This window comes from Castanea sativa, chromosome 2, assembly GCF_040712315.1.
Source record: "Castanea sativa cultivar Marrone di Chiusa Pesio chromosome 2, ASM4071231v1".
Taxonomy (NCBI): Eukaryota; Viridiplantae; Streptophyta; class Magnoliopsida; order Fagales; family Fagaceae; genus Castanea; species Castanea sativa.
Window position 1 is genome coordinate 20,464,687 of NC_134014.1, and position 72,089 is coordinate 20,536,775.

The window sequence follows — 72,089 nt, forward strand, 5'->3', positions numbered from 1 at the left end:
CGTTTTCAACCGTGGCCTCAAATCTGTAACTATAGGCCTAAGGGTCTATGGTCACATTTTTTCAAACGCGGCTATAGGACATACTCTAGCCACATTTTTTAAATGCGGCTATAAATCCTCAACCTACAACCGCATTTAAAAAACGCAGCTATAGACCCTTATATATATATATTTTTTTAATTTTAATTTTAAATTTTAAAATTAATGCTTTAAAACTTTAAATTTTAAATTTTAATTAAATTAAGAAATTCAAAACAACAATACAAACTCAGCAAATTCAAATTCAAACAAAAACCCAGAAAATTTCAAAATTAATCAAACACAACATGCCCACAATACAAACACAACATGCTCTAAAATACAAGAAAACAGTGCAAGAACACAAACAGAACATCTTCTTCAACAAAAGTACAAGCTCAAACATACAAAAATCCCTATAACAGAAACACAACCAAAAAGAGTCCATATGCTCAAACCCAAAATGAATCAAAACACAATCAAACAAAAGAAAATAATTTTTGGCCATGGGTTAGAGAAAAATAAAGCAAATAGAGATAATTTTTTGAGGCACTTTAGCTTCATTGATTTAAAATCTTCAAGTCTATAGCAAAGAGAGACTCAACCTTCAGATCTACTGCAAAGAGAGACAAAGTTAAAGGGAACAAAAATGAACAAAACTCAAAGAACAATGAATAAAACCCCATATTTTCACAAACCCATTCATACAGCATCAGTGGGAAAAAGGGATTAATAGTGTGGGTCAGCACTTTTTGGATCTTCGGCAACATAAATCGGTGACAACATGCACATATGAGAGAGATTGAGAGAGTTGTAAGATTAATATGAGAGCTTTTTTTTTTTTTTTTGAATGACTGAGAGAACTTTCATTTTTTTTTCTTTTGACGAGAGGGAGAGTCTGAGATTTCATAATTTGAAATCTTCAGTTTTTTTGTTTTTTTTTTTTTGGGAATATTTTGGAATATGCCATAGAGTATTCTAGGAATATTCTATGGCATATTCCATTTTTTGTTTACGCTGAAGTCAACCCATTCAGCTAGTTTTTTTATTTTATTTTTTTATTTTATGGAACATTTTGGAATATGCCACAGAATATTCTATGGCATATTCCATTTTTGTTTACGTTGAAGTGAACCCATTTGGGTTTTATTTTCCCTATAGCCACGTTTTAAAAACATTGCTAAAACTACTTACAAACGTGGCTATAGACTTAACTCATAGCCGCATTTTAAAAAAGCAGCTATAGGTTAAGTCTATAGCCGCATTTCTTAAAAACGTGGCTATAGGTTAGCTATAGCCGCGGTTTTGCAAACGCGGCTATAGACCTACGTGTTTTGTAGTGATAAGTGAGCATCAAAATATAAATTTAAAATGTCACATTTCTTTTGTAAGGTGATTGGAAGCTACTAAGGACTCAATTCATCCCATGGCACATTTGAGGAGCAACATTTGGGGAGTGTAGTGCCCTAGTAGGCATGATATTATATAAACAATAATTATTGTTGCACGATTTGAGTTATATAGTACACACTTCAGCTGAAATTATGTTTTGAAAACACGATTTTAGTTATAATTGTGAAATGGTAATTACAATTATAACTGATTTTTTTTTTCACAATTATAAGTAAAAACACAAAAACACGATTTCAAATGTGTTCCCTTACACACAGTGTGCAACACTATAATTATCAATTCTATTATGTAATTATCACTACTCTTATGTAAAGGTATTCTGGTGGTCTTTGGATGGTAGCTCACAATCTCTCTCTCTTTCTCTCATGTTTACTGACTTTCTCTTTGTTAATTTTAGAGTCTAAAAATTTGTGTCTTGCTCTTTTTACTAATTTTACAACTAGAACTTGTGACAACCCCACTCAAAGGGGAGTTTTGGGGTGTTTAGCAATGTGAAACAACCATTTACAAGGGTCTTGGTCTCATTGGCTTCTTCATAAGATAAGCCTAACGAAATCATGACTCTGCGTGTATGCATCTTAATAAAAAGTGATTTTTTAGAGATGATAGAGGGAAGATCCGGATACAGTTGTACTTTATAGAATCATAGCTCATAAGTCTTCATTATGTCATCGTGTCATTTTTACTTTTTTATTACACACCTTGGTGATATATGATGGTCCTAATGATGTGGATGTCAATTTGGTTAGGGTGGGAATCAACAACATGGACATAGAGAGAAAATAATATAACATATGGAATGAATGAGGAATTCCACTATTTTTAGACTCCTTCGTGTCACTTGGGAAGACATTTCTTTTCTCTAAAAGATATACCTTATCTAAAAAACATAACTTTTCAATGTATAACTAATTTTAACATTAAATTTATTCTCTTCTCCAGATTGATGAAGTAACATCATCCACCAAGTAGAGGGTTATTGTATAAGTGAGGGTGCACCATATTATGGTTGATCACCCGTCATTGTTATACACTAACAATATGTCCATCTATGGTTTGGTAGTACATCTTGCACTCAAGAGGATATTGTTAACTCCCTTTTATTGGAAGGGATAGGAGTCAGACTGGACAAGTTATCTTTTCATTACAATCTTCAATCTTATTTCTAATTTTGGCAATTCCTAGGCTAAGGCTAGAAATCTGAAGGAGAAAAGCTATGTCTACAACCTTTTCACAACAAATCATATGCGTCAAGTTGTTATGGATTGTTATTGGTGAGTAATTTGAGTGGAAGGTTCAATTTAGAACAGATAACAACTAATCACTTATAATTTGTTGTGAAAATGTTCCAGACGTAGCACCTCTCAATCTGAAAAGATCTTAGGGAAATTAACTTTTGGAACAGGAGTAAGAACTAAGACTTGCAACTTTAATTTCCAAAAATCTAAAGAAAAAGACCTTAATACCAAGTAGAACACAACCCTATTCCCAAACAACTTTTAACTTCTCAAAGGGATATAACAATCCACAAGGAAATGGTTGATATTAGGGTATTTAAGATACGGCACTTGAGAAAACTATACTTTAACTTTCAAACTTTCATACTGTAGGTGAATACAACTATCGACTATAAATGGTTCTTTAAGAAGAAGAAGGAAAGAAAAGAAAAAACCTATTTCAAATTCACATTCACTAGAGTTTTCTATTTTCCAGCAATATATATTGATGATAATTAAAGCATCTATCAAACATTGACAACATAAATAGATGTAACATTATCTACATTATTGATAAGGACCGAAAGATGTAAAATTCCTAACTCAATTGCAATTTCACCATTGACAAGTTGTGTAGAATACAAGGCAGGGCATACTAGGAAAATCCAGATTTCCTATTAAGTAGTTGAACTATGCATAAGAGACACACGGAGTGTTTTAAGATTCCAGGACAGTCTTTGCAGCCTACTTGACTACTTGTCCAATGACATAGTGCTACCGACACACAGGCATGTATACAGACAAATCAGTTCGGTCTGTGTCTCCTTTGTTTTCCTTAGTTGAACTATGCAAGAGACACACTGAACGTTTTGAGATTCCAGGACAGTCTTTGCAGCTTCCTTGACTACTTGTCCGATGACACAGTGCTGCCGACACATAGACATGTAGACATCAACCCCACCAATCATTTCAGTCTGTGTCTCCTCTGTTTTCCTTAAGGTGAAGAAAGCACGTTTATCGTAAAGTTCACAGCGAACAGTTAATTTGGTCACAGAATCAGCCAGGGAATTATATCCAGCACAAAACCAAAGCTCCTCCTGTCAAAATTATTTATATTCATCATTAAAAGGATCTTGTTAGAATTTCCAAACAATGTAATATGATATGATGCCATTTAATTGCATAAAAGCTTTTTAAGTTATAAGCTAATTGTTTCTCATAAAAAAGTTATTATGAGTCCAAAAAAAATAGGTAATGACCTAAAGGCCTTTATATGGATGGTGGTAGATTATAATTAGGTATAATCACGAGTATAAAAATAGCTAAATATAATTGGTGGCCTATATAAATACCTTAAATAATTACCATCTAGTGTACATAAAAAACTGATGAAAGTTAAATGCAATAATCTTACCCAAAAAAAAACAGAAAACTATGCTCAATTCAAATTGAGATATTTCTCAGACACACAAACCACTTACTCATTACTAAGATAGTGCACATTTACCAAAAAAACAATAACTTTACTTCAAACAATACACACACACACGCAGAGAGAGAGAGAGAGAGAGAGAGAGAGAGAGAGAGAGAGAGAGAACACACACAAAAGAAAATAGTTTTGTATTTTTACACAAGAAAGGATAAATGTTTGTAATACATGTATTACAAATTGTGTCATTGGAATATCTGATCATATGCATCAAGACCAAACTTTTGTCTGAATGATGACAAATCAAGTAAGGCCAAGCATGGCAATTTTGCCCCATCATGTGTCACGATTGAATCTATTTCATATCTTGTATCCTTATTTGATTTTATTATTGCCACAATTCTGCAGAACAGAGATGTAAAAAAGGAACAAAGTGTTGGGAAATTTAGACCTTAGTTGATAGAATTAACAAATTTTAAACTCAAGTTGTTAATTAGATTTATTATGTATAAAACTTGTTAAAACAAACAAACATCAATATTATGTCAATATCATGCACAGCGAAAAATTAAATAAGACAAGATATGATGACCTAGGAAAATCAATGAAACAAACTAGTTTCACGATAAAAAACCCGGGAGGAAACCTTCCCAAAAAGAAATTCACTATAGTAAAGAGAAGTTTCAGATCTAGTACAAAACCTTTGTCCCTAGACTTTACAATCCTCATAGATGAACTTACAGTAGAAACCTTCTACCACTTTAGAACCTTCAACTCTTCAATATATGAACGCCACCCTTTTGATGCACGAATCCCAGTACGTGACTAACCAATGATGCACGGCTCCCAGTACGTGACTAACTCACCAACTTGAAGAAGATTGTTGGCTGCAAAGTTCTTCATTTCATCAACAATGAAGATCAAGAAACACTTGGTTACAAAACCCTAAGGTACAAAGACGCAATAGCTTATTTCACTCATTTAATCAATAACAACAACAATAATATATGCTTTAGAGAAACCAACAAGTTCATAAATAAAAAAAAAGAATAAATAATAAAAAAGAGAAACCAACAACGTAAATATCTTTGAGTGTGTACCATTGTAGTTATATATATATATTCCTCTACGTGTGGGGTGGGTGAATACTGGATTGGCAAGTCAAAAATAAATCAAAGATTTTTGCTTTGGTCTAAAATGTACTTACCGGCCGGAATCCAGTATTTATCCCGGTACGGCCGAAACAGCTCCAGTATGGCCGGTATTAAATCCAGTACGAAATGAGAGTGTACCTGTACCGGTGAAGGTGCCGGAACGGAAAATTTTGGCCGTATCGGCCGGTACGGTGCGAAACTGACTTCCTTGATATAGGGTCCTAGGGCCTTCAAGAAAATAATTTGAGAGAAAGTAACTGTAGTTGCAAAAATATACATATAAAAGCAGCAAAATTCCAATCAACACTACTACACCTAAGACATCTCATATTTGCCACAATAACAACAGTCCACCATAAAAGCAACAATCTTAAAAACAACTCACGTCAATGCAAGCTTAAGATCAATTACAATACATAATTTTAAAAACCTACATTAAGGACACCAGTACTGTAAAGATGTCCACGGTACACCTGCATAAGCAAAACCAGAAGGCAGTGAAAAACTAAAAACAGAGTAGTCACCACAGAAGCAAAGAACATTGTTGCAGAGACAGTAATTGGACCATTCCCTCTGGTAGCCACCTCAAAAGAGAACAAATAGCACGTAAAATTAGTAGGGGAAAAAAAATGAAAAGCCAAAAAAAGAAAAATCATAATGAGAAATAAGAAATTACTTGTGTCAAAGTTATACTATATTACTAATTTATACAATATAAGTGACACAAAAAATCCTTTGAAAATATTTCGTTACAGAAACTTTCCCAGTTGGCCTATATGTCAACAAAGCAGCTATTTTCCTGTCAACCTTTCAAACATCTTGCCTCTGTGTCAGACATTTATAGTCATTGTTGAAGCTTCTCACCACAAAAGCAGATACTGATACCATTTTCATCTGTTATGTAGGCCAACAGGCTCCCCAAACAAAATGTCCAAACCTCATGGTTCTAACAACTAAATAAATTAACAAAGGCATGTAAGTTCCCAGCCAAGAGCTTTGTAACTCAGTGGCATAGTTTGCTCTCCTTCACTAGGAGAACCAGGGTACAAATCCCCCTCTCCTATTCTGGTAACCATCGAAAAAATAGTGTGTTCCCCTGAGTATTCAAATTTAATCTGAATATCTAATTGGCAGCAATCAACGTGCCCTAAAGGAGACTTGCTTATGGTAAAGGTTATCAAATTTGTCAATTTGCCTTTTGATATTAGAATTTGCAACTCTAAAAAGTGTTTTCCAACTACTTTCTTCTTTTTCCCACCTTTTCTAATTAACAACAATAGTAGGCTAATAAATAAAGGATGGTCTCCCCCTGCCCAATTTATCCCCTCTCATGGGTTCAACCTTCAAGATAGGGGGGGGATAAAGGCCGGTGCATATCTGCAACTACCAAGGGACAGAAATGATGGATTTCTTGATATGATATACCAACAATTTATGATGAAGGGTTCTATTGATTTGATTGCAGTGAACACAGAACTTCTAGACTTGGATAGTCATCACAGAGTTTGTTTATGATTGAAGAAGTTTAGATATACTTATAATTTATTTATTTATTTATGGAAAAATATCTACTTCTAAATTAATTTTTCTGTAAAAATATAATTTTTGAATCATGGATAGTGTTACTCTAGTTTGGTAGTACATCTTGCACTCAAGAGGATGGCAATTTTGCCCCATCATGTGTCACAATTGTATCTAATTCATATCTTGTATCCTTATTTGATTTTATTATTGCCACACTTGTGCATAACAGAGATGTAAAAAAGAAACAAAGCATCATAAAAATAATTCCAAAAACGTTTAAACATTGTTCAGTAAAACAAGTATTTGAATATTTTCTACCCTATATTTGCATAAATCACGGAAATTTTTTTCCTGTAGAAGTTTTGGTGATTTTGTAGTTCAAATACCCGTGCAGCAAGATGGTTCACGTAGTTGAAGTGTCTCTTGAATGAATAATATAAACTGTGGTGATTAGAAATTACAAGCTCCTATAGTTGCAAATTGCTTGAAATCAAAAGTTTTAGAGAACAAATGGAAGATATCCAAATAGAACACTGATCTCTTTCTAATACTCAAAAACTAGAATTCCAATATCTATATAGGGCCTTAGGGTCTTCAAGAAAATAATTGGAGAGGAAAGGGATCTTAGGTTTAGGGTTCGGGTCCTGACATAATATTTTCAGCTTAAATGTTGCAGCACATTAGAATAGACCTAGATTTAGAGGCACATAAGAAACTTAGTCAGACATAATATTTTTTACAGACTTTACTAGGCACAAGAGAAGGTTATTATGCCAATAAAATGAAGTTTGATATCAATTACTTCTAATAAATTGAAAGAAATGAAATTGAGAATTACAAGTTATATGACATCCAAAATAGCTTGAGAAAAATAATGGGTTTAGATTTATGAGGATCTTGCAAAAAATGACTTTAGATGTGTATGCGAACAAAGAGGATAAAGGGGGCCATGTAATTTTTAGAAGAATGAGAACTGAAGAGGAAAGGAGTGATAACATATCTTGCATAAATGACACATAATTTGATAAGCTTCTGTTACAATTTTGACTTTTGAGTTTCTTTTTATATGATTTATATCTAGTTTGGGAACTTAAGGAAAGCGGAGGAGCAAGAAATGCCAGGAATAAACAGCTGCATTTCTCATATATCACACTAAACAACAACAACCAAGCCTTAATCCCAAAATTTTTGGGGTTGGATTCTCATATATTATATAGTATCATGCAAATTTTTACACATTTATCATCGATTATGTATCCTATCATACAACAACAACATCCAGGCCTTCTCATATATCATATCATATCATATTATACAAGTAAATTTTCATATATCATATCATATCATACAAGTAAATTTTCATACACTTGTCATTGATCTAGATTGCCTGTGAATTCAACAAATTTTGACCTTTACACATCATCAAAAACCCTAAACAGACTGAACACATAGATACATATGCAAGCATCAATATGCATTACTCAAAATGCAATTTTCGGCATTAGCAGGAGTCAGGACACTGAACAGGTCGACCTACATGCTTCAACAGGTGGAATGGCTCTATCCCTGCTGTACTTGGAATTAATAAACTGAAACAAAACAATTTTCTTTGGTACAGATTAAAAAAATGTTCAAATTCTTGAATAATGAAATAACTAAAATGATCCGAATGCCTAATTAGATAATATTTTGATATGTAACTGATATCTATTAAGCCTCAACCATTAGTGGACCTTCCAGATTCTACAAAATTTAAGAAAGCATCAAGGTTTTAGGCATACAGATCATACTCTCTTAAATAGCCCTACTTTGCAACAGAGAGAGATTCACAGGAAATGAATCATTTTCCATGACATGAGTTAGTTGTCACTTAGATCAGGAACATAACCTGCATCCTTTAAAATACAAGTCATTTCTCTGATCAACTCATATAGCTCCTTAGATTGTTTATGAGATATATCACCCTTGAAGAAAAATTGGGACCCATTTTGAACCTCTATTTTGCTATAACCAGGCTCCATTATGATCCCCAATTCCCGCATCACAGCCCTGACCTCTGCAGCATTTTCCCAAAACTGAAAAGTGGCATAAGCATTAGACAAGACCACATATTTTCCAGGATTTTCAGGTTTCAATTCAAAAAATTTCTTTGCTGCAAGCTTTACCAAATTCATATCTCCACAAACCCTACAAGTCCCAAGCAAAGCACCCCATATCACTGAGTGCTACTTACAAGGTGAGTTCAGAACAAACTCATATGCTTCTTGTTACCAGCCAGCACGACCTAAAAGATCAACTATAGCTGCATAATGTTGCCCTCTTAGCTGAATTCCGTAATCTTTGGTCATAGATGAGAAATATGCCCAACCCTCATCAAGCAAACCTCCATGGCTACAAGCAGAAAGAGCTGAAAGAAAAGTAACACAATTTGGTTTGAAACCTTCAGTTTTCATCCTATGAAAAGATTCCAAAACCTCTACAACTTTTCCATGTTGACCATAGCCAAATAATAAAGCAGTCCGCATAACAACATTCCTGTTTAAAGACTCGTCAAATACCCAATGCCCATCAGATAAACTACTGAATTTAAAGTACATGTCCATAAGGGCACTATTGACTACCACATTTTCCCAAATTTTGACACTTGATCATGACACCATGGGCCTGTTTCCCATGCTCGAGTGTTGCTAAAGTGGCACAAGCTCTGAAGACTGATGCAAAGATATACTAGTTTGGTATAAAACCAATCTGTCTCATCTTGTAATAAAGATTTAACCCCATTTCTTCAAGCCCCTTTTGCTCATACCCTGCAATCATTGCGTTACATGAAACCAAGCTTTTCTCCCACAAATTATCAGATAAAACGTGAGCAGTTCCTACATCCCCTGATTTCACATACAATATCAACAATTTAGTCTTTAAATACTCATTGGGATCATATCCAACAACAACCATAAGTGCATGAATTCTTCTCCCCTTGTACTCCAGTAGTGCACAACAGCCCCTTAGCTTCCTCAATATTCCCAAAATACAAAGACCCTTTAATGTTTTATCCAATTGGAGGTAGCTCTTGTAAGGCTCAACTTGAAAGCTGGTGATAATCACATTCCATCAATTGAACCAGTACATTGCCAAAAGCTACTCTTTCCCAATTCTAAAAATAATATATGCAATTATGCATGTCAATTATATCAAACCTTGAGCTTTACAAAAATCACATTACATACATAAGTATGTACATAGTAATGGAAAATTCCATTCAAATTGCCCAATCCACTATTCAACCTAAGGATCTCACACTTGGCACAGAAAATAATACTACCCACCAAATAAATGCAGCATTTTATCAAAAACCCGCATGAATTCAATCTCAAATTCAATTATAAGACATACATACATACACAAAAATGTATGTAAAAATGGCAACATTCCATTCAGACAGTCAAATATTCATACTACCTATTTCACCACTATATCTAAAGATCTCATCTTTGACACAAAAACAATACTACCCACCCACCAAAAAAAATTATCAACAACCCGCAAAATTCAATCATAAAGCATACATAAATATGCATATAAAAGCAGCATAATTCCAATCAACACTACTGCATCTAAGATATCTCATATTTGGCACAATAACAACACCGTCCACCATAAAAGCAAACAATCTTAAAAACAACTCACGTAAATGCAAGCTCAAGATCAATTACAATACATAATTTTAAAAACCTACATTAAGGACACCAGAACTGTAAAGATGTCCATAGTACACTTGCATAAGCAAAACCAGAAGGCAGTGCAAAAACTAAAAACAGAGTAGTCACCATAGAAGCAAAGAACATTGTTGCAGAGACAGTAGTTACACCATTCCCTCTGTTAGCCACCTAAAAAGAGAACAAATAGCACATAAAATCAATAGAAGAAAAAAATTAAAAGCCAAAAAAAGAAAATTCATAATGACAAATAAGAAATTACTTATGTCGAAGTTATACTATATTACTAATTTATACAATATAAGTAACACAAAAATCCTTTGAAAATATTTCATTACAGAAACTTTCCCAGTTGGCCTATGTGTCAACAAAGCAGCTATTTTCCTGTCAGCCTTTCAAACATCTTGCCTCTGTGTCAGACATTTATAGTCATTGTTGAAGCTTCTCAAAACAAAAGCAGATACTGATACCATTTTCATCTGTTAAATAGGCCAACAGGCTCCCCAAAAAAAATGTCCAAACCTCATGGTTCTAACAACTAAATAAATTAACAAAGGCATGTAAGTTCCCAGCCAAGAGCTTTGTAACTCAGTGGCATAGTTTGCTCTCCTTCACTAGGAGAACCAGGGTTCAAATCCCCCTCTCCTATTCTGGTAACTATCGAAAAAATAGTGTGTTCCCCTAAGTATTCAAATTTAATCTGAATATCTAATTGGTAGCAGTCAACATGCCCTAAAGGAGACTTGCTTATGGTAAAGGTTATCAAATTTGTCAATTGGCCTTTTGAAATTAGAATTTGCAACTCTAAAAAGTGTTTTTCAACTACTTTCTTCTTTTTCCTACCTTTTCTAATTAACAGCAATAGTAGGCTAATAAATAAAGGATGGTCTCCCCCTGCCCAATTTATCCCCTCTCATGGGTTCAACCTTCAAGATAGGGGGGGGGGAGGGGGGGGGGGGATAAAGGCCGGTGCATATCTGCAACTACTAAGGGACAAAAATGATGGATTTCTTGATATGATATACCCACAATTTATGATGAAGGGTTCTGTTGATTTGATTTCAGCAAACACAAAACTTCTAGACTTGGATAGTCATCACAGAGTTTGTTTATGATTGAAGAAGTTTAGATATACTCATAATTTATTTATTTATTTATTTTTGGACAAATATCTACTTCTAAATTATTTTTTCTGTAAAAACATAATTTTTGAATCATGGATAGTGTTACTCTAGCATCATCATTGTATAAAGGATCTCATTCTTATAGGATTCTCAGATCTGCTTAAATTAAGATGTGAAAAGAGAAAATGGGTGGCAGACTGGTGGTGACAAACTCTGAATTTAAGTAGATCCTATATGAACTCAGTGCAATAATCAAAAGAAAGAGCTTTCTAAAGAATAACAATCATAAGCTTAAATGATCAAGAGCTACTCACAACAAGCGCAATGTCCCTCCGAGCTGTCTTCTGAACTCTTTTTCCCTAAATGGCGAGCCTCTCCAATTCTTCTATACTTAATCCTATGCAGAGATATATTTTACACTAAAGAATGAAATACAGTGTATTCTACACCCCAGACAAGATAACCAACCTTTCTAGAATTGCAGGTTACAGCCAAGGTGAGGCAAGGATTCTAATACACCCCCCCTCCCCCCCCACAACCCAAATAAATAAATAAGTGGACAGACACGGACTAACATGTCCTTGAAAACCTCAACAAGTGTTCTTCTAATATGTGGGCTAGCTCCTTCATAGCAAGGCCAATTCTGTACTAAACATTTCCATACAAATAAACTACCCAATTCTGTACTGAACCTGAAAGATCTCATGTTTGACAGTTGACACTAAAACAACACTGACCACATAAAACGAGCTAAAAAAAAAAACACCATCCACCAAAACGAGCTAAAAAGCCTAAAAATTTATCCACAACCCACATAAATTTCAAGCATGCATATAACACACACAAAGAAAGTAACTAAAACTAGTGAAGGTTCACAAACTTGCCGTTGTTGCTCTCAGATTCAACTCGGCAAAGAAGGGTGGTGGTTTTTCCGGTGAAGATGGGGCCAACAATCACTTGAATCTCTCCGGGAGACACATGAGGAGTCGGCTGCTCCACGTGCACGCCACGACTTTGGATTGAATGAATGGAACAATTGGGAGAAAAGGTTGTTGGTTTTAGGAAAAGGAAAATTGTGTGGTGGCATGGAAAGGATTTGGGGAAGGGGGGACATGGGGTTCGAACTATATACATTAGACATTATTACGGATGCCATTACTACTAGGTTATCACTTAAACCCATATTCTACTACATAATGGCACGTTTTCAAGCTTCAACAATAATATTGCTAATCAGCAAATGCAAAACCTTTTCTTTGATAAGTAATAAGTTTATTGATGTCAAAAAAAGAGAAACACCCTAGTACACAGGGAGTGTACAAGAGTTGAAACAATCAAGAACAAAAATTATAAGAATCTAAGAAATTAAGAAAATGTAAAAATGATTGGTTTAGCAATGCAGCCAACCAATCCATTAAAGTTCTAAAGAAAAATAGTTTCAAGTCTGATATGGATCTTTCCTTATCTTCAAAGCACCAACTATTTCTCTCCCTCCAAAGGCATCACAATAAGCAATGGGGAACCATCAACCACATATACCCATTTCGATGATGACCAAATCTGCCTTGCCAACATGCTAGAAGCCCTATTACAGATTGCGGCATAACCCAATTCACTCCAAACAAACCGAACACCATAGCCCACAGATCCATTGCAACCAGATAATGAAGAAAAAGATGATCAACCGATTCACCATTACACTTGCAGATGTAGCACCAATCCAATATCCAAACCTTCCTTTTCTTTAGATTGTCAATCGTTGAGCATTTCTCTAAAGCAGCAGTCCAAACAAAGAAAGCTACTCGAGAAGGAATCTTTTGTTTCCAAATGCTTTTCCAAGGAAAAGAATAGTCATTAGAGCCCATTAAAAGACTATAATAATCCTTAACCATGAAGCCCTTCTCTCTATCAGATTTCCAGTACATCTTATTCTCCCCAAACCCTCTCACCGAAGCATCATATATAGTATCCATGAAATCAGCCAACACCTCTAATTCCTGAGCATGCACACCCCTAAAGAAATTGACATCCAAGTTCACTCCAAACCAACCGAACACCATAGCCCACAGATCCATTGCAACCAGATAATGAAGAAAAAGCTAATCAACCAATTCACCATTACACTTGCAGATGTAGCACCAATCCAATATCCAAACCTTCCTTTTCTTTAGATTGTCAATCGTTAAGCATTTCCCTAAAGCAACAGTCCAAACAAAAAAAGCTACTCGAGAAGGAATCTTTTGTTTTCAAATGCTTTTCCAAGGAAAAGAATAGTCATTAGAGCCCATTAAAAGACTATAATAATCCTTAACCATGAAGCCCTTCTCTCTATCAGATTTCCAGTACATCTTATTCTCCCCAAACCCTCTCACCGAAGCACCATATATAGTATCCATGAAATCGCCAACACCTCTAATTCCTGAGCATGCACACCCCTAAAGAAATTGACATCCCAAAACAGGGTTCCATTATCAAACTTCATAATCTCAACCACACTAACCTCTTGATCTCGGCAAAATTTAAACAATTCAGAATAGCTAACTGCAAGAGATGCTTCGCCACACAAACGGTCTTGCCAAAATTTCACCCTAGACCCATCCCCAATATCATATAGAATGTGGCAAGAAAAAGAAGGCCAGCCTCAACTAATAGTTTTCCACAAGCTAACACCATATGGGCCATTAATAGGTCTAGTACACCAGCCACCCCATTCACAGCCATATTTCACCGCTATCACTTGCCTCCAAAGGGCAGCCCTTTCCATCCCAAATCTCCATAGCCACTTCCCAAGCAAAGCTTCATTAAAAAAGTCTTACCTTCCTTATCCCCAAACCACCCGAAGCAATGGGACTGCAGATAGTAGCCCAATTAACCAAATGGAATTTTGGTTCATCACTAATGCCACCCCATAAGAAATTCCTCTGAATTTTCTCAATTCAATTAGCCACAGTAGCCGGAATAGGAAATAAAGATAGAAAATACGTGGGTAAATTAGATGGAGTGCTTTTATTTAAAGTGACTCTACCTCCCTTGGATAGGTACAAACGTTTCCACCCTGCTAATCTTCTTTCTATCTTCTCCAAAATTGGATTCCATATTGTCTTATCCTTGAATTTAGCATCCAAGGGAAGACCCAAATATTTCATTGGAAGAGTACCTTGTTTACAGCCAAGGACAGTCAACAGTAATTCAAAATTATGCACCATACCAATAGGAACCAACTCTGACTTGCCCAAATTTATCTTTAGACCAGAAAACGCCTCAAACCAAATGAGGATCATACGAAGAAACAAAACCTGATCTAGATCAGCATCACAAAAAATTAAAGTGTCGTCCACAAAGAGGATATGAGACACTGCCAAAGATCTTCCCTCTAAACGACCCACACCAAAGCCTGACATGTGACCATCATGAACAGCTTTATCCAACACCTCCCAAGGGCTTCCATAACCAAAACAAACAACAAAGGGAACAATGGGTCGCCTTGTGTCAACTCCCTAGAACTCTCAAAAAACCCACAAGGAGAGCCATTTATCAGAATAGAGAAGCAAACTGTAGATATATAAAAGAAAATCTACCGCCTCCATTTAGCAAAGAACCCACCCTGTTCTAGTAACTGCATAAGAAATCCCCAGTTTACATGATCAAAAGCCTTCTCCACATCTAATTTGCAAAGTAGCCCTGGCAAACTAGATTCACTCTACTATCAAGGCAATCATTAGCAATAAGCACAGGGCCAAGAATCTACCTGCTCCTCACAAAAGCATTCTGCGAAGATGAAATTATATCTTCCATAACCGTGCGAAGTCTAGTGGCTAAGACTTTAGCAATGATCTTATAAACCCACTCCCCCCCCCCCCAATCCTTGACTTCAATTGCTGCATTTTTTTTAGGGATGAGAGTGATGAATGTTGCATTCAAACTTTTCTCAAATTGACCTTTAGCAAAAAAAATGATGAAATAAAGCCATAAGATTAGGTTTGAGAATTCCCCAACAAGCTTGGAAGAAGGCCATTGGAAACCCATCCGGTCCAGGCGATTTATCACCATAAAAATTTTGTATGACATCAAAGATTTCTGCCTCCTCAAAGGGTCTTTAGAGCCAATCTACATTATCACCAGATATCCTTGGAAATACCAAGACTTCTGGAAAAGGTCAAACAACTTGCTGCTCAGAGTATAAATTCATAAAGAATTGAGTAATACAATCAACATTCATACCTTGATCAGAAGACAAGATTCCATCAACCATAAGGCTCTCAATACCGTTATTTGTTCTATTGGAATTAGCCATTCTATGAAAAAATTTGGTATTTGCATTCTCCTCCCTCAAGTGAAGCACCCTAGACTTCTGCCTCCAACTAATCTATTCAAAAAGGGTGAGCTTTTCAATATTAGTACGGAGATTAACTTGTTCTAACTTTTCCTCGGCTGTTAAATGATGAGTCTCCTCTATAACATCTAAACCATTCAATTTGTTCCAAAGTTGCTGTTTCTTAAAAGTGACATTGCCAAATTCTGCTTCATTCCATTTTTTTAGATCCAACTTCAAAGCTGCCAATTTCTTAGCTAGTATAAAACTAGGATTTCCTTGGAACAAATAGGATTCCCACCAGGCTTTCACTTTATCAACAAAATTTTCCACCCTCAACCACATATTTTCAAAACGAAAAAGGTCTTCTACCTCTCCCATGACTCCCTCCCCCCCCCCCCCCTTCCAACAAAATTGGGTAGTGGTCTGAAAGTACTCTGGACAACCTTTTTTGTGAAAATAGAGTGAAGTAATCCGCCATGAGCGGAGAAAAAAGAAACCGATCTAATCTAGAAGCAGAGGAAGTATTGGACCAAGTATAAAGACCTCCTTCCATCAGTATATCCATCAGCACATGAAGAGAGATAAAATCAGAAAATCCATACGTAGCCCGAGTATGACTTGCAGCCCCTAATCTTTCCGAAGGAAAGCAAATTATATTAAAATCACCTCCTAGACACCATGGCACATCCCACCAACTAATTAGTCCTATAAGCTCCTCCCACATTTTCCTACGCCTCTTGTTTAAATTTGGCCCATATATACCAGTAAAAGCCCACTCAAATTGATCACCTACATTTTTAAATTTGCATGAAACAGAAAAGCGCCCTACTGCTTCCTCCACCTTTTCCATTGCCCTTGGTTCCCACATCAAGACAATACCTCCAAAAGCACCTTCTGAACCCAGGTACAACCAATCTACATATGGACAGCTTCATATACTCCTAACAATTCCTCTAGTAATCCATTCAAGTTTAGTCTCCTGCAAACTCACAATATCAATATCAGGCCTCCATGCATGCAACAAATTACGAATCTGAAGCCTCTTCTCAACCTCATTCAATCCTCTAATATTCCAGGAAAGTATCTTCAGGTTCATTTAGGGACAAACAGAGCCCGCTCCTTATTAGTACCACTGCGCCTAGTTGAAGTAGAACCATAATTGGTAGGAATCCACTGCATCAACTTTACCCATGCCTATGCATAACAAAGTCATTAGCAATCCATTAAAAAACCTTATCAGTGGCTAATAGATTTTGATAGATGTGATTTACTCTTTTTTTTTTTTTTTGTGGTAGATATACAATTTTATCCTTTTGATGCCAAGTTTCCTTTACATTTATAACTTCTCTAATTAGTAATTACTCTATGGCGACAGTAATCAAGATACAATGACTTGGGTTTATTCAAAGTTTCAATAATCTGGGTTTATGCCTCAAGCTAGGCAGTAAGAACAATTATCTTACAGTTTGGGATCCATTTAATCCCAGGGAAAAGTAATTGCACACCTCTATGTCTTTTTTGTTACTATTTCAACTTTGAAGCTTTAAGTTGGTTCTAGTTTAGCTCAATTAAAGTCTCTTATTAAAATTGAAGTGAAGGAAATTCTCATATTTGATCTGACAATGTACTAGGAAAAGTACAAATAATGTTAACTATTCTGATATGTGCTATCAAGCCTTTCTTAATTTGAAACTAGAATAGAGATACAAGACAACACACAAAATATAAAATTGAAAAAAGGAGTTTTTGTCATTTGACTTCATCAATGAATATGTTACACAAACTGTATGAAACTTCCACAACAACAACAACAACAACAAAAGAAAAAAAGAAAAAAAGTAACAAAAAGAAGAAACCTCATCATCCTCAGTTTGCAAAATGCCCAAAACATCTGAAAACTTGAGCCTTCGGAGAGGGCTCTGACCCTGTGCTATCTGTTTCTTTCTTTTTGTGTTTATACAATGTCATTATTTTTATTTAATATAAGGCAAGCCGTTTCTTTTGGTAGGTTTCCTCTATCCAGAGTTGGCCAAGATCTTGTGCTATTCTCATGGAATCTGAGGATGCACCAGAGAGCCCTCTCCTAGTGAACCCAACTGCATAGAGCCCACTATGTCCTTGCCACCCATTTGGGAACGGTGCCTTTGGAAAACTATTCTTGGAGAAGAATTCACCTTCCTGTATTTATAACAATACAGACAAAAATATCAATTACAAAACAATCATTGAAGGAAGCTTCTAAACATTTTGAGACTCTAAAAGAATTTATATTTTTGTGAGTTAATAGGACAAATTCAAAACTGGCATAAATGCAGGTAAATCAACTTAACAACTTCCTTATTCTTTCGTTTAAAAACCAACCATCAAAACTGCCCTTCAAACACCAAAAAAATAAGATAGACAGAAATTAGAAACCTTCTCGCTTGAAGCCAAGAAGGGACATTGTAGCGGTATCCAGTAGCAAGTAGCCATTTTCCCCCAACTGAATCAATATCAAGCTTTTCACCATTTACAAGCTCAACTTGTTCACTTAAGAACTTCTTGATTCCAGGAACCACCTTAATAGCACCAGATTTGATTTTGCCCAATGCACAAATTTCCAACAAAGGAGTCTGCCCATTAGTGTTCTTGAGCTGCATTGGCCCAACTGCCGGCCTGTTCAACCCATATTTCTCAATGTTTCCAAGCACTAATGATGATAGAAACAAGAGGAGCTTGTCAAATGTCAACTAGCCAATGGGGTAGCGCCATTTCATCATTGGAACCGCCAATTCAAATGTAGCTTTTCCACAAAATTCTCTTGGCAAGACATGCAGTAGCTAAACAGAATACCATTAAAATATTGGTTAAATGATTAAGTTTACTATTTTCTAATAACTTAAGCTTTTCGGACTATTAGAACAAGCGTTCCTAAGTCTGAACCCGATCTTAATCTAGCACTACATGGAATCAATTAATAGTACTCACCGAGCTACAAACCGCCAAGGATGAAGAGGCACTGTAGTTGCGAAGATTAAGGGAAACTTCCATGCCTAAATTACCACACCACACAACTAGTACTTGCATTCACAAGGGTGCAAGTGCGTATATGAATCTAATAAAAAAGCTAACAAAATAGCCTAATACAACAAAAATCCAAAATCAATTTTTTTAGAATATGTTGGAAAAAATATGCCAACTTTTGAGCACTCAAATAATTTTGTACTAAGCCAAGAGCCTTATAACTCAATTGGTTGGCACTTCCTGGAGTTTCCAATGAAAACACCCAGGACTCAAATACCCCCACTCCCAACTATCGAATTATCAAAAATAATTTTGGACTATTGCTTGGTCGTTGCTGTTACTGTATCAAGTTAGTTGCACACTTGTTAGCTTCCTTGAAAATATGCAAATTTTGAGCACTCAAATAATAAATTTCAACTAACCTAATACAACAACAACCAAGTCTTGGACCCAAATTCTTTTGAGTCGAAATCATGGATCCATTCATAATAGAGTGACTAAATTTTATGCGGCTACCTACCGCAACCCTCTTCCTTTTTCCGGGCTTGGGACCGGCTGTGAACAAAACATATGGTACTAAGCACCAACACAGGCGGAGTTAAATTTTTCTAACCTAATATGCATTGAAATTTTAAAATCCTTCAAAATTTATGCTACCAAATACTATTAAGATAGCATTAGAAATGATATTGATACTGCAGGCTTTATGGGCATTGTCATTTTAAATCAATAGGTTAAACCAATAGGGTTCTGCAATACAATATCTTACCTCAAATAAACAGTATATAGAATGAAATCAGTCATATTACAAAAATATTAAGTTCTAACTTTCAACTACATGGTCCATTGAAAAATGAAAGAAATTCAGAGGCAGATAGAAGCAGAGCCACCAGTAACAAGCTGTGCCATAGGTGATTATTTAAAGAATAGTCCAAACTCGAATAATAACAGAAAAATAACAGATATTGACAGCATCACCAACCACAGGAGTTAAAATTCAGCATAAGACACTACCTATACCATATAGAAATTATAGAAACACATTAACAGGCAATTATAGAAACACATAGCAAAATATCAATTGAGAAGGAAAAAGATAGAGAGAAAGGGGGGAGAACAAAAAAATGGGAAGATTTTGAATTAAAAAATTATATGGTAAACCAGAATAATAATAAAAAATACAAATTTGCTACAAAAACTTGTTGATAAGTAATTCTATTATGACCAAAACTAGACATTTACATGAAGGCTAAACCTCAAAACAGAATCCAGCATGCAAATACAAATATACTACCAAAACTTTTTGATAAGTGATAACTAATAGTACTAATAGTAATGCTCACCAAAACTAGACATTTACATTAAGTATAAATTTTTACACAGAATCAGTAAGCGAATAAAAATACCCTACCAAAACTTTTTGACAAGTGTACTAATACCGACCAAAACTAGACATTTACACAAAGTCTAAACCTTAAAAGTTCACTCCAATAAGTGGTATAAGTGGCATACTGTTAAAGAACCTGCTAAAATTTCCCCAATCCTAGTTGATCAGCATCATAACCAAAACCCAGCACTGAATCTGTGTTGCCAACAGGATCGTTTAATAGAGCCATAATTTCATACATAAAATTTACATTTTCTGAACTATCCTGCAAGTTCTCCTGTCCATTTTCCCCAAAATATTTTGCCATACAAGTAGACTCATCCTTAGCTTCAGTGACAGGATAATACAGAGTACCCTCATCAGCACAAAACTCAGACACACCAGTTGACTCATCCTCGTCCTCTATCCCCACCAAACTTGGCATGTCAGCTTCAGTGACAAGATAATACAGAGAATCCTCATCAGCACAAAACTCAGAAGGGGTTGCCGCAGTTGTGGATTCAGATCCCACAGGACTTCCCAATGTTGAATAAGGGACTGATTCAGAGGAAGTCCAGCAGCAATCCTTCACAGATTCCATTGGGGATGTGCGACTTGTGATATCTGGAAAGTTAAGTCGAGCAGAGGAACCATACATTGTTGAAGCAGCTTCATCATAAGCGGACGCAGCATCAACTGCAGTCTTGAAAGTCCCAAGCCAGAGTCTCTAACCGCCACTCGGCTCACAAATCTCTGCCACCCATTTACACCATGACCTCTGTCTAACCCCTCTGTAATGGCACTGTGGATTTTCAGGTCCTCCTCTTCCTTTCATACAACACCCTTTCTTTGTCCCTTTGGCCTGAACTTTAGGAGACTCAAACTGGGCAGCATTGCGTTCTTTCCACTTAGCCAGTGTCTCAGCGACAGAGTCTCCTCTAGTCTTCCTCTTCCTCTTCTTCTGATCAGGATTGTCCATGACCATGTGAAACCTTTCCAGACAATTCCAATAATGCACCCGCTCAACAAAAATTCCAGAAACACCAAGATTGAAGTAACAACGTGGAATTTCCCAAATCAAAAACCCTCTTGCAATAAACCCCACAACAATCAAAAACCCCAAACCCGAAAAAGTAAACTGAATTTCCTAATCTGAAACAACACAAACCCTTTTACAACAAACCCCAGAAAATTCAAACCCTAAAAATAAAATAATCAAGAAAAACCCAAACGGAATATTTCCCCCACAATCAACGAAAAACCCAATATGAAACCCTAATATTCAAGTAACAATATTGAAGTTTTCAAGAAAAAAAAAAATCACAAACCCTTTTGCGATAAAACCCAGAAAAAAAAAAATCAAACAATAAAGAAAACCCAAAATGGAAAAGAAAAGTATAGTCTAGAAATTGCTTTAAAAATGAAGGTACCTCTCAGTCTGAGTTAGTGGAAGAAGGCAACAAAAAATCTAGTGTGTTGTAAATTGCAATGTTTGTTTCTGACCAAAACGAGTCGTTTCAGTTTCAGAAAGAAGCTTTCTCCTTGTGTGTGTTTTCAGAATCAATGGGGGCGTGATTGTGTGAGAGAGAGAGAGAGCTTTCTTTGGTCTCAAGAAGTTCAGAAAGCTTTCTGAAAGAGAAAAAGAGCCGTTATGTCATCTTAGGTGTTTATAGGGTTCAGTTCAGAATTCAGTGACTCACTCTAAATTTTATAATGAGATCGCTGGGTATTATGACGTGGCGTTTTTCTATTGGATATTTGAAACCATGTACTTTGTGGCACTTTTGTCACTTTTCTTAAGCTTTCCCAACTTCGCTTTATGGATTTCCCGCTTGTTTTGTTGCTCTTTTAAATTTTTATTTTTTATTTTTTTTAAGGCTGAATATTTCTTTTATTCATTTAACATATTTCTTATGTGATTTGTGCCTCGTCAAATTGATTTACTTCTTGACATTTTTCTATTTTAGTCCCTACATTTTATTTTTATTACTTTTAGTTCCTAAACCAATTGACGCGTGTTATTTTCGTCATTTCTGTCAGTCAACCGACGGAAATTGCTGAGGTGGCTGCCAGAGGAATTAAAATATTATAAATAATACCACGTCACCATGACATGTCAGGATATAAATTTAAAAAATATATATTAATTTTAACAAAATTAAAAAACATAAAAAGAAAATTTAAAACATAAAAATACATTATATTTGAATAAAAATAACCAAGAAGATGAACCAAATCACAGGAACACAAGAACATGAAAGAACACAAACCCAGATCATAAGAGCATAAGAACGCAAACCCAGATAACAAGAACAGTACTAAAAAAAACAAAGAAAAACGCTCACAAATACACACATTTTTCTTTCCTTCACTCAAACTCACTCAAAAAAATAACACCCAGATCTCAAATGTAACAAAAACAACAGCTCTCTCTTCTCTCTCTCTCATTCCTTCAAAAATGTCATCCCAACAACAACAACAATAGCAGCAAGAACCCAAATCCAACCCAAAAGGCACAACGCAAAACACAAGATCTCCGTCCATATCAACCCACCTAGCAATGGTGGAGCTGAATCAAAAAATCCTGACCTCTCTCTCGAAACTGTCCGATCACGACACTCACCAAATTGCCATCTCCAAACCACAATCCAAAACCTCTCCACTGAAGCTCTCCCAATGCTCCTCAACTCCCTCTACGATGCCGTTTCCTCCAACCCCAAACCCTCCGCCCGCAAGGACTCCCTCTGCCTCCTCGCCTTCACCTGCGCCGCCCACCCCGACTCCTCCTCCGCCCACCTCACCAAAATCATCGCCCACATCATCAAGCACCTCAAGGACTCTGACTCCGCCGTCCGTGATGCCATTGGCTCGCTCTCCAACCTCTACCTCAAGCCCCCTTCCTGTGCCGGCAACACTAATGGTAACAACGAAAGCGTGGTGGGGCTGTTCGTAAGGCTGCTGTTTAAGGCCATGGGGGAGCGTTCTTGTGGGTTTCTAATGGTGGAGATCAGTTGGGTTTCTAGGTTTCTAGATCAGTGTGTTGTGGTGGTGGGTTGTGGGTGATGGGTTTTGGCGTGGATTGGCATGGTGGTGTTGGCCATGGGTGATGGGTTTGCCTCTTGAGTCTCTTGACCCCCCAAAAGATGACATTTTTGAAGGAGAGAGAGAGAGAGAGAGAGAGAGAGAGAGAGAGAGAGAGAGAGAGAGAGAGAGAGAGAGAGAGAGCTATTGTTTTTGTTACATTTGAGAGAGAAGAGAGAGCTGTTGTTTTTTTGAGTGAGTTTGAGTGAAGGAAAGAAAAGTGTGTATTTGTGAGTGTTTGTGTGTTCTTTCATGTTCTTGTGTTACTGTGATTTGGTTCATCTTCTTGGTTATTTTTATTCAAATATAATGTATTTTTATGTTTTAAATTTTCTTTTTATGTTTTTTTAATTTTGTTAAAATTAATATATATTTTTTAAATTTATATGCTGACGTGTCATGGTGACGTGGCATTATTTATAATATTTTAATTCCTCCGGTAGCCACCTCAGCAGTTTCTGTCGGTTGACTGACGGAAAGGACGAAAATAACACGCGTTAATTGGTTTAGGGACTAAAAGTAATAAAAATAAAATGTAGGGACTAAAATGAAAAAACGTCAAAATGTAGGGATTAAAAGTGTATTTACGCCTTTTATTTTTTATTTTTTTTAAGGCTGAATATTTATTTTATTCATTTAACATAGTTCTTATGTGATTTGTGCCTCATCAAATTGATTTACTTCTTGCAATGTACAATTTATGTACATAAGTATGATGGATGGATGATCAAAATACTAATTAATTTTAAAATTCTTGAAACTGATTTTTGTTAAAGTAACATTTTAATATTCTTGAACTTGAGTAATAAATTTTTTTTTAAAAGTAAATCACCTTAAAAAATAAATAAAATAAAATAAAACTTAATAATGAATTTTTCAAATGGCAAAAACCATTTCATAAAAAAATTGTCAAAAATCATACTATGTATACAACTTGTGACAATTTGCTGATATAAAATAAATGGCAAAATCATTCCATCTTTGTGACCATTGAACAGTCTTGATATTATAGATTCAAACGTAAATATATCATTATGTATCATCATTTCCTAGAATTTCACCGATCATTTCCAAGGCTTCTTGAACCTTTTCATTCTTACACAGAGCACACATATAAGTCAATTGTACCCCAATGTAGTTAGACTAAAAGTGTGAGTTTAAGAATTGTTGAAAAAAATTTTAAAACAAAATAAGCCCAATTAACCAATTTTACCCAACACAAAAAACCCGGCCCTTTAAAATTTTTAAATAAAATTATTTTATCCTTACCCAACATCAAAGTCACACACACCAAAAACAAATCCCTCAAACAGCTAGTAATAAAGCCAAATGTCGGAGCTGCTGCACATAGCCAACAACAGACCTACCCCCCCTTAACTCTAAGTCCTGGCTTCGTCCCTGTTACTAATCATAAGAAATAATTCAAATACTCATTTATTATCTTATTAAAGTGTCACCAATCATATCCTTTTTCATATCAATTTGTAAGTTTTTTGTAGTAAAATTTATAATAGCGTTAGTATGCTTCAACAAAAAAAAAAAATTATAAATTAATTTAAATCCAACCAAATCACCACAAAGTAAATAAAAAATGCTAAAACTATTACAAATATTACTATAGAATATTAACACACTAGTTTGTAAGACATATGTAGTAAAATTTGTAGCATCTCTAGTTAGCATCGATCAAGTAAATTAGTCATATTAAAAATTAAGAAATAAATGATTTTAAATACATAAAAATCTTAATACAAAAAAAATTAAAATTAAATTTTTTTTGAGAAACAAACTAACCAATAAACACACATACTTAATTACACTCTTTCACAAAGTCCAACCTTAGCTCAGTTGGTAGGGCGGATGACTGTTGTAGGAATAATCAAATTAATTCTTAATAAATTAAATATTAATAATTGATATTTAAATACATAAAACCCATAAAAAGTTTTCGCCTTAGCCTCAAATTGTGTTTAGTCCACCAAGTGATGAAAAAAAAGCTTCTAAACTTTGAAGCAAAAAAGCTTCTGAAATTTGAAGCCATGGTTACAAAAATTGGAAATCACGGCGTAAAAGTCTAAAAGTTTGTGTGCCATTCATAGACTATACGAATGAGAATATATTATGCGACGTGCTCTTATCTTGTGAAAACAGCTTGATTCCTTTTGTTTCTCAAAAAACAAAACCTTGATTTTCCTTTTTGAGTCATTCGTTATGACTTTGATTAGCCAATAGACTGGCATTTATAAGAGACTCCTAGCGTTATTCTCAAGTCTCATTTATCATATTAACTGATTCAGCTCCTTCTCCAAAAGAAAAATTAATTGATTCAATTCCTAAAACAAGACAAAGTCTAAGGCGTGTTTCATGGCCTTCTTGTATGAGCTAGGCGCACTTTCTTAGAAACTGCGATTATATGAAATGCTTCACTACAAAAAACTGAACCTAAAACAGCATTTTTGAAGCGCCATAATAGGTCAACTTATTGTAGCAGTTTCTAAAAGTGCCATATTAGGTCTTCTTAGTGGTGGTTTTTGAATCTGCTAAAAAAAAAAAAAAAAAGTGGCTATAGAACTAGTTTTTTGTAGTGCTTAATTGTTATAGTGGGAGGAACACTTTTCTTTTAGAACTTACTATGATTAAAAAGAGATAATCAAAATGGTAAACTCACATTGTATAAATATTACATACAATATTAAACTCACATAATCTGTAGCATCTCAACATAGTATAAATTTCTCACAAAGAATCTCCAATAGTTTTTTTTTTTTGATGATTCAATATTTGAGGGACGAAAGATTTGAACCCTAGATTTATAAGTTGAAATACCAAGATGCGTCAATAAGCTAAAAAGCTCTTGGCCTCCAAATGTTAATATTTAACTGTCGGAACCCCAAAATGTAGTATAAATTCTATTTATTCCGTATACTCTCTTTCTCTTTCTCTCCAATTTATTCCTTTTAGATACCAGAGAGTCAAAGGTCTTAACTCTTAACAACTAAAAAAGACCACATCCTTAATGCGATGACCATTCTATAAGTACAAGTAGGGGTGGCAATTCGTGTTCACGGGTTAGGTTCGTGTTGTATCAACTCATACGTATCCGACTAAATGGTTCAACACTAACCCGACATGTTTATTAAACGGGTCAAGATTCCTCAACCCTAACACGACCCATTTATTAAACGGGTCAGTCGTGTCGATCTGTTTATCTGATTTTATCAAAATGAAGAAAAACATTTATGGAAAAACAAGCAAATAAATATTTTAAACATAAAATTCAGAATTAATGAGTAATTATATCACAAATAATCATTCAAAACTAAAGCATATCTCAATATCATAAATAATCAATCACAATACGTCAAAGAAAATAAACTACAACAACTAATAATTTTATATACCTATAGTTTGAATGGTATATTGGTAAAATTTCATTTAATTAAACTGGTCAGACGGGTCAAATGGGTTCCATAAGTTGAACCCTAACCCAACCCGTTTATCAAACGAGTTTATCGTGTCAACCCGAATATGACACGAACCCATTAAGCCTCAACCCATAACCTACTAATTTTGTATCGTGTCGTGTCAGTTTCGCGGGTCGTGTCCAATTTTGCCACCCCTTGTACAAGTGTTTGTGGGGTGTGGGGAGTAAGGCCAGGGTTCAAGTCTCCAAAAGGGAACTTCACACACATATACACTTAGATTAAACTAGAGTAAAATTTATATCTTTTATTAATATTAAAAAAAAAACTAAAAACAGAAAACAGAAAAAATAATAATAAATTTTCAAAGTTTTTCTTATAAATTGGGCTATTACGTGGCCGTCAATATAAGACCATACACGTCACGTGTATTAAATTATATATATGATCTATTAAATAATTTAAAATTATTAAAAAAATGATTCCCTTTTGTCTATGATTTTCATATATGATTTTCTGGAATTTCTAGAATGTCTGCCCTCCCAAGCCCGCAATTTCCGCTAATCAGTTTATCTATAAGTTTGAAGACTAATGTGTTGGACCGTTCGAGGCCAGTCCAAGAGTATATGTTAAGACCCAATATTAGAGAATTGGTCTCCTTTTAATATTCTAATGCTCCTTGTTTCTCACCCAAAAAAATGCTCATTGTATCGGTCTTTAATTAATTGGTCTATAGCATTACTTCTATGAAGTCTTTCATTTTACTAGTAAAAGTCATGTACGTATGACTGACTTGGAAAAAGATTCATCAATTTGCCGCTTCTACCTAATAATCTATAAATAGCAACCAAACTATAACACTTTTGCACCATTAAGTTCTAGCTTCTAGCTTTATTTCAAACTTTCTCAGCAATGTCTTATAAAGTTTTTTCTCTGTTTTCATTCACTCTCCTCCTTCTTCTCCTTCTTCCTCTCCCTTCCCATGCAACATCAAGAAACATCCATGACAAAAAATCACCACCGTTTGAGTTTCTCAAACATCTTCAAGGATGTCACAAGGGAGAAAAGGTCAAAGGCATCCATGACCTCAAAGCCTACCTTGAGAAATTTGGTTATTTGAGCTATAACCATTCTCAAAATCAAACTCATACCAATGATGATGATTTTGATGAACTTTTGGAATTTGCAATTAAAACTTACCAACTTAATTACCATCTCAATGCCACAGGGTCAATGGATGCCAACACAGTATCAACAATGATGATGCCTCGTTGTGGGGTGGCAGATATCACCAATGGTACAAATTGGATGCGCTCAGGCAAGAAGAAACATCACCATCGCCATGGCTCTTTTCATACTGTCTCTCACTATTCTTTTTTCCAAGGAAATCCCAAGTGGCCAACTTCTAAGTACCATCTCACCTATGGATTTCTCCCTGGCACCCCAACTAAAGCAATGAGTCCCGTCGCAAAAGCTTTTGAAACGTGGGCTGCCAACACACACTTCAAGTTCTCAAGGGCTCAAGATCAAACAAATGCAGATCTCAAAATTGGTTTTCATAGGGGGGACCATGGAGATGGGGCCCCTTTCGATGGAGCTGGGGGAACCCTAGCCCATGCTTTTTCTCCTACTAATGGGAGATTCCATTATGATGCAGATGAAAAATGGAGTGTGGGAGCAGTCCTAGGTTCATATGACTTGGAGACAGTTGCCTTGCATGAAATTGGGCACCTTCTTGGGTTAGGGCATAGCGAAGTTGAAGGGGCCATCATGTGGCCTGCCATACGTTCAGGGGTGACCCAAGGTTTGCATAGGGATGATATTGATGGCATTAAAGCCTTATATAATTTTTAAGTGTTCAAGGATTTGCAGGATGCAATTATTAGCAGGTAGAGAATAAAGCATAGTGCAAATGCGTGGCACTAGAATTATTGGACCATATAAGTAGAGAAAAGAAGAGAGAAAATAAATTTTTAACCAACTCATGGTAGAAAGTGATGCTTGATTGTATTTTACTTCATGTTGTAATAATACTATTTCATTTTTTTCAAGAGCTAGCTTTGTAGTTTAATTGAGACATCTTGATGTTTACAACGAAGATGTACAATTTTCAAATCCTTCCACCCCAATTATCAAATCATAAAAATAAAGTAAAATAATAATGCTTCATTTTTAAACCATCATGGAATTATACAACTTGGAAATTTGTATGATGTGATTAATAAAACTTTTTAATTTCATTTTAACTATAATAACCAAAAAATTTAGGACATTTTATTATTGACTTTCAACACAAATGTCTTATAAAATTTGGCACTTTCGAAAAAAGGATAATAGTTAAAGTAGTCATCTTACTCAGGGGCAGATGTAGAGGGGGCACCTGCCCCCTTGACTCCTAAAATTCCTTGCATATGTAGTCTACTCTAGTTACTCACTGACATAGAAAGAAAGAAAGAAAAAAAAAAAAAGAGGAAAAGAAAAAAGAACTCCCACTTGAAAGTGACTCTGATACAAGAAAAATAAAGGAAAAAGAAGTTATTCTCAAAGACCAAACCAAATAACCTTTTCACCAATTTCACTATTCTTATAAGCAGCTCTCGTCTGTCCCACGTTTTGCACCTATTTCACTATTTTTTTTCTTTTTCCTTTAATATCATTATTTTCATCATTTTCACTATGATACCTATTACAACATTTTATTGTTGAGTGATGTTAGAGATATTACAAATTTTACTACCTATGTCTTACAAATTGGCATGTCACCAGTTACAAAAAATAATTTCAGACATATATTCATTATATTGTTTAAGTAGCACTAATCACATTTTACCACATCAGTTTGTAAAATTTGTAGTAGCTATGACTATGAACTAGTTATTTTTGTTTATTTATTTTAATAATATGAAATGTATTCATATTTTCTTAAAATTTTTTATTTATTTTGTTATTATTATTATTATTGATTAATATGTTTTAGATTAATTGTACTTTTAATTTTGTACCCTCTAGACTAAAATTCTGGCTCCATCATTGATCTTACAAATAAATTTTTTTAAATTAATATGGATAAAAATGTATATATCTAAGATCCTCATCCATTGAATCATTGTGAATGGAAAACTTCACGTAAAACTCAATGACTGAAAAAACAAAGGAGTCAAAAGATGAGTTTGTGGGATAGACTACCCCTAGTACCAGGGAAGACATCCTGATAGGAAAATGTGATTGTTGAAACATGTTTCCTAAATTTACAAGAGTAACGATCATAAACCTAGATCTAGGCCACTTATGAAAACAAGCCCTAATATCTCACCCACTAGTGCACCACAAGTGTCCTCTATTGATACCTCATTTTGTATGTTCTCGACTAATTATACCAATAAAATTTCAAAAAAAATTGTTTAATTTTTTTTCCTTTAGATCAAAGGAGTCGAAAAAATTAAGTTAATTTGATCCAATTGAATGTCAAACTAACCAAATTCAAGAATTAAGAGCTAAATGACCAAAATGCCCCTCGTTGATCAAGCCTTGACCCATAGTCAAACAGACAAGAAAAAATCATTTGACCACCAATTTCTAACATATCACACCAAAATACATCTCCCACAACCTGTTTCCTATCATTCACTAAGTTTAACCACGGAAAACCAAAATTTGACCGAAAATTGACAAAAACTTTAATCTTTCAATCAGGATAAATACATGCTCATATAAAATATTTAGTAATTTCCTTTTGATTACTTACAAGCCAACATAAAACTTTATCATGATTAATTGAGGTTAAATCTCAATTAAATCATGATAAAAAAACCTTGGCTTGGTGCAAGGGGTCATTGAAAAGGTCTTGTGACTCAATTTGGAAAGTTCAAATCACAAAAATTCCACTCAAACAAAAAGAATTCGAGAAAATACCAAAGTGGAAATTTTTGGACAAAAACTTGAGTTCAATGCTACTTTCCCAAATTTCTAGCTTTTAAAATTTGAAAAGAAAGGCTATGAAGTTGGTATCTTTAAAAAGATGTCACAAGGTTTTGAACATCACCTTGTTTGAGCTAAATAGAGATCAAAAAGGACTAAAAGCATGTTTGCAAAGATGGGAAAAAAAATCATGGAAAACCGACAAAATTTAGTCCAAATCAAGTTGGGTGCCCTCTTTGTGCAAAAATTTGTGACAACTCACCCATGGTTGATCCAAAAAGCTGATAATTTCAAAAACTAGGAGCAATTATCTACATCTTAAAAAAAATAAAATGGCATATCAAGATCATCTCTTTATTTATAGATTGCTTGTACAAGAACAATAAAAAACCAATTTTGAAGATTTCCCATGTGAACCACCCTACTTGTTGACTGAATTACCTTACCAAACTACCCAAAGTTGATACGTTTGTAAAGAATGTCGTACAAGCTTTCCAACTATACCAAAATGAGCAAAACGGAGTTTGGTAAGGCCTCCAATCAAGTAAGCGAAGTTATTACCTCAAAACTGTAAAAATGGACAGAAATCAAACTGGGATAGTGGAAAAACCAGGGTCCAAGAGCACGCACACACATACCTTGTGCAGGGGCACTATTTCTTGAAAAATTATTAGATACTCTCGGAGTATCATAAATGCGTACTCCCTCCTCTCACATAAATGGTGGGTCCCACCATGAATTTAATTAGTGGGATCCACCATTTATGTGAGAAGATGGAGTACGCATTTATGGTACTCCGAGAGTACACAATAATTTCCCCTGTTTCTTAGGTAAGTGTGAGAAATTTAATTTGTTACTTAATAGCTATAAAAAATTAAAACAACACCACTCCCACTAAAAAATGCAGGTAGAAAACCCATATAATTACCCAAACTATTCCCAAAATTTTTCAGAAAATTCATAAAGAAATGTCCTATAATCAAAATTAAGATCTACAAAGGTATAGTCTCTAAATATATCTTTAATTTCAATGTTTTCGTGCTCCATGTTTGTGTGATTAATGTATTGAGCATGTCTCGGAAATTTATGAATTAATATTGCCATGCATGATTGGGCTAGAATTTAATTGCAAACTTATGATTAGTTTATTAATTCTAATATTTAGATGAACATGTTCATGCATATTAATATAGGTGTCATTTGATGTTTTGTTTTACATAATATTTAGATTATGTGTCTCACCCATTTCATGCGAACGCACAATTACGCCTATCAACACTATTTTTTATCTGGCTTTGATTTACATCTCGGGCCTTAGAAATTCTCAACAAAAAAAAAAAAAATCCTTGAACTGTGGGATTCAAACATCGGATAACTTAGGGGCTATTTGGATTTTAAAATTTCAACACTCATCACTCATCACTCCTCACTCAATTTTTGTCACTCATCACTCATCACTTAAAATATCTCAATTTCCTATAACCCACCCGTTTGGCACATATTTTCAGCTTCTCATCACTCAATTTTTTTTCCTACTTTTTGTGGGACCCATGCCTGACTCCTCACTCAGAGATTTCTGTTAGCCTACCCGCAGAACCTTGAGAACCCCACATATTTTCTTCACTTCTCATTTCCCCTTCGACCTTCAGCCCTATTTACTCTCCCAAATCAAAAACCCAAACCCATCACCAAGGCCGCTTCACCCATCTCTCCGACGTGTACCGGTGGCGCGATCTCCTCCGTCGTGACCCAATGGTGCCAACGAGCATAAAGAAACGTGACCCATTTCCCCATTTTGTCATGGACGATCTCCTCCGACCCATTTTGTCACTCTGTCTCACATGTGTTGCTACTATGCCTAGCTAATGTGGTGAACTACAGTGAAGCCCATGTGAGTATATTGTCTAAGTTAATGTCTTTTTTATTTCTTTACTCAAAAACCCCACGACTTGAAGAGGATTTTGTGGGTATTGTTCTGTTTTTTGAAGTTGGTTGCTTGATTTTGGAGATTAACATGGGTTTGAAAACCCAAATGTAAAAGATGTAAGCTTCATCACCACGGGTTGAAATAGAACAAATCAGATGTGAAAACCCAAACATCAAACAAAGAAAAAAAAGGAAAAAAAAAATGTCATCATAACTCTGTTTCCATAACTCAAAAACACTTAAAATGTGTTTTCAATTTCCATAACTCATCACTCAAAAATCAAAGAATTGAGTGATGGAAACAAAAACTGGAAACACATCCAAACACACTACTTAGCCGTGGGACCCACCAATTTTGAGTTTTGGGTGATGGAAACAGAGTTATGGATGATGGAAATTGAAAATCCAAATAGCCCCTTAAATTTCCTGTTTATGAGTTGAAATGACTAAAATGCTCATAGTCGACCAAACTTTGACCGAGTTGGCCACTGGCCCGATAAGTGCAATGTTTCACCAAAATACTAATTTTCTACCTTTTTACATCAAAAATAATATTTCCAAATGATTTTTACCAACTTGGACCAAGTTTAACTACTGCCAACCTAGGCTTGACTACAGTTTGACCAATATCCGACCACTCCTTCGAAATAAATTCGAGCTCGGATTAAAGAAAATAATATTTTTTAAATGATGTAGTACTGTTTTTTCCAATTCTTCTTTTGGGTAGCAAATTTCTTGGTTTTAACCGTATTTTCACTGCATTCCTCATTGTTAGGTTGTCTAAAGCTTATGAAGAGAAATTAGTGCTCAGTCATTGTATAAAGTTGAATTACAATATGGCAGCTCAGTTTTCGAATTTGTTTTAAATTTTATGTAGCAATTTCCTGTCAATATAACTAAAATTTTGTAAAGAAGAAAAAATATATAATAAAAAAAAAAGGAATTTTAAGAAAGTTTTCCTTTAGTCAACTGCGGTGCATATTTTTCACACTCTCCCAATCCGCAGTTTACGCTAATCATTTTTTGTCCCAATTAATTCGGAGACTATATAATGTATGGCACTCGAGTCCAGTACGTCCAAGGGTATTCTTTAAGACCCAAATATTAGAGAATTGGTCTCCCTGCGCGGGGACTTGGCCTATAATTATTCTAAGATCAACTTATACCGTGACCGAAGAATTGGAAGTCTTTCAATCTTAAATTTTAGCAAGTACAGATCATACTAATTAATATACGACTGACTTATTCCCAAAGATTAATCAACCGGCTTCACATGATCACGTAAAGTCATAGATTCTACTTGATAATTAATAAACAGCAACCAAACTATAATAGAAGAAAGATTTGAAATAATAGAAGAAAGATCTACCTAATCTCTAAAGTTTGCTAATTTTACATGTTTGTTAGGTGTTAAAGATTTAGATTTAAACATTTAGAATCGTTTTTGTATTGTGTTGGCAAACTGAAAACAAAACATGTTTAGTCTAGGTTTTTAGGCAATGCTTAAAAGTGGTTGTTTCAAGGTTCAAGTCCAGCTAATTGCAGAAAAAGGGAGTGTGATTTTGCTTTGCTCGACCGATCGAAAATCGCAGGTCCATTATTTTCTGTGGAATTTTAAAAAGCCCCAAGCTTGTGAAAATGTTTAGGGTTTGATCTAAACCTCTTCGCATATGAAATGGAAACCCTAGCCATGTTTTGAAGACTTTTGGAGAAGATTTGTGTGTTACTCTTTGTGAGATCTGAGAGGTTTTATATGTTCTAACTACACAAGAATATACCAGAGCCAAAACTACAGTCAAGTATTGATAGAACATAGTTGCTGCATCAAGATCATTACTGAAGGTGATCTGAAACCTTTGAGTGAGATCTCAAAGTCACAAGCAAGGCGGCTTGTGTTGGTGTAAATCCAAGAAAAGAAGGAGTCTGTGGATTCGAAGCTTGCACATGGCCGTGTCAGTAAGTTACTACATGAGGTAGTAATAGATTTAGGATTAAATCTGATTGTAAAAATTTTGATTCTCTTATAGTGGATTTACTTTACCTTGAGGATAGCTAGGTCAAACCCTCCCCAAGTTTTTACCTTGAAACAGTTCGTTTTATTGGTTTTCCTAGGTCATCATATCGTGGTGTTATTTAATTTTCTGCATCTTTGCATGATATGATTTACTTGTCTTTAACCTAGATTTAAATAATAAATCTAAGTAATCACTTGGTTAATAAATTAGGTTAAACAATTTGTTTTTAAGGGTCTAAACGAACAACAGGTGATATCAGAGCAGGTTAGCTCTTATTTTTAGGTTTCTTAACTTAGAGTTGATCCTTGACCCCTGCTGTCATGGAACATGGTCACTCTCTTGTGATCCCCCCATAATTTGATGAAAATAACTATGCTTACTGAAAGGTTAGGCTGAAAGCCTTTTTGAAATCCATTGATGAGAGAGTGTGGTTGTCTGTTGAGAACGGTTAGGAAAGACCAACCACTGCTATTGGTGAATGGACTATTTCCCAAAAGGAAGCAACAAGCTTTAATAGTAAGGCTATGAATGCGATATTCAATATTGTTTACATGGAAGAATTTAAGAGGATCTCAAATGTGGAGATTGCTCACACTGCTTGGAACATCTTGCAAATAGTGCATAAAGGCACTAAGACAGTAAAAATCAATAAATTGCAGCAGTTGACCTCTAGATTTAAAACTATTAGAATGTCTGATGATGAATCTTTTGATAAATTCTATGTTAAGTTGAATGATATTGTCAATTCTGCTTTTAATTTAGGTGAAGTATATGATCAACCAAAAATTGTTAGGAAAATTCTTAAATCATTGACTCAGGATTTTAGACCACAAGTGACTGCCACAACTAAAAGTAAAGATGTTGATTTTATCCCTGTAGATGTACTTGTAGGATCTCTTCAGTCCTATGAATCTGAATTACCAAAAACTAATAAATCCAAATCTATGGCCTTAAAATCTGTTGATGATTGTGGATTTGATGATGAGCTCTCATCTACTGAGATTACTTATCTTGCTAAGAACTTTAGAAATTTTCTGAGAAATGATAATAGGAAGGCAAGAAATAGAAATAATGTTGATACTAAGAATGTAAAGAAGAATGACTTTGCCAAAAACAACAATATTGAAAAATCAAAAGATAAAGTAGGTCAATCTTCCAATAGTACTTTAGGACAACAGTTTTATGGTTGTTAGAGTTATGGTCAAATAAAATCTAAGTGTACAACCTTCTTGAGGTCAAAAGGTAAAGCTATGGCTGTTATTATGAGTGATGATGAAATTTTTGATCATGAGTCTGAAAGTGATCAAGAAGAAAACTTCATGGATTTCACTGCTATTGCTATAGTAAATGAAATTGAGAATGTTGATGAGAACCCTTCGATGGGGAACTCTCTGAGAATGCAGATTTGCTAGAAGTTTACAACAAGCTTTGCAAGATAGCAACTAAAGATGCTATGAGTGTTGAATCAGGGTTGAAAAAGATACACACTCTTGAACAAGAAATGAAGAATTCCTTGCTAAAGTTGTTTGATGCTAATGAACTCTTGAACATTGTTAAGATTGAGGACATGTCTTTGCTTAAAAATGTTAAAAGTTTAGAATTTGAATTATATGTTGCTAGAGAAAAAATAGATAGAACTTCTACTTCTAAACTAGAATAGATGTTACATCTTCAAAAGTCTGTTTCTGATAAGACAGGTTTAGGGTTTGTTGACTATGGATCTACTACTGTGGTAAATACCCCTAAGTTTGTACATGCTACATCATCTTCTGAAGTTAAGGTACATAAGGATGTAGTTACAGCTTCTAGAAGAACTAGGGTAGATCTAAGTAAGTATAAACCTAAGAATCCTAATCAGTCTGGAAGCAAGAAAAACCACAAACCTCAATGGTTTTGTCACTTTTGTGGTGGAGCTGGGAATACTAGACCAAATTGCTTTAAGTTGCAAGCTTTAAAGTAAGCTTCCAAACAAAAGGTGACTATGCCAAAAGCACAGGATCTTGTGGCACTTATTCATGAACTAGTAAAGATTCTTAACCTTTATACCAATACTAGAGCTGAAATTAGGGTCAGTCTAATAGAAATCCTAACTCTAGGTTTGCATCTAAAAAGGTTTGGATGCAAAAGACTCAGCCTCAGTGAGTTTGTCTGATATGGTCCTTGCATTAATTCTTTCTATCTCTTGTGACCAAAATTGTTTTTTAGGTTTGCATTTACATAACATTCATACATTGCATTCTACGTCTATTTTTTGTTGTTTTCAGTTTTTTTGAAGGAAAAAAAAAGGTTTTTGTATTATACATTTTCAAGATGTGTAATTGAAGTTGGCCTATGAAATTTACATTTCATGACTATGTACCTTGTTTACTTTTGTTGAGTTTTATTTATTTGCACTTTGCTAGTTTGTACTATGTAGTGCTAATATTGTGTGAGTTGTTCATGATTTTTAAACACATGCTCTTGAGTTTGAAGTCACATTCTTTTGATTGTAAGGACTAAAAAATCCTAGAAGAAAGGCATAAATAACCATCTCACCATTGTTACTCGCCAATTATGAACACGTGTGTGCAAATCATAAAAGTCGTGCTCAGTAAGGTGTAGCGCTTGCACAGCAAAATACATGAGGTGTTATTGTACATTAGTTAAAAAGAAGCAAAAAGAAAAATGAAAAACAAAAGAAAAATATGCTTCAAAAGAAAACGAAAAAAGAAAATATAATAAAAAATTGCATGGTTGCAAGCGTGTTTTCTAGGAGATGTGGGAGTTATATAATGTAACTCTTTAGGTGACAGTCACTTTCAAACTTATGTGATGAATAATGTAGAAAGTGCGTTTGTTCTTTGTTTACATCTCACCTTGTGAGTATCTCATACACTTACTAGTTGCACACATCACAAGCAAAACTTTGTTAAATTTGGTACATGTAACTGTGTGTTAAGTTTTGTGGCCTTCCAAAATTAAACTTCTTGATGTGTTTAATGCATTTTGGGGAGTGAGGAAGGAAAAGATTGAGGAAATCTGATAAAGTTTGAATTTTTCTTTGAAAAGTTTGGTTTTGAAAATCATTTGAAGTCTTGAACATACATGTCATATAAAAAAAAAATAGTTTTTCAAATGATTTTGCTAAAACAAAATTTCTAGATTTTTTCAAAAATTTTGATCCTTTAGAATTTGGCCGATCAAGTCTATTTTTCAACCGATCGAAATGTGAAGAAGAAAAACAGGTTTTTTAATTTAAATTCTCGGGTCCCTTCAATTCCTTCTGGATTCCTTTCGATCAGTCGAGTCTATTTTCAAGTGAAATTTGATTCCTACTTGATTCCTCTTGACTTATCGGTTTTTGATTTTCAAAAACATATAGGAATCAAATCTGACTCTTTCAAAAGCTCTTTTTGTCTATCTCTTCAATTCCTCTCTCGATCCCTTCTCTCTAAAAAAATTTTTTGTCGTTTTCTTTGTCAAAGATTCAAAGGTTTTCTTCATACACTTTAGGTAAGACTCTTTTGACCTTTCTTTTTCATCAAAATACATGTGTTCATGCATTTTTCATACATTTTTGAGGGATTTTCGCACATTTCAAAATTTGGGGTTTTTGATGTTTATGAGATTTTTTTATCAAAACTGAACCATAGGTTTTTTATCATGCATCATTTAAACATGATTTCCATTCTTTAATTTCAAAATTTTCATTATTTATAAATTTTTTTGAAATTACGGTTCTTAAGTTCTTGAGTGATTTAGGGATTTTGTTAAATTGGGCAAAGTTGAGTGAAATTGGCTCCTGTTATTGATAGGTTGAGTGATTATAACTTGTTTCATACTTGTTGTGTTGTTCAACTGATCAATATAAGGATTTTTGAAAATTTGGGATTTTCTAAATTTCTTAATTCTCCTGGTCAATTTTCAAGATTGTGATAAAATTGAGCTATTTTAGAGCATTAAAGCATGCATCATATAAGTTCAAATGTCATGCATCATATAGTTTTTCGAAATTGCATATTGTCTTGTCTCTAACTCTTCTTAATACAATCAGCCCTTGATTTTGTTGTGTTTTCTTTATTTCTGTCCTTAGTCATGGCTCCTAAGGTTGGTAGGAAGTTCAAAACTAGAGCAAATAGGAACCTTGGGTCTTTCTCTTCAGGTTTAGCACTAAGCGATAAAGAGCGTTTTCTATCTGCTAAATGTGAGGATACAAATGAGACCTTAACTAAGTATAGGCCTATCTGGGATGAGAGGGAAATAGTTTTGAATAAGCTAGATCCTTCCATTCGTAGAAACTTTGTGTCTATAAACTAGGTTTCTATATTTGAGGTGTCTGATCCTCCTCCTACAGCTTTGATTAGAGAGTTTTACTCTAATCTCTCTGTGTATTCTAAGGTCACCAGGTGGTCATTACTTGACTTCCTAGATTAGAGGTCAAGAGTTTGATGGAAATATGACATATGTGTATCGCATACAAAACATACGCAGCGAAAAAATAACAGATCTACTTCATTCGTAAAAGTTAACATGTACTATATAAGTTTCAGAATTTGAGAACAAGAAAGTGTACCTTGGAGCAGTGAATTTCAAAACTGAAGATCAGAAGCACTTGGGAACACTTTCAATCTTCACTCCAATTCTACTAACGCCTAGGATGTGTGGTCTCTCAATCAGTTCCAAAAGGAGAATGTCAAAAAGTGTTTAACACTTCTTACACCACTTTGCAATAGTGTTCTTACAATTCTCTACAGAAAATTCTATATGTTTCTTCCTTTGTATCTAGCTGATTATCTAATTGGGCTGATCTTTTGGGCCTTTCCAACTGGGCTTAAGTGTGTGGCTTAGAGTGGGACCAAAAGGGACTAATAAGACAATAGCTCCAATGGGCCTTGGGCTTTTCTGTCAACTCTTGACAAGCCCAAAGTTACCATTAACTATATTTAATACTACTATATAAATATACTTACACTCTAGGCCTTATTTATAAATTATATCCCAAGACTTTATTGTACATGCAACATCTTCATAAAATATTCGTAGTAACACAAAGTCATGAATGTAGACTGCCACTTTGTAAATTACTACATCTTATCCTTGAGTACCCAGTTTAATTCTTTAAGTTATTCATCATATATTTATGAAATCCAATTTCATAAATATATACTCTAGCAACAATTTACTGAAGTAGTTAGGCCTAACAGTCTGAATAAGAAACCCATTAAACTTATCTCAAAGAAATATTTTATATATCCGTTAAGAGACTATGAATTCCATCTTGAGAATATATGTTCTATCAACATGAATTGTGGTTGCCCAACATACTGAGGTTTTGACCGTAACTCTTGATCTCACTCCTGATATATTAAAGCAACCTACACCTCATGATCAAGTCCATTATTCTCTCAGGATTAAGAGTTCATGCAAATATAAGTCGTGAGTTTATTATTCATTTGATAGTCATTAGGGAAATAATAAATCTCACACCGGTCCAATTCAATAAGTTTTAACTCTTAAAACATATCAAAATATCAACTAGAAATCTCCATTTCCATGATCAAGACAAATCATCTTAGTTGATATGCTATAGTTTTCGGAAATGAAATGCCCAATTTCATCATCGACTACGAACTAAAATTCTGAGTTTACAAAGAACTTGTGCTTTATATCTTCAGTGACTTTTCACATAAATCACATACTATGCATCTCATGGACTATATAATAATGTCTCAATATTCATGTTACTATTATTTTTAGATAATAATAAAACAACTTTATTAAACACAATATTAAGTCATACATAATGTCATACATAATAACATACATAGCATCATACAATAGGATTTAAGGGCACACATTCTAACAGAGTTTACGATTTCTAAACAAACTATCTCTGAGGCTTTAGGTGTACCCTTAGTTCGTAAACCCACATACCCATACACTGAGTTTCCTACTGTTGATGACATGATGTCACTTCTTTGTGGTGGTCTTGTTTCTTGGGGTATTGAACCAAGAATCAGTTCTTCTGAATTTATTGAGAGTAATTCTTTGTATTTAAGGATTACTTGTCATAACATCTATCCCATTTCACATGTTCATACTATTCCTATAGATAGATGTGCTTTTCTTTATGCTTTTGTGACTAATGGTTTCATGTGTTTTTCTTCCATGTTTATCTAAACCATTGTTGATATCTCTAGGAGTAAGAGTAAGGGTCAGGAGTTGTTCTTTCCTATGTTTATATTTAGAATTTTGAGGTTTTTAGGGTTGTTTGAGTTTCCTCCCTTAGAGTTAGTACATATCACTGCCTCTATAGGAGCCACCTATCTTAGACAGCGACATACACAAATGAAGAGTGCTAAGCCAAGCACTGGGACATCTAAGAGATCACGAGGAGAAGCTTCTACTACAACTTCTACCTCTAGTGCTATGCTTGCTGCTGAGGAGACGTTTGTGGATCCGACTGCTTTCGTGGATCCTTCTAATGGTTCTGATGATGTCGATCCTATGGTTGCTCCTCCTCTATCACTCTGTGCCATGATGGAGTCCTTCATGACTACACATGTTGCACATGGACAGCTTCTCAATGGGTTGTTAACGGAGGTTGCTCCTTTGAGAGCAGATTTTACTGAGTATAGGAGTGCCTTTCCACCTCCTCCACCCTTTAAGGACTGATTTTGCCTTTGGCAATTCGTAACAAAAAGGGGGAGTAGAGTTTAGGACTTTTTGTACGAAGAGGGAGTAGATTTATTGTATTTAGTGGGAGTTTGATTAATTTTTTTCTTTGGTTTTGGTGTTTATATTTTCATTGTTTATATCTGTTTAGTGTTTATGTTCTTGATTCGCAAACATTGATGTGCTTATTGGTTATGATAGTTTTTGATGATGAGGTTATTCATTATTGATGTGTTCACTTTCTCTTTATATGTTTTCTAAATTAAAGATCAAATTTTTACTTAGATTATGGTACTTGTATTTTCCACACATGCATTTATGGTTTGTTTTCAGTGTTTCAGGAATTTACAAGTTAATTCTTTCTACAACTGCTATTTATACTAGCAACAAATAGTTAGTAGTTGTGTATGGATTATATTAGGGCAATAACTTGTATTTGGTGCTGGTATTTAAGTTTAAGCATTTCATTGTTTATGTGTATTTTGTCACAGATTGCCAAAGGGGAAGATTATTAGGTTCTAAATATTTAGATTTAAATATTTAGAATCATTTTTGTATTGTGTTGGCAAACCAAGAACAAAACATGTCTAGTCTAGATTTTTAGGCAATGCTTAAAAATGGTTGTTTCAAGGTTCAAGTCCAGTTGATTGTAGAAAAAGGGAGTGTGATTCTACCTTGCTTGACTGATCGAGAATTAGGCTCGACCGATCGAAAATCGCAGGTCCAGTTTTTTCTTCAGAATTTTAAACAGGCCTAAGCTCTCGAAAACGTTTAGGGTTTCATTTAAACATCTCCACATATAAAAGGGAAACCCTAGCCACATTTTGAAGACTTTTGGAGAAGACTTGTGTGTTAATCTTTGTGAGATCTGAGAGATTTTGTACCTTCTAACTACACAAGAATCTTCCGAAGCCAAAACTACAATCAAGTGTTGGTAGAACATAGTTGCTACATCAAGATCATTACTGAAGGCAATCTAAAACATTTGAGTGGAATCTCAAAGTCACAAGCAAAGCGGCTTGTGTTGGTGTAAATCTAAGAAGAGAAGGAGTCTGTGGATTTGGAGCTAGCACATGGTCATGTCAGTAAGTTACTACATGAGGTAGCAATAAATTTAGGGTTAAATCTGATTGTAAAAACTTCGATTCTCTTATAGTGAATTTACTTTACCTTGAGGATAGCTAGGTCAAATCATCCCTAGGTTTTTACCTTAAAACAGTTCGTTTTATTGATTTTCCTGGGTCATCATATCGTAGTGTTATTTATTTTTATACGATTTACTTGTGTTTAACCTAAATTTGAATAATTAATCTAAGTAATCACTTGGTTAATAAATTAGGTTAAACAATCTGTTTTTAAGGGGTCTAAACGAATAAACAATGGTTATTTTATTTATCTTAATATTAAATTAATTATTGCATCATTGTGGTTCGACCTCAGTTTGACATTGGTCCGACCTTAAAAACCTTAAACCTCTTCTTTTTATGGTTCATTGAATGGTCCGGTTTCAAAACAATGCAAATCTATATTTATATGCATATCTATGTCTATATAATATATATATCTATATCTATATAATATCTAAAAGTCGAAAAATCTTATTTTTTCTTGACTGCTCTTTATTGCATCACATGACTATATAAATTTGTGACACGTCTATAGTTAAAAACACAAAACAATGTGTTTTTTTGTTTTGCAAAATAAGAGCGTTTGGCTTACATTCAATTATTTTTTATTTTTTATTTTTTGAGAACCTTACGTCTAGTTAAAAGTTAAAAGGACATCTCCTTTTCTTTTAGTAAAATGCAGTCTCATCATCTATTAACTTAACAGACGGTTGAGATTTTAAAATATAAGGCCACATTATTTTTTATTTTCTTTCAAGAGAAACTAACAGTTTCTCAAAATAAGCATCTCCTCCGCAACAATTGAGGGGTGAAGGAAATTGCACAACACCGTAGATCCATCTTCGTCAATATATTTTCTTCCTCCTTCAAAGAAACTCAAAAGAAAAGAAAAATATTTATTGATCTAAACATACAGAGTTTTCACAACTACTACAATTATTCCATTTTAGATTCAAGTCTCTCTAATGTATGTCTCTTGATGGTCGTATTATGTTTTTTTATTAAATCCAAGAGATAGCATAAACGGAAAAGTAAGAATCTAATACTTTCTTTTCTTGTTTTTCTTTTTTGGTGTGATTTAATTTAGAGCTTTCGAGACTAGGTTCTGGGCTTTGGGAATCAAACGGTATTTGTAGAGATTCAAAGAAAAAAAAAAGAGGAATGAAAGGGTGTGGTCCTTTTTGGAGTTTTTTTTTTTTTTTTCTGAGTTCTTAGTTAGTTTCTTTGAAGGAAGAAGAAAGAAAAAATAAAAAAATAAAAAATAAAAGAAGAAATAAGAAATAAAGGCATTGATGAGGAATTGATGATAGATTTCAAGCATTGTCCAAGTTGCTTTAATGGTTCAAACCCTGTTTTGTGAAGACAGATGCTGCGATGTGTTGGACCTAAAAGTGTTAACAGTAAAGTGTTAGAGCATTCACACCCGGACTTGCAAATGCCATATGTTGGCATGTTTAGTATCAAAACCTCAAAAATACCCCATTACCCGGACTTGTAAACCCAAAACAATTTACAATTGTGCTACAATACCGTTGCAAATTTGCAACAATACTTAGCACAATTGCAAACCAATTTAATATATTTTATTCCAATCCTCTCTTCATCAACCTCTATATCTCCTCTCTTGACATTCCAAGCCTCTCTCTCACATATCTCTCTCACGGTGGTGGTTTTTTCTAGCGTGGGTCGTGGGTCTGGCGTGGGTCTAGTGGCGGCAAGGTTTGTTGGTGGCGTGGCATGGAGGCTTTTCTTGATCGACGATTAGCATGGTTGATGGGTCTCTTTTTCACGGTGGTTGATGGGTTTGTTGATGGGTCTCTGACAGTGATTGGTGTGGCATGGAGGATCATGACCAGTGGTTAATCTTTCCAACCCCAAACTCTTAGCCTCTCTCTTCGATCTAGTGCCAAAATTCCTCTAGGCGATGTGATGCTCACGGACCAGGTGGAGGTTGATCTCGCCGTGGCTATGGTTGTTAGTACTATATGCTATGTTTAGTGGTGTTAACTCTTGTGGTGGTGGTGGTGAGTCTTGCATTGGAGGTCATTTGTTGTGTTTGTGGGTAAAGATCGAGTAGGTTTGTGGTGGGTTAGTGGTGGAGGTTATGCCAAATCGGTGGTGGGTTTCTTTAGAGGCATGGGTTATTTTGGTGTGGGTTTCTTTGGAGGCGTGGTTCAGGTGGTGGGTTTTGTTTGGCTTGGGTTAGGTGGGTTGTGGTGTGGAGATTACTGTCTGGTCTAGTGGAAATCGATGTGGAGCTGTGGTGGCTGTGGAGCTATGGTTGGCTCTGATGGTGGCTCCATTAATGGTTTTTTTCCTAGGTTTGCTGGTATTTGTGGGGTGTTTTGGTTTGGTTTAATGATTTTTTTTTTAACGTGGTTTTGCTTTTGGTTTGCTGGTCCGATAGTGGTGCTAGGATATATAAGGGTGGCAGTTTGTTCCCTGTGTTGTTATGGTTGTTTGGCGGTTGGTTAATGGTGAGAGAGAAATAGTAAAAAAGAATATTTAAATAGAGTAGCAAAAAATATAGAGTTAGGGATGTTGGGAGTGTTGTAAAATGGTATGGTATAAATGTTAAAGTAGGTTTTAAGATGATAAAATAGAATAGTTTGAAGATCCCGAATGCGAATGCTCTTAGTTTCAATGGGTTTGAATGTGCCTTTTTATTTTGCCCCTTAGAGCATCCATAATAGAGAATGTAAAAATATAGCTTTTAGCAACTCAAAAAGTCACTTTATTCATTTTAACAACTTAATTTACAATAAACCCAACATCAAATGTTTTATTTTAACATTCAACACATTAAAATAATATAAAAAAACAAAATAAAATGGTATATTCAATTCAGTAAACAACCAACACAATTAACCCAAAACAACCATCACCAGCACCTACAAACTCTACAAATCAAAACCCCCGTCACTGCTCCGCCAGCCACAACCACCACCTTAGCAACCACAACCCACCATAGGAAAAAAAGAAAAGAAACAAACAAACAAAACCACAGACCTAGCCACCACCTCCTACCTTCCTCTTCCAAATACAAAACCCATCCACCTTCCTCTTCCACACCATCACAAAATCTCAGCCACCTCCAATCTGATCCATCACCAAATCTCAGCCACACACTCAATGTGACCCACGACCCACAACCACAATCCACTGCCCCACCACCCACTAAAATGAGCAAGCACAGCCACTACCCACCACCACCACCGTAGTAGCCACAACTCACTGCAAAAATACACATAAAAAATTTGAAACCCAAAATATTCGATTATCAATACCCATTCAATTATCACATTTGATTTAACCCCAAGCTAAACCTAACCCAAACCAAAACTTTACCTAAAGAAATCCATGGACCCAAAGGAATGAGGCTTCGGTTTGCGCAAAGGGGAGAGAAGAGAGGGAGCTGGGCAAAGGGGAGAAAAGGCTGGGCTGATGGTGGTGTCAGCCTTGGCCAAGTGAGAGAGAGAGATAGTGAGATGGAGGCAGAGTGTGTTGGTTTCTACGTGAGAAAGAGATAAGGAGATGAAGGATAGGGTTGAAACTAAGGCCTCGTTTGGGAGGAGGGAATGGAATGGAATCGAAAGGAATGAAAAGAATAATTTTAGAAAATTCTTCCCTTCCCTTGTTTGGGAGTTTTAATGGAGGGAATGGAAAGTCCATTCCTTTGTTTGGGAGTATAAGTGAGAGGGAATGGAATGAGTAGGAGGGAACACTCATTCCTCTCTATTTTCTTAAAACCTCAAATTTTCATTCCCCCCGAAATTGGGAGGAATAGGAGGGAATGAAATTAAATTTAATGAATTTTTTACTAAAACTCCCAATTTACCCCTATTTATTCAACCTTTTATTTTAAAATAGGAGTCTAATAGTAATATTATTATAAAATGATTCGATTCGATTCCATTCCCTCCATGTTACTCCCAAACAAGATTACTTACATTCCATTCATTTTCATTCCTTTATTTTAAAACATCCAATCAAGCTTACTTAATTCCATTTCATTCCATTCCTTTCTCTTACTAATTTACATTCCATTCCTTTCCATTCCCTTATGATCATTCTATTCCATTTCATTCCATTCCCTTATGAACTCCCAAACGGAGCCTAAAAGTGGTGCACGCATATGGGAGAGGATGAGCGTGTGTGTGATTAAAATATTATTTATTATATATAACTCTCAGCTACATTGGGCTGCTATCTCTAGTAGCCCACTGTAGTAAGGAGTCAAAATATTATACCAATAAATTATTTTAACAACCTTGCTGTACAGGTGTTTTTAGTGTTTGGGATGCTAAAATGACTATTTTGTCATTTTAGCAACCTCATTGTGAGTGCTCTTAAATTTCAATATTTACTCACTATTTCACATAAGATGTATACAAGAAACCAAAAAACTATTATTGAGAAGAAAAGCATTGGTAAGTCTCATAGGTTTTTTTGTGTTTCTAAGAAAGATGGTAGAGAAGAAGTTATTAAATGAATATGAACTACTATTTATACCCAAAGGATTATGACACTCCAATAGACACATTTTCATTCAAAATACATTTTTTTGGTTAATAGACACATTTTCATTCAATAGACACATTTTCGTTCAATAGGCACCTTTATTATATATACAATATGAAGGGTTATGACCTTTCAATAGGCTCCTTTTGATATATTCAATATGAAAAGTTTTTTGATATATCTAATTTGAAGGGTTATAGCTTTTCAATAGAGAACTTTTGGTATATATATTACAACCTATTGTGTATATATGTACTACACAAATTAAATTAGAGACGCATCCAGTAGCTATTCCCGTGCTTCGCATAGGTTAACAACTAGTATAATATAAAACCGAAATGTTTAACTTTTTGTTGACCGCTCCTTACTACGCTACATGGCTACATAAATTACTGCCACGCAACTTTTCATTTAAACACCAAAAAATAGTGACTTTTCATTTTCAATAGGCATATTTTTGGTCAATATACATGTTTTAATTCAATAGACACCTTTCGATCAATAGACATATTTTCATTCAATAAGAACATTTTCGATCAATAGATACATGTTCATTCAATAGGGACATCTGTGGTCAATAGGCACATTATTGGCCAATAAACATCTTTTCGATCAATTGGCATCTTTTCGTTTAATAGGCACTTTTTCGGCCAATAGGCACCTTTCCGGTCAATAAGCACCTTTTGATATATTCAATTAGAAAGGTTATGACCTTTTAATAGACACCTTTTGGTAGACATGTTTTCATTCAATAGACACCTTTTGGTAGACACCTTTTTCATTCAATAGACACATTTTTCGGCTCATAGGCACCTTTTCGGCTAATAGGCACATTTTTGGTCAACAGGCACCTTTTGGTATATCCAATATGAAGGGTTGTGACATTTCAATAGACACGTTTTGGTAGACACATTTTCATTCAATAAGCATTTTTTGGTCAATAGGCATTTTTTGGTCAATAGGCATATTTTCATTCAATAGGTACATTTTCGATCAATAAGCATCTTTTCATTTAATAGACACATTTTCAGCCAATATGCATTTTTTGACATATATATTACAACCTATCTTATATATAACTATATATACAACTCAAACTAAACTAGGGAGGCAACATTCTGTCTTTTGTTCATTCCCACAAAAAACTAATAAATAAAACAACATTGTTTTATTCTTCCTAACTAATAAAACTTTATGCTAATTCTTTTAATATCTTCTTTTTTTTTTTTTTAATTTCATGCATTTTTGCTTATTACTCAAACAAAAAAATAATGGTTTTTTTTTTTTTAAAATTCTAGAACCTCATTCCGTAGTTATTCTCATGCATTACATGGGTTAGGGACTAATATAATATAAAAGCAAATGGTTTAACTTTTTGTTGACCATTTCTTATTGCGTCATGTGGCTACAAAAATTAATGTCCTATACATTTAAAAATACCAAAATATTGTGCCTTTTTGTTTGGTTAAAATTTTAGTGATATTTTCACTTTTCAAAACCATTGTGTTCGGTCATTTATAGTAAATTAGAGACACAATATTCTATCTCTTGGACAGTAGTTACAAAATATTTTGATTCTACACGCCCCTTAAAAACCCAATTGCCTATACTAAACTATAGACACAACGTTGATAGTAGTTATAAATTAAACATCACTTCTTTCACATATCTTTATCTTTGTTCACTCTTCTTTCCCTCTCTCCGATCTGTATCTTTGTACTCTCTTCTTTCTCTTTCCGAAATTTATTTCATGTGAACAACTTTGAAACAAATTTCTCATTTAAAGTATTCTCCTATTATCAAGGACTAGCTCTTTTCAATAACACCGACCAGCAAAGAGTCAAAGCAAATTTAAAGGTTAGATACCTTTTCTGAAATATATAGTAAAGAAAAAAATTGTATGGTCAAGAAAAATTAGGTATTAAATATAGGTGAAGTATTAGGGTAACAATAGGATATATCAAGTTAATGTATTACAATATGTGTAACAAAAACTCCAAGAATTGAAATGCCCCTGAAATGCCCACTATAAGATAAGGATAACAAAGATCTGATATTGGGAAAAGAAAACGTGAAAATAAAAAAACCGTTCTTTAAAAAAAGGAAGATTTTTGTTTTTTTATTATTTGAAAGTAGTACTTTGCATGCTCACAGAATCACAGCACCTTATAACTATTGTTGAAGCCTCAACCACCATGAGATCTGTCAAACCATGAGATGAATACTTCTGCAAAATCTTTTGAAAAAAAGAAAAAGAAAAGGGCACGATGACGACGCAATGTGTCAAAAAAATCTTGCATTTTTATTGTTTCTATGACTAAAACTAATTTGTGAGAGAGAATGAAGAGGCTGAGAAGGAGGGAGAGGAAGAGATTTGTGAAGATGAGAATGAAGAAGAGAACATCTGAACGTGTAAGTGTAGCCGATAAGATTGGGAAAGTAAAGTCAAGGCATTAGGAAAGTAAAAAATGCGTGAGTGAGAACAATTCAAGATAAGAGTAAAAAAACATAGCAAAGAGATAAAGATGAGAGAATTAAAAAACAAAATGGTGGAGAAAGGAAAAAAAGAGGAAAAAATTGATTGGACATGGGCAATTTAGGAATTTAAAACTTCTTTTACCAAGTAATTTCCCACCCTTATGTCACTTTCTCTTCAGCGATACTCATTGATTGATTTTTTTTTTTTTTTTTTTTTAAATTATAAACTAGGTTGAGTTATATTAGACTATCTATGTTATTCCCTTTTGCATTTTAATAATTTATAAAAATTATTTTTCAGGACCTACTTTCAACTTTAGATAAAGAAACTTAATTACTGCTACTCCATGTTTGTTAACAATTTCTTTAATCTTTTTAAAAACTATTGTTCCTACTGCGTATGATTTCTACGTATTGGAAATAATTACTAATCAAAGTCATCTTTAGCATAAATTTTAGGTATAACAAATTATTACTAATAGCAAAGAAATACCAAATTACTATTGGTGTTGGACTTATCATTAATATTAGAATTTTTTTCACCTCTTAAATTGTAACTTTTACTTTCAAGTGATCACAACTTTAAGCAAAGTGAAAATGTAAATTTTTTGCTTAACTCTTTCATGCATCACACAAGTTAGTGATTAGTATCACATATGCCTGAAATTTTCAGCCTAATAGCATTATTCACAAAATATGTAGTAGAATGCCACTCTTTTGGAACTCGATTTTATGAAAATCAGTTCTTAATAGAACTTGGTTTTAAAGATATTGAGTTTCATTAGTAAATTGCCACGGTAGCACTTGATGATATGGCTTTTTTAAATAAAAAAAATAACCATGTGAACCTGATATATTGAAAATTGAGTTCTTTGCAATTTATTTTTAAAATAAAGTGAAACTCAATATCCTAATCATCGAGTTCTGTTGCAACTAAATGACTAAAACCCAAAAATATGATACTCTCTCTCTCTCTCTCTCTCTCTCTCTGGAAACCTGATACTCTCTTTCACTCTCCCCAACCTAAAAATCAAATTCATCTCTCTCTACATATCCTCTTACTGTGAAAATCAAAAGGCCCCAAATTTACCACTCTCACTCAGTTTATTAAGAACTTAATGTTGACTATATCAAGTAATCTTCAACGATCTACATCTCTGTTCATAGGTACAAAACCCATTTCATGTTGAATTTGTTTCTCCTCCTCCCTTTGTTATCATTAATTAAATTTTTCCATGTGTGTTTTTGTTTGTTGTTAAGGTATGATGATGCTGAAAGTCGTCAGTAAGCTACACAATCCTCATGTGCCCTAGACAAGACTTGCACAATACAAAGAGAAGAAGAAAACCCTACGAAGAGTACCGGTGTGGTATTGGCCAAATACCCTCCGAAGGTCAAGTTAGAAAATTTTCACAACTCTAGGGTGCCAGAGCTGGGTCAATTATACGTACCTTGGTCTCTAAGGGTTTTGGGTTTTTATAATAGTTTGGAACTGACATTGGTTTCTTGGCGAAGAGGAATATTTCCATACAGTGAAAATCCTCATAAATTTGCGTATTTTACGGGATCCTTTCCATATAGAGATTATGTTGATTAAGGTTAATCGTGGAGCACAAGTCGATTCCATCTGAAGTTCGTTGAGGACCAATTGAACCATGTGGGTGTCACGTGGCATTGCCACCATCCACTTCACATCTGTCTACCTCCCTGTCCATCTAACAAGGGGAATTCGTCCACTTACTACGCGTGTCGTCATGCTGCCTCCTATTTTTGTCCGCCAATCCAGTGTAGTCATCCATGGTTGTTTCTATAAAATCTGACTTTCCATCTTAATTTTATCCTCTTCAGTTACCCCTCACTCTATGGGTATGTTGCCATGTTTCCTTGACGGACTTGTAGAGTGATGGTTTATCACAACTTTTTAGGAAATGCGTCCTGATTAGACAGGCTAGCCTGATGCATTTAATGCAGTAGCGGCACGTGGCATGTTCCTATTGGTTAATTGCTCGTTCCAAAGTGTCCCTTCGTCTTTTGTGTCGTTCCCTCCATATATATCTATTGCCTACCCTTCTTATCTCTACTTTTCATAAATTTTTAGAGCCAAAGCGATATCGTCTGCTTCCTATTTCAACTTTTCCTTTTCTATCGCTTCACTATGACTGTTCACCAATTTCGTCTGTCAGCTGTGTCCGCTTCCTCTTTGAACCGTCAACCAGTAAGCATCCGTTGCCTTTTACTTATTTTTAATTTCATCTTTTATTTTAAATATTGTTAGCCCATCGTCTTCATAGACCTGTAGAGAGTCTTAGGGGTTTACCCGTCACGTGTAGGTGACAGATATCTAGTGACGCGTCGAGTGACCGATCGTGGGTCCATGAAGGAGCGGGCTACGAAGAGGTGTACCCGTCTGGTCATGATAACCCCAACATATCTTATGATGAAAGGGATCCGTCTGCCAATTCTCATTCGAAGGAGGATAATGATGTGGACGTGGTTGGATCAGACGTTGATCCTCCCGTCTAATCGGTCATAGGTCCTGATGGCCTTAGGGAGTTAATCCTCCTTCCATTGTGGATGATGAATGACTTTAATTCATCTGTCAAGCAAAGACATTTCGAAACCCTTAGGGAGAGGTACTAGATCCCCGCCAACATACCCATCCGTCTACCTCGTAAGTCTAAGAGATGTTACTACGACGGGGTTAAGGATGTCGGTGTTTATGAGAAAATATTTAAAGCGGGACTTCGATTTCCACTACATGCTCTTCACCGTCGCTTTCTTCAGTACCTTGGAGTTGCCGTCACCTAGATCTTTCCAAATGCTTAGAGGGTCTTCCTTGGTGCTGAAGTTTTATATGGAGTATTGAGCGACGGGGAGCGAAAGATGACGATGGAGGAGTTCTTCCACTATTACCTTCCATCAGAGTTCACCCAATCTAAAGGTATGTACAACTTCCTACCAAGGAAGCCTGTACTTAGGCTGGTGTGCGACACTCCAAACTCCAACAGGAACTGGAAGAGTCGTTACTTCTTTATACAGGGTGACAACTGGATGTGTCACCCTGACGATCAGGAGTTTGTGCCTGTAGACAAAACTTGGGGCATAATGCCTCCATCTGGTGAGAATCCGTTCTCTTTAAATTACATCTTTTATTTACTGTCTTTAGTCAAACTGTCCCTTTCTTTATAGCCTATGACCGTCCACAAGTGACCTTGGAGCAATGGAGCTTCTTGGAGAAATTTTTTGCAATTAAGTTGAAGAAAAAGACGTGGGCTAAGCTCGTGACCTTGGAGACAATCCATTGGTATTGCGACAGTCCCGAACCCAGCGAAGCTGCCCGTCGCTACAACGATCAGGCCCGCAGACATAAGCCCATCTCCCTTAATATTATTTTTCTTTCTAATTGCAATTTGCCTAACTCTTTCTTTCCATCCACATTGATATAGAAATGGACGAAGGCAAAATGAGGGCTTACATAAAGTAGCAGGCTGCTGCCAAGAAGAAATAGAAAGGCAACTTTCCTCCTAAGTCCGTCACCCAAGTTCCTCCATCAAAGAAAAGACCGTCAGAGAAGCCTGACTATCCCCCTAAAAAGCCCAAGGTGGCGGACTTAGCCGTTGGGGTGAAAGCTGAGACAAAGAAGACGGCCAAGCTTCCTGGTCTTCGAAAGGGAAAGGGTTTGATGACGGGTCAGGTCCCTGTCGCCCCAAAGCCACCCGTCCTCCTCCGCGAGGACCCTTAGTATGCCCTTGAATAGCTTTCGTCCATCATCAAGGAGGAAGATTATGAGGACTTGAGTAATCACGCGATGGAGGTGATGGGGGAGATAAGTCTCTTTAGGGTCCTACAGGTAAGTTTTTCCTTCCGTTTCCTTTTGTTTGTCAAAATTGTCTCCGTCTTCCTTTTAATTTCCTTATTTTGGTTTTTTAGGGCTTGGTAATGATGAAGGGTCTAATGGACCATTGCCTTTCCCATGAGACAACCTTGGACCGAGTCAGAGCGCGGGTAAAGGCGACGTCAATGGAGTTGGAGGAGTTGCAGACCTGGAAGGTAGTCCAAGAGAGAAAGCTTGAGGCATCAGAGCAGCTCTGGGGAAAACTGGAGAAATAGATGTAGGTGTTGAGAAAGGTCCTTGAGGACAAGGAAAAGGAAATCACAGACACCAAAGACCAGCTTCATCAGGCTAAGGAGAATGCGATACAGGAGTATCGTGACTCAGATGCCCTCTTAGCGGAGCTCAGCAGCTCGTTTACTGACGGTTTCGACGACTGTTTCCATTAGGTGAAGGCGTCCTATCCTAACTAGGATCTTTCTCACATCTCCATCGACCCACAAGCTTAGACACCAGCCTAGCCAGTCTACTCCGAAAGCATCAACGAGCTGTTCAATGATGATACCTTCGCTGACCCCAAGGTGAAGAAGAGGCGGCTCTAGCAGATCAAGCCACCCCTATCGGTGATGACGCCCATCCACTTGAGGGGAACCTGATGGCCAAGGACGGAGAAAACCCTACCAACCAGGACTAGATTTTTCTATTTCATCTTAGACTTTAATTTTCTTTCTTTCTTTTTATATGTAAAGAACTATTGGCAGAAAAATGTTTTTATTTTACCATCGCCTATTGTTTTTTAGGCTTTATATGTTGACAGGATCATTCCATAATTTATTGGTGTTTTGATCATGTATTTGTTAATGCTTGCATATATCCATCTACTTTGTGCTCAACGATTGAACCCGTCCTTTTGTGAACTTAGTCAATACAACCCATTCATAGAGTGAATTCGTTCACCATGTGGACTTGGTATATATAAGTCATTCATTCGGTATAATCATCCTTGTTGGATGATCCTGTCCATTTTGTGGTCCTATTGAATATATCTCATCCCTTTGAGATGAGTTTGTTCACTTTTGTGGACTTAATAAGCATAGCTCATCCCTAATCATCCTTGTTGGATGATCTTGTACATTTTGTGGTCCTATTGAATATATCTCATCCCTTTGAGATGAGTTTGTTCACTTTTGTGGACTTAATAAGCATAGCTCATCCCTTCAGGATGAACCCATCCACTTTTGTGGATTTAGTGATTAAAACTCATCCTTTTAGGATGATTCGTCCACTTTACGGACTTAGTGATTTAAACTCATCCACTTTTGTGGACTTAATAAGTATAGCTCATCCCTTCAAGATGAACTCGTCTACTTTGGTGGACTTAGTGATTAAAACTCATCCTTTTAGGATAATCCGTCCACTTTATGGACTTAGTGATTAAAATTCATCCATTTTAGAATGATCCGTCCACTTTATGGACTTGATGAGTATAATTCTGTAGACAAACATACAACGTGTTCTGAATAACTCTTATTACGGGAAATATGCAAGTAGAAATCATCTTTTTGAAAAACGATTACCCTTTGGGCCATAAAAAGTACTGTAGATAGTAAATCTAAAAAGGAAATTAACTAGAAAATGAGGAGTGCTTGTGATCTTTGTCTACTGGTAGTACTTCTTTAGGTGCTCCGCGTTCCGTGGATGGTGCAACTCTTACCTGTCCATTGTATCGAGGTGGTTGGTGCCCTTCCTATGCCATGATGTGATCCTGTATGGTCCTTCCCAATTGGGTCCTAACTTCCCCTGAGAGGGGTCTTTTGTAATGCCCGTTACTTTCCTTAAGACGAGGTCCTCGACTTAGAAGCCCCTGCATTTCACTCGGGAGTTGTAGTGTCTGGCCATGAGGTTTTAGTACCATGCTATCGTCTGTTTAGTCGTTGCCCTGACCTCATCCACCATATCAAGCTACAAGTGTAATGTGTCATCATTATTTTTCTCGTCATAGTTCGCCACTCTGTAGCTTATGAGTCCCATTTCAGCCGGGATGACTGCCTCACTTCCATACGCAAGTCGAAATGGCATCTCTCCTATAGGCGTTCTTGTCGTCATCCTGTATGCCCATAGTACGCTTGGCAATTCTTCCGGCCAAATACCATTTGCCCCCTCGAGTCGAGTCTTGATAATTTTAAGCAAGGATCGGTTCATGACCTTAACCTGCCCGTTGGCCTGAGGGTGAGAGGGTGATGAGTAGTGGTTCTTGATCCCAAGCTGTGAGTAGAAGTCCCTAAATGTGTCATTATCAAACTGTTTCTCGTTGTTTGAGACCAGCACTCTAGGGATATCGTACCTGCAAATGATGTTTCTCCATACGAAACCACATATATTCTTCTCTGTGATGGTATCCAGGGCTTCCGCTTCTACCCATTTGGTGAAATAATCTATACCAGCCACCAGAAATTTAAGCTGCCTAATGGCCATCGTGAACAGACCCATGATTTCGAAACCCCACTGAGCGAAGGGCCATAGGATCGTCATTGGGGTGAGTTTCTCTGTTGGTTTTCGGATTATGTTGCCGAACCTCTGACACTTGTCACAAGTTTTGATGTATGCAAGGTCATCCTTCAACATAATGAGCCAGTAATATCCTGTGCGAATTAGCTTGTGCACCAACGACCGAGATCCGGAGTGGTTTCTGCAGATTCCTTCGTGAACTTCTCGCATGGCATAGTCTGCTTCCTCTGGGATAAGGCACCTTAGGTATGGCCGGGAGAAACCTCTCTTGTATAAGATATCTTTGATCAGTATGAATCGTGCAGTATAGACCTTCAACTTCCTTGCAGCTCCCTTATCGTCTTGCAGCATTCCGTTCTTTAGGTAGGAGGCAATTGGTGTCATTCAGTTATTTTCGGTACCTATCTCCTGCGCACTGACTGTGTTTATCATAGGTGAAGCCTGAATAAAGAAGAGTACTTGAGTGTGAAAAGACATGTGCTCTGTTGATGCCACCTTGGCAAGATAGTCTGCTCGCTCGTTCTCCTCCCTTGGGATTTAAAGAAACTTTGCATTGAGGTTGTTCATCTGATTCTTCACTTGTTCAAGGTACTCCTTCATTCGTTCCCTTCTGCACTCGTAACCGCCATTTATCTAACTGGTGACCACTTAGGAGTCGCAATGCATGATCACATTCGTGGCTCCTGCTGCTTGTGCGAGATCTAGTTTTACTATCAAAGCTTCATTCTCGGCCTTATTGTTTATTGTGGGGAAGTCAAGTCAAACCATGCACTCAACCTCATCTCCTTCCGGCCTGCGGAGTACTACACAAGCTCCTCTTGCATGTTTATTTGACGACCCATCCGTGTTGACCATCCATTGGGGATTCCTCCTACCCCCTGCTCATTTGTGTGGGTGAATTTTGCAATGAACTCGGCAATAACCTGTCCTATTATGGCTGTACGCTGGCGATACTTTATGTCAAACTCGCTCAGCTCAATCGCACATAGCTCCATCTGTCCAACCACCTTCAGACTGCTTATTGCTCTCAGTAGGTGTTTTTCTGTCAAGACAACAACAGTGTGGGTTTGAAAGTACGGTTTGAGCCTACACGCTACAGTTACCAACGCGAAGGCGAGCTTCTTCGTAGAGGGTACCTCTCTTTTATGCCTCGAAGCGCTTGGCTTATGAAGTATATAGGCTTTTGCACCCTGTCTTCTTCCCTGAATAAGGCTGTGCTGATAGCGGCTAAGGAGACGGCTAAGTAGAGAAACAACTCCTCTCTTAGTTTGGATGGGCTCAGCAAAAGTGGGTAAGAAAGGTATGCCTTCAGATCCTCGAATGCGCGCTAACACTCGGTTGTCCATTCAAAGGCTTTTTTTAATGAGTGGAAGAAAGGTAGGCACTTATCCGTTGCTCTTGAAATGAACCTGTTCAATGCAACGTTCTTACCGTTCAAACTTTGTACCTCCTTGATGGTTTTTGGTGGAGCTATCCATGATGGCCGTATCTTGTTCAGGTTGACTTCAATACCCCTTTGGGATACCATGAATCCCAAGAACTTACTTGATGTCACTCCAAATGCACACTTGTTCAAATTCAGCTTCATGTTATAGTGCCTAAGGGTTTCGAATGTCTCCCTGAGGTCGTCCAGATGGTCGTCCTCCAGTATGCTTTTTATCAGCATATCGTCCACGTATACTTGGACATTCCTCCCAATCTGGTGCGTAAACATCTTATTCATAAGCCTCTGATACGTCGCGCCCGTGTTTTTGAGGCCGAACGACATCACTTTATAGCAGAAAAAACCCTGGCTTGTGATGAAAGAAGTCTTCTCCTAGTCAACTTCGTCTAGCTAGATCTGGTTATACCCAGAAAATGCGTCCATGAAACTCAGCAGCTAGTGTCTTGCCATTGAATCCACCAAGATATCAATTCGGGGAAGTGGGGAGCTATCCTTAGGGCATGCCCTATTCAAGTTCGTGAAATCCACACACATTCTCCTCCTTCTGTTGGCCTTTTTGACCATTACCACGTTGGCCAGCCAGTCAGGGTAGTATACTTCTTGTATAAATTTTGCCTTCTGCAACTTGGGATCCTCCTCTACTATTCTCGAGCAAATACCTGCTTTTTCTAGCGGATGGGAGAGAAAGAGGGCGATACATTCAGCTTGTGGACTATGACCGAAGGATCAATCCCAAGCATGTCTTCAAGGCTCCAGGCGAAGACATCCTGGTTGTCCCTTAGAAATGATATTAGGGCCTGACGAACTGGCAGGCTAGCAAAAGTACCTATTTTTATCGTCCGCTTGGGTTTAGAGTCGTCAAGGAGCACCTCTTCCAACCCTTCAACTAGTTCTCCCACCATTCGCTATTCTTCAATGCACATTGTTGGTAAATGGTCGTCCATTTCTAGCATGGCAATGTAACATTTGCTCGCCACTACTTGATCTCCCCGTACTTCTCCTACCCCTTACTCAGTGGGGAACTTGATCATTAGGTGTTAAGTGGATGTTATGGCCTTCCATGAATTAAGGGTTGGGTGGCCCAAGATGGTGTTGTACGTGGATGAACAGTCCATAACCAGGAATGTGACGTTCCTAGTGATCTGTTGAGGATAATCGCCGATGGTTACAGATAATGTGACCATGCCAAGTGGTTACACTTTTGCTCCTCTGAATTCGACGAAAGGTGCGTTAGTTGGGATCAGTTGTTCTCTCCTAATCCTCATCTACTGGAAGGCCGGGTAGTATAGTATATCGGCAGAGCTCCCGTTGTCTACTAGGACCTTATGAATGTTGTAGTCCCCAATTCATATGCTCACAAAAAGTGTATCATCATGTGGATGATGGAGATGTCGAGCGTCTTCATCTGAGAACTCAATTACAGGGTTATTGATGCACGCCATCTTCAGGACCAAACCCATCAACTGGACGTTCAGAACCATTTGGAGGTAGGTCTTGTGCGCCTTCCTAGTCGAACAGGAAATTGCGGTGCCCCTACAATCATCCTTATGTCCCCTATGGATGGTTTGGGGCGCTCATTTTCCCTCCGGGGGCCCTGCTCTTGTGGCTGGTCCATCTTCTCTTTGCTAACGAACCTCTGCAATTTCCCTTGTCTAATCAGGGCTTCTATCTACTGCTTCAAATCGTAGCATTCGGACGTATAGTGGCCATGGTCTCGATGGAAGCAGCCGTACGTGTCCCTGGACCTCTTGTTGGGGTCACCTTTTAGCTTGCCAGGAAACATCAGGGATCCTTCTTCTTTGATTTGCATAAGTACCTAATTGATGGGGATGTTTAGTGGGGTGAAATTTGCGAATCTTCTAGTGGGAAGCTTGGAGCGCCTATCCTTTCACTCGTCTCCTGTCCTCGTGGCCTTCCGTCCTCTTTTCTATCGTATTTCTTCTTGTCTCTCTCTCTCTTCCTGGGTTTCTCCTCTCGTGCAAGCAGTGCGTCTTCCGCATTCATGTATTTGGTAGCCTTGTAAAGTAAATCTGACATGGTCTTCAGGCCATTCTTGTATAGGCAAAACAAATACTTCCCCTTCTGTAACCCATTGGTGAACGCAGCCATGATTATCTTGTCATCGCTTCATCAATTGAGAGGGCCTCCTTGTTGAAACGGGTGATGTAAGACCTTAGTGTCTCACCCTCCCATTGCTTGATGTTCATCAGGCATGTGGTTGACTTCTTGTACCCGTGTCCCCCCGATAAAGTGGAGGCAAACTAGGCGCTCAACTCCTTAAAGGTACTGATGAAGATTGGCGCCAACTTGTTGAACCATACTCTTGCAGGACCCTTCAGTGTAGTGGGAAAAGCCCTACACATGATCTCATCTACTATGCCTTGCCAGTGCATGAGGGTCTTGAACGTCTCCAAGTGGTCCAAAGGATCCCTTGACCCTTTTGTAGGCTTCTATTTGCGGCATACGGAACTTCGGCAAGAGAGGGAACGAAGTAACAGGTGCAGTGAAGGGTGAATTCGTCTGGTGCACGAGTTCGTCGAGATCACTTGATACCTGTCCCCTGAGGGCATTCATCATCAGGTCCATTTGTTCCCTCATCATCTGCATATCTATGGTCAGGTTTGAGGGGGCAATATCTGTGGTTGTCGGCCTACTCACGATGTTGCTGCCTTCTGGCCCTTCCTTATTCTGCCTATCGTTAGTGTGTGGAAGGTTGTCGCCCTTCTGCTTCTCTTCTTGATTTCGGGGCTCGGCGTCCCTTTGGCACAGCTACTCTTCTAAGTCATGGTTCTGCTTGGTGAGGCATTCAATGGCTGCGGCGAGAGTCTAGACCTATCTCTTAAGGGTCGCGGTACGAGGTTCGTCTCCTTGGTTGTTGGTGGTGGTTGCCATCAAGCGAGTAAGCACCATGCAACTTTCCGTCTAAGAAGCAGTAGTATGGCTTACCTAGAGTTCCCCATAGACACCGCCAACTGATGATGTTAAAAGTTGTCAGTAAGCTACACAGTCCTCACGTGCCCTAGACAATACCCGCACAACACAAAGAGAAGAAGAAAACCCTACGAAGAGTACCGATATGGTACTAGCCAAATACCCTTCGAAGGTCAAGTCAGAAAATTTTCACAACTCTAAAGTGCTAGAGCTGGGTGAATTATGCGTACCTTGGTCTTTGAGGGTTTTGGGTTTTTATAGTAATGTGGAACCGACCTTGGTTTCTTGGTGAAGAGGAATATTTCCATGCAGAGAAAATCTTCATAAATACGCATATTTTACGGGATCCTTTCCATATAGAGATCCTTTCCATAACGCGTAAGTGTAGCCGATAAGAATGGGAAAGTAAAGTCAAGGCATTGGGAAAGTAAAAAATGTGTGGGTGAGAAAAATTCAAGATAAGAGTAAAAAAACATAACAAAGAGATAAAGATGAGAGAATTTACAAAGAAAATGGTGGAGAAAGGAAAAAAAGAGGAAAAAACTGTTTGGACATGGGCAATTTAGGAATTTAAAACTTCTTTTTACCAAGTAATTTCCCACCCTTATGTCACTTTCTCTTCAGCGGTGCTCATTGATTGATTTTTTTTTTTTTTTAAATTATAAAATAGGTTGAGTTATATTAGACTATCTACGTTATTCCCTTTTGCATTTTAATAACTTATAAAAATTATTTTTCAGGACCTACTTTCAACTTTAGATAAAGAGCTACAAACTTAATTACTGCTACTTCATGTTTGTTAACAATTTCTTTAATCCTTTTTAAAAATATTGTTCCTATTGCGTATGATTTCTAGGTATTGGAAATAATTATTAATCAAAGTCATCTTTAGCATTAATTTTAGGTATAACAAATTATTACTGATAGCAAAGAAATACCAAATTATTATTGGTGTTGGACTTATCATTAATATTAGAATTTTTTCTCCTCTTAAATTGTAACTTTTATTTTCAAGTGATCATAACTTTAAGCAAAGTGAAAATGTAAAATTTTTGCTCAACTCTTTCATGCATCACTCAATTAGTGACTAGTATTACATATGCCTGAAATTTTCAGCAAAATAGCATTATTCACAAAATATGTAGTAGAATGCCACCCTTTTGGAACTCAATTTTATGAAAATCAGTTCTACATAGAACTTGATTTTAAAGATATTGAGTTTCATTAGTAAATTGCAATGGTAGCACTTGATGATATGGCTTTTTTCAATAAAAATAATACCATGTGAAACTTGATATCTTGAAAATTGAGTTCTTTGCAATTTTATTTTTAAAATAAATTGAAACTTGATATCCTGATCATCGAGTTCCATTGCAACTAAATGACTAAAACCCAAAAATATAATATGCACTCTCTCTCTCTCTCTGGAAATCTGCTGCTCTCTTTCACTCTCCCCAACCTAAAAATCAAATTCATCTCTCTACATATCCTCTTACCGTGAAAATCAAAAGGCCCCAAATTTGCCACTCTCACTGAGTTCGTTAAGAACTTAATGCTGACTTTATCAAGTAATCTTCAGCGATCTACATATTTGTTCACAGGTACAAAACCCATCTCACGTTGAATTTGTTTCTCCTCCTCCCTTTGTTATTGTTAATTAAATTTGTCCATGTGTGTTTCTGTTTGTTGTTAAGGTATAAACCATCATATGCTTGGAGAAGTGTAACAGCTGCCCTAGAGATAGTGTCACGGGGAATGAAATGTGACTAGGCAATGAGAAAGCATTAAACTTTGGCAAGACAAGTGGATTCCCACTCCATCTACATACTGAGTAGTCTCACTTTTGAATACCTTGCGTAAGGAAGCATATGTCATGTACTTTCGAATACCTTGCGTAAGGAAGCATATGTCATGTGAATTAATAGATTCCAATACAGGCTTATGGAAAATAGAACTTACGAACCAAAATTTTCAAATCCATGAAAACAGTTATAGAAGACATTGTGGAAACTCCAAATGCCAAATGCCAATTTCCAAATATGGAAAAATGTCTTCTCACCCCCTTAATTTAAGTTAGTGGCTATCCCACCCCCTAAACTTTTATTTTAGTAAATTTGCTCCTTAAACTTTAATTATGTGCCAAATCAATATTTTTGCTAGTTTTAGGTTAAAAAACTAACAACTCTCACGTGGAAAACAAAATTACCATAACCAATTTATAATAAATAACTAATGTAACGAAAATTGAAAACAAAATAACAAAAACGCTAGTTAGGTTCAATTTTGAAAAAAAGACATCTCAACATAGCTGCAACATCACCGTAACTCATAGATTTGTTGCGAATCAAGGTTTTGGAGTCGTTGACCACTGCTTGAACTCGCCACCATCATTCTCAGTCTAGCTGTGGATTCTATTTTCATCACGAAATTGTCGTGTGTGGGTTCTTGCCTCCGTTGATCTAGTTTTTCTTTTTTTCTCACCACTTTTTCTGAGCTTTGAATATGGTTTGGAAGTGTTAAAGAACATGGAGGCATGGCCAACCCTTCCACTAGGCCAATTAGGTCATTGCCTAAGGTCCCCAAGTGGAAGGGGACCCTAAAATTTTGAAAAAGAAGGGGTAGTAGAAAATAATAATAATAATAAAAAATTTAGTTTCAGATGAAACTTTAAAAAATCTAATACATCCTTGTGACCAAAGAACAAAAAATCTAAAACATCTTTGTAAACATTTGTACCCAAAAAATTCTTTAGCCTAAAAATCAATTATCCCAAAAAATCAAAAATCTCAAATCCCTAAAATTTACTATACCTTTTCTCTCTCTCTCTCTCTCTCTCTCTCTCTCTCTCTCTCTCTCTCTCTCTCTCTCTCTCTCTCTCTCTCTCTCTCTCTCTCTCTCCGCCTCTCCCTCTCAGCTAGATGATGATAGTTTGCAAAAATACTGTCTTAAACTTAAATCTTTTCTCAAATATGATGTTTATTATGATATTGATAGTTTTGATTTATTTTCAGAGTTAAAAATTTTTAATGAAATTTTACGAATAAAATAATATACTCCAATTGACATACTAAATTATATAAAAAGGTTAGATTCATTTCCAAATACATGCATTTCTTATAAAATTTTACTAACAATACATGTTACCTTTAATTAGTCAATTTGCATCTCAAAATGCAAGAAAAATATATTTTAAATGAAATATATTATAATATAAAAATATTAAATAAATATTAATCTATATATAATAATAATAGGTGAAGCTAAGAGAAACTCAAATTGGAATTCCAAATTAGAGTTTTAATTTTGCACCATGTGTCCTATATTATTATTCTCAAAGAGTTTTATTTCTTAATTTTAGAATAAAATGTGGGACCACATCATAAATATTTATCTAAGTGAGTTATTAAGTATTAAAATTAAAGAGTCTAGAATAAATAAATCGTAAAAAAAAAAGTGTTTCACAATAAATAAATAAAAACATGGACAATTTACATTTTATATTTAATATTATCCTTACAAATTTTTTTAAGGAGTTAACAATATATAAAATTGACTATCAATAGTATTTCAATTATATATATATAAGAATTATATTATGCATCTTATTGTATATTTTTAAGTGTATCTACGCATATGCATAAGGTTACAAACTAGTTTAATTAATACATAAATATATAAAAAAAATGCCTCATTTCAATTCTTGCCTAAAACACCAAAATCTCTAAGGCCGGCCCTGCATGGAGGATAAAGCTTGGGTGTGGGGTTGGGGTCAGAGTTACTGTGTATCCACATTGTAAACAAGTTTTTTGCTTTATCAAATAATTAACAAAGTTTCACAATTTTAATCATGGGGTGGTTGAATTTGTATGAATAGTGGCTTTACATACTCGAATTACACCAGTGGACTAAGAATATGATATCTGCAATAGATACAAGGACAAAGCTGCGTTATTTTCTATTAAATTTTTTGTAAATTAAATCCATCAAAGCAAGAAAAGAACTTTTTTATTATTATTATTTTTTTTTTAATGTGCGTTGTGCTTACTAGCATACGTTCCAAGGGCGTGAAAAGCTTAGAACTCCGGTGATGGATGTTGACCAATGAACTATGGTGACTGGAATGACAGTTTCTCTCTCTTTAAGGACAGACGGGGCTAAGTTACCACGTGCTGGATTGGAGGAATTTTTTTTTTTTTTTAATAATAGATGGACTAAGAATGAACAAATGCCTCAAAAAAAGAACCCCAATAACAATGGCCTGTATTAATTTGTTAGAATGAAACATAAGTATCTAACTATTTCTTTTAGCATGTGCAGTCTTTCCATCCCATACACCGGTTTATTACAGGAAGGAACCTCATGGGGTGGCCCTAGGATGTTAGTAAGAAGTTTCGAACTTAAGATCTCATGAATATCAAGAGGCTTTAAGAACCACTAAACCAACTCCTTGAAGTTAAAAATAATATATTTTTGAAAACGCTAACATACCAAATAATTATTTCGAGCATGAAAGCTTCCTAAATCGATTAGAGGGATTTAATTTACAATACAACCTCTCCAAAGTTATAGCGAAGGCTACTCCTCGCCTGATTACATTTCAACTACTCCTAAAGAATAGAAAAGGTTGTTAATTGTTATTTTTCAATTGTTAGAAACTTTGCAGAGATTTTTCGTGCTCTCTTTAATTAGATTTAAATTTAAAAGGGTCTTTCAGGTTTCAAAATTGTGAGTTTTAATTAGTTCAACTGGTAAAGTCTCTGATGGTTGAATAAGAGATATGAAATTCAATCCCCGCATACACCAAAAACTGATTGGTGTCTTGGTCTGATGATAAATGACTATTATCAGGAGTAGACACCATAGATTAAAACTATCTAAAAAAAATATTCCAAAATTCTTTTTCTTTCAATTGGTACGATGAATTCCTTCTGTTTGTGATCTTTACATATTATTTGAAACAACACTAAGAAAAGAATAAGAAAGAAGCTAGAAAATGCTATGCAGTTGACGCTATTTATGTTTTTCGAAAAACCATGCAATTGATTTAAAGTTTGATTACAATATTGCGGGTCTTGTTTTCGCTATTGGAATATCTAGAAAGTCTGCCCATAGTCAACTGCACTGCAATCGTAATTTACACACTCTCTTCCATCCCGCAGTTTCCGCCAATTAATTTGGAGACTATAATGTATGGCACCGAGTTTAGACCATAGGTATATACTAAGACCTAAGTAGAGAATTGTTGAATGCGCATCCTTTGGATTCACTTTTTGTATTCTGCAGTGTTCAAATTACACATTTTTATATTTATATTTACAATTACACTATTTAAATTATGGTAATAGTTTACACATTTTTTAAACCATAGATTTTTAAAATATGTAATAGTTTTTTATTATATATATATATATATATATATAATTTTGAATTTAATTAGATTTAGCTCTTCAATTTTTGCACCCAAATTAAATTCAATTTAGAACCTAATTCGATTTGAACTCCTGTCTTTGATCTTCACATATTATTTGAAACAATACTAAAAAAAGAATAAGAAAGAAGCTAGAAAATGCTATGCAGTTGACGCTATTTATGTTTTTCGAAAAATAATGCAATTGATTTAAAGTTGGCGAAAATACACTTTTGGTCCCTACATTTTGGGTCAATTCCCATTTTGGTCCCAAAATTGATTTCGTTACTAATGTCATCCCTAAAAAAAGAAAATCATTTCTAAAATGGTCCTTGCCGTTAGTCAACCAACGAAAAAATCCTACATGTCTAACGGAATGCACTGTTTGCTGACATGGCGCTGACGTGGCCATTAAAACATTATTAAAAAAGATTATTTGGCATTTTTTAAATGCCACGTCAGCAATTTAATTAATAAAAAAAGCCAAATCAGAGAATTTAAACTAAATTAAAAAACAATCATTAAATCTAATTAAAAAACAAACCTTTAATTTCTTAATTTTAATTTAAACTGAAAATACCCCAAGCTCGGCCTCTCACGATTTCTTTTAATTTCTTTAATTTCAATGATTTCTTTTCATTAGACCTTTTTTTTCATTAGCCCATTTTGAACTTGTGATCTGGGTTTAGAGAGAGAGAGAGAACTCGTGATCTGGGTTTAGAGAGAGAGAGAGAGAGAGAGAGAGAGGGAGATGAGGAGATAATGAGATGCGGTGGTTTGGTGCAGATTAGGCCTGATCGAAGGAGGCCGGCGGTGGTCTGGAGCAGATCAAGTAGATCAGGCCTGATCGAAGGAGGCCAGCGGTGGTCTGGAGCAGATCAAGCCCGATCGAAGGAGGCCGGCGGCGAAACCTCTCTCTACCTCACCCTCTCTTTATGTTTTTCGAAAAACCATGCAATTGATTTAAAGTTTGATTACAATATTGCGGCTCTTGTTTTCGCTATTGGAATATCTAGAAAGTCTGCCCATAGTCAACTGCATTGCAAACGTAATTTACACACTTTCTTCCATCCCGCAGTTTCCGCCAATTAATTTGGAGACTATAATGTGTGGCACCGAGTTTAGACCATAGGTATATACTAAGACCTAAGTAGAGAATTGTTGTATGCACATCCTTTGGACTCACTTTTTGTATTCTGCAATGTTCAAATTACACATTTTTATATTTATTTTTACAATTACACTGTTTAAATTATGGTAATAGTTTACACATTTTTTAAACCATAGATTTCTAAAATATGTAATGGTTTTTCATTTTATATATAATTTTGAATTTAATTAGATTTAGACTCTTCAGTTTTTGTACCCAAATTCAATTCAATTTAGAATCTAATTGGATTTGAACTCCAAATGAAATCTAATTTAGAATATGATTGAATTTGATTTTTTGATTTTTATACTCAATAATTCACTTGACACATAAAAAAAAATTTAGATGGGACACATGGTGCACAATTGTACTCCAATTAAAACTCAATTTGGATTCTAATTTGATTTTCTTTGTGCTTTGGCTTTTAATATATATAGATGATAGTATGCGTTTGAATTGTTTTTCTATTTTAAATTTTAGTTATTTTATATTGGTAGGACATAACATAGAACACAAATGGTGGTATCAAGAATTTGTATTGTAATATAAAATCTAAGATAAACTTATACTCCAAGTGAAGAAATGAAATTTGCCCTACTTCTAGGAAGTTTGTCAATCTTAAATTATGGGCTAAAACATAATTTACATTCTTTTATACTCTTTTAAGAGCATTCACATTGGTGGTGCTAAATAGCTATATTGCTATTTTTAGCACCACCAAATACCAAAATGTGCCCTACAATGGTAAAGCCAAAGCTATATTTTTTGGCTCCACAGCTTTAGTGCACGACTACTTTTGGCTGTGCATTGTAGCTGAAAGGTAAAAAAAATATATATATTTGTGCGTTTATACTGCTTTTGATTATTTTACTAATTTTTATTCTTATTTTTCTTCTTCCTACGTTTCATTTGTTTCTCCGTGTCTCTCTCCTCATTCCCCCTCCATCTGCTTCTCTCTTCCTCCATGCCGATCTGCATAAGCCTAGTCGCCACAGACCTATCACCGCCAACCCACGCTTCAATCAGCCATTGTCCCTGACCCACGCTCCACCGTCGACCCACACTCCATCACATTTTATTTTTCTTTCTTCCTCCACTCCTCACTGGTCCAACTTCCCTACCCCACGCTGCCGACCCAAGTTGACCCATCTCGGCCTCTCTTTTCTGTTTGGGTAACCAAAGAGTTTCAAAGCTTGCTTGTTGATTTACAGGTGAGTTATCTCTTTCTTCTTCATCATGTAATGCTTAGGTTTTTTTATTTGGGGTTTTTGCTTCTAGTCTGCTAGAATTGGAAAGATTTTTTTTTTTTGCTCCTTGTCGATTTCGGTTTGTTGATGATAAATGTCATGTTGGAAATTGTTTTGGGAATTTTCTGATTATAGGGAAGTTTATGTTTTTGTTTCTAATGTATTGGTGTAAATGTTAGTTTAGGAATTTTCTATGTGCAAGGAAGGCTACATGAAGGCTACATTTTTTTGGATTCTAAATTATTGCAGTATAAATTTGTAGGGAATTGGAATGATAAATTTTCTGTTTTTGCCTCTTGCCAATTTTCTATTTGTTGATTCTAATTTATTACAATAAATGTCATGGTGGCGGTAGTGGTGCTGGCAATGGTAGCGGTGGTTGTGATTGTTGTTTATTGTAGTGGATATATAATTTTAATTTATTATATATTATTTTATTGTGATGTTTATATTATTTTATTGTATTGAAAGCTAAAATAAATCCACTGATACTGGATGTTTTGTAAAGTGAGTAGGTAAAATAAATAAAGTAACTTTTTGTGGTGCCAAATAGCTAGGAAAAAAAAATAGCATAGCTCCACCAATGTGGATGCTCTAAGTTTTGGGTTACTTATAAATCTATCCTTCAACTTTTGAAACATACAATTTACATCCTTGACTATTACTTCTTGCCATTTGCCGAAGAAAAAACATCATTCTGGGTAGAAAATTGACATCTTTGTAATAATAGAGGATGTAAATTGCAAGTTTTGAAAGTCAATGATGTAAATTATAAGTTTTGAAAATAGATGCACTAATTTAGAAGTGGCCCTAGACTTAGAGGGTGTAAAGCGATGGTATTGCACATCAAGCAATGATGAAAAAAATGATTGGTTAATTTAATAAAATTAAGCTTAAACTCATTAGGTTAAGCTTGTGTGTTAAGGGGTGTCCCAACATGGTGAATAAATCTCCCACAAAGAAACTCCTCCAATTGTTAATATTTAAACTCTCCCAATCCCAAAATATAATACAAATTCTATCTGTGTACTTCCATTTATATATCTCAAATTTATTCCTTTTAGATCCTAAAAGGGCAGAGGTTTTAGTAGCAATAGAAAAAAGAAGAAAAAGAAAATAATAGATGGACATAACTTTCTTGTAAATTGGTTTGGAGATAAATATAAGTCATATGAATATTAAATAGATATGTGATTAAAAGTACACATAGATAGTCTTTTAACAATCCTTTTGCTGCACAGTAAAATGTTTTTTGGAAAATGTTCTACAGTTTTAGCTGTTTGTTTACTTGTAAAATGTGGTCAATAAACTTGCAAAATGTTTTTCGTTGACCGAAAGTCTATGTAAAAACTTGTAAACTGTTTTACTAAATTTTATGATTGTAAAACGTTTCCCATTATTTGTTTCTAATTGAAGGATTTTTTTTTTTCAACGAAACGAACACCAAAAAGTGATTTCCAAAGCATTTTTAGGTATCCAACCAAAAACTAGAAAATAAAACGTTTTCATTGAAAATGTTTCTAGTTAAAAACATTTTAGAACTAAATATTTTATAGCAAAACAAACAAAGCTAAGTTATCACATGGTGGATTGGAGGAATTTTCATTTTTTGGATTTTAATCTTTATTAAAACAACGAATTCCTTCTGTCTATGATCTTCACATATTGTTGGGTTAAGATAACTTGACCCTGCTTTATTAATTCAATTATCCAAGTTGATTAATTAGGTCAAGTTACATGCAAATCGTGGAGGCACCAACAAATCACCAAATAAACTAAATACAGTGGAAATTAAATTGACATGGTGATTTGTTGACAAATGGGAAAAACCTTTCGCAAGGCAAAAACTCCACCGGGTGAATTTAAGGTCACCACTCTCAAGAATCCACTAATCAATAATCAAGCAATTACAAGTATGAATAATCTTATCACTACCCTAGTTTATCCTAAAATATCAACCTACAGTTAAACCTTCGCTCCAATATCCAATTGAACTTGATCTAATTATAGTAGCCTTCTTTCCTTTGATACACAATTCTCCAAGTTGTGATTAACTCCTTTACATGAATCTCAGTACGTGACTAAGTCCAGCAACTTGAATGATTGTTGTTGGTTGCAAAGTTTTTCACTTCATAAATGATGAAGATCAAGATGCACTTGGTTAGAAAACCCTATGGCATACAAACATAGTAGCTTCTCATAGGGGGGAAAAAAAACTCTTGGTCCCTATATCTGTGTGTGACTGCTCTTAAAAAAAACCTTATATATGTCTAGAGTTGTAAGAAAAGAAACCCTAAACAAATACATTAGCATGGGCCGAATTTCAGATCTAGAAATTCTAAAATTTTAATTAACGATATCCGTATGTACATGACGGCTCTTAAAAAAAATACCTTATATATGTTTAACATTGTGAGAAAAGAAACCCTAAACAAATACATCAGTATGGGCCGAATTTTAGATCTGGAAATTCTGAAATTGTAATTCTCAATAGATTGAGCTTGTGTCAAGCTTCCCATTTAGTTTCGATAGCAGCTATTTGTCGAGCTTTAATAAAACAACAATTTTTTTTTCACTTGTTTCTTGAATCAATATCCATGTCTCTAATACTAATACTTGATATGTTTAAACAACATATTTCTTGATATATTAAACCCAACTTAGATTTACCCAATTACAAGTAAAATGAGTTTTGTCAAAAAATTAGTCAATTATATAAAAAAATATGACCCTAACCCATATTATTTGAAATAATGCCAAGAAAATAATAAGATAGATTCACGTTTTTCAGAAAACAATATATGTAAGAGGTATAAAATTCGATTATAATATTGCGGCTTTGTTTTTCGAATTTGTTTTTAATTTTATGTAGCAATTTCCTGTCAATATAACTAGAATTTTGTAAAGAAGAAAAAATATATAATTAAAAAAAAAAAACAATGGAATTTCAAGAAAGCTTTCCCGTAATCAACTGCACTGCATATTTTTCACACTCTCTTCCAAGTCCCAACCCGCAGTTTACGCTAATCATTTTTGTCCCAATCAATTTGGAGACTATATAATGCATGGCATCGAGTCCAGTCCAAGGGTATTCGTTAAGACCCAAATATTAGACAATTGGTCTCCTTTTATTATAATTTTAATATAACGCTGATCAACGTATACTTGCGTGGAGACTTGGCCCAAAATTAATATATATAAGATCAACCTATACTTTGACCGAAGATTTGGAAGTCTTTCAATCTTAAATTTAATTAGCAAGTACAAGTCATACTGGTTAATACACGGCTGACTTAGCAAAAGATTTATCAACCTGCATTCACACGATTACATACACTTATAGATTCTACTTGATAATCTATAAATAGCAACCAACCTATAACACTTTTGCAACATCAAGTTCTAGCTTAATATCTGCTCAAAAAAAAGTTCTAGCTTAACTTCAAACTTTCTTAGTTATGGCTTATAATAAAAATTTTTCTCTGTTTTCATTCACTCTTCTCCTCCTTCTCCTCCTTCCTCTCCACTCGCATGCAACTTCACGAAACATCCATGACAAAAAATCATCACCCTTTGAGTTTCTCAAACATCTTCAGGGATGTCACAAGGGAGAACAGGTCAAAGGCATCCATAACCTCAAAGCCTACCTTGAAAATTTTGGTTATTTGAGCTATAACCATTCCAAAAATCACACTCATACCAATGAGGATGATTTCGATGAACTCTTAGAATCTGCCATTAAAACATACCAACTAAACTACCATCTTAATGCCACTGGAACTTTGGATGCCAAAACGGTATCAACAATGATGATGCCTCGTTGTGGGGTGGCAGATATCTCCAATGGTACGAATTGGATGCGCTCAGGCAAGAAGAAACATCATCATCGCCATGGCTCTTTACATACCGTCTCTCACTATACTTTCTTCCAAGGAAATCCCAAGTGGCCATCTTCTAAGTACCATCTCACCTATGGATTTCTCCCTGGCACTCCAACTGAAGCAATGAATCCTGTCGCAAAAGCTTTCGAAACATGGGCTGCCAACACACACTTCAGGTTCTCAAGAGCTCAGGACCACACAAATGCAGATATCAAAGTTAGTTTCCACAGGAGGGATCATGGAGATGGGCACGCTTTTGATGGAGCTG

General features: G+C 35.6%; 2 protein-coding genes, 1 long non-coding RNA gene and 3 pseudogenes across 3 annotated transcripts in view; 2 read left to right on the top strand and 4 right to left on the bottom strand.

Moving 5' to 3' along the window:
• Positions 1-5,579: 5,579 nt before the first annotated feature.
• On the bottom strand, positions 5,580-10,383 carry LOC142624219 (pentatricopeptide repeat-containing protein At4g16470-like; annotated as a pseudogene).
• LOC142623705 (uncharacterized) lies at positions 5,580-12,826 on the bottom strand. Its single transcript, XR_012842192.1, has 3 exons — positions 12,480-12,826; positions 10,583-10,642; positions 5,580-5,804 (listed from the first exon to the last, which is right to left on the bottom strand). It is a non-coding gene; the product is annotated as an uncharacterized LOC142623705 (long non-coding RNA).
• Positions 12,827-17,728: 4,902 nt separating this feature from the next.
• On the bottom strand, positions 17,729-19,478 carry LOC142623183 (putative indole-3-pyruvate monooxygenase YUCCA8; annotated as a pseudogene).
• An 897-nt stretch (positions 19,479-20,375) lies between these two features.
• LOC142626432 (uncharacterized) lies at positions 20,376-21,943 on the bottom strand (annotated as a pseudogene).
• A 5,722-nt stretch (positions 21,944-27,665) lies between these two features.
• On the top strand, positions 27,666-28,833 carry LOC142626055 (metalloendoproteinase 2-MMP-like). Its single transcript, XM_075799826.1, has one exon. The coding sequence runs from the start codon at positions 27,695-27,697 to the stop codon at positions 28,634-28,636; it is 942 nt and encodes a 313-aa protein (XP_075655941.1). The 5' UTR covers positions 27,666-27,694; the 3' UTR covers positions 28,637-28,833.
• A 42,512-nt stretch (positions 28,834-71,345) lies between these two features.
• Positions 71,346-72,089, top strand: part of LOC142626079 (metalloendoproteinase 2-MMP-like) — a 1,224-nt gene continuing 480 nt past the window's right edge. Inside the window, exon 1 of the mRNA XM_075799855.1 lies at positions 71,346-72,089. This exon is cut by the window's right edge and continues 480 nt beyond it. Within this exon, the coding sequence (XP_075655970.1) occupies positions 71,399-72,089 (691 nt within the window). The 5' untranslated portion in view covers positions 71,346-71,398.

Coding starts and splice junctions, on each gene's coding strand:
- LOC142626055 (XM_075799826.1), top strand. CDS start 27,695: ATGTCTTATAAAGTTTTTTCTCTGTTTTCATTCACTCTCCTCCTTCTT.